Here is a 72,089-nt window from a genome sequence, read left to right on the forward strand (position 1 = left end):
AAAGACACTTCAAGGAAAGAAAATTTTAGGCCAATATCTCTGATGAATATAGATGCAAAAATCTTTAACAAAATTCTGGCAAATGGCATACAAAAAAATATTAAGAACATAGTGCACAATGATCAAGTAGGGTTCATCCCAGTGATGCAAGGTTGGTTCAACATCTAGAAATCAATAAATGTGATTTATCACATCAATAGCTATCAGGCTAAGAATCATATGATTATTTCAATTGATGCAGAGAAAGCGTTCAACAAAATACAGCATCCCTTTATGCTCAAAACACTAGAAAAAGTAGGGATAGTAGGAATATACCTCAACGTTATAAAAGCTATTTATGCTAAGCCCACTGCCAACATCATTCTTAATGGAGAAAAACTGAAAGCATTCCCTTTAAAAAATGGAACAAGGCAGGGAAGTCCTCTTTTACCACTTCTATTCAACATCATTCTTGAAATACTAGCCAGAGCAATTAGACAGACCAAAGAAATTAAAGGGATATGAATAGAAAAAGAAGAACTCAGTCTGTCACTGTTTGCTGATGACATGATTCTATATTTAGAGGACCCAAAAAACTCCACCAGAAAACTTCTAGATCTAATAAATGGATTCAGTAAAATAGCAAGATATAAAATCAACACACATAAATCTAAAGCATTTTTATTCATAAGTGATGTCTGAAAGGGAAATGAGGAAAACAACTTCATTCACAATAGCCTCAGGAAGAATAAAATAAAATACTTGGGAATCAATCTAACAAAAGAGGTGAAAGATCTCTACAATGAAAACTACAGAACATTAAAGAAAGAAATTGAAGAAGACCTTAGAAGATGGAAAAATCTCCCATGTTCTTGAATAGGCAAAATTAATATTATCAAAATGGCCATATTTCCAAAGGCACTATACAGATTTAACACAATTCCAAATAAAATCCCAATAACGTTCCTTATAGAAATAGAGAAAGCAATCATGAAATTCATCTGGAAGAACAGAAGACCCAGAATAGCCAAAGCAATCTTGGACAGGAAGAGTGATGAAGGAGGTATCACAATACCAGTCCTTAAACTCTACTATAGTGCAATAGTAACAAAAACGGCATGGTAGTGGCACCAAAATACACAGGTAGACCAATGGTACAGGATAGAAGACACAGAGGTATACCCACATAAGTACAGTTACCTCATACTAGACAAAGGTGCCAAAAACTTACAATGGAGAAAAGATAGCCTCTTCAACAAATGGTGCTGGCAAAACTGGAAATCCATAAGCAGTAAAGTGAAATTGAACCCTTATCTCTCACCCTGCACAAAACTCAACTCAAGATGGATCAAGGATCTAGGAATTAGACCTGAGACCCTTCACCAAATAGAAGAAAAAGTAGGTCCAAATCTGCATCACATTGGCTTAGGACCAGACTTCCTTAACAAGACCCCATAGTGCAAGAAATAAAAGCAAGAATCAATAAATGGGATAGATTCAAACTAAAAAGCTTTTTCTCAGCAAAGGAAATAATCAATAATGTGAAAACAGAGTCTACGAAAAGGGAGAAAATCTTTTCTGCACACACTTCAAACAGAGCACTAATCTCCAAAATTTATAAAGAACTTCAAAAACTTTACACCAAAAATACAAAGAACTCAATCAATAAATGGACTAAGGAATTGGGCAGACACTTCACAGAAGAAGATATACAGGTGATCAACAAATATATGAAAAAGTGCTCATCATCCTGAGTAATATGAGAAATGCAAATTAAAACCACCCCAAGATTTCATCTAACTCCAATTAGAATGGCTATTATCAAGAACACAAGCAATAAAAAGTGTTGGACTGGATGTGGGGGAAAAGGCATACTCATACATTGCTGGTGGAGTTCCAAATTGGTGCAGCCACTCTGGAAAGCAGTATGAAGATTCCTCAGAAAACAGAATGGGCCCACCATCTGACCCAGCTATCCCACTCCTTGGTTTATACCCAAAGGACTTAAAATAAGCATCCTATAGTGTTGTAGCTACATCAACGTTCATAGCAGCTCAATTCACAATAGCTAGACTGTGGAACCAACCTAGATGCTTTTCAATAGATAAATGGATAAAGAAACTGTGGTATATATACAGAATGAAATATTACTCAGCCATATAGAAGAATAAAATTACAGCATTTGTTGGTAAATGGATGAAGTTGGAAAATATGCTAAGTGAAGTAGGCCAAGCCCAAAAAAACAAAGGCCAAATGTTTTCTCTGATAAGTGGATGATGACATAGAGAAGAATGAACTTTGGGTGGTATAGAGGTAAATGGGGTGGGAGGGTCTGAAAGATAGTAGAATGAAACAGTATTACCCTATGTATATGTATGATTACATGAATGGTATGAATCTACATTGTGTACAACCATAGAAATGAAAAGTTGTACCTCATTTGCATACAATGAATCAAAATGCAGTCTGTAAAAAATTTTTTCTAATTTTAATTAAAAAGTTTAAAAAAAAATAAAACGTAGACTCCACATTTGGGAACCTTGGAATAAAGAAAGAAAGAAAGCAGAGGGAGAATATCGCTAATAAGTGGAGGTTGACACATAATGGGGGGGAGGGAAGGGTTAGAGTTAGGGTTAGGGAGGGGGGCAAGTATGGAGGAAGGAACTACTGTATAGAGGGTAAAGAGGGGTGGGAGGGGTGGGGGGAAGGGAAAAAAATAACAGAATGAATCAAACAACAATGCTCTATGTAAATTTATGATTACACAAATGGTATGCCTTTACGCCATGTACAATCAGAGAAACAACATGTATCCCATTTGTTTACAATAAAAAAAAAAAAAAAAAAAAAGAAAGCAGAGGGAGAGGTCTCCACTTGCCAGATACAAATATATACCCCAATGTCATGACCCCAATTTCTACCTCCTCCTGCCACACCCTACCACTTCAGTTACAACTTAATTAATCCCTGTCAGGGGATTAATTCACTGGGTTAAGACTCTCACAACCCAATCATTTCTCTTCTGAACCTTCTTGCATTGTCTTACATGAGCTTATGGGGGACACCTCACATCCAATCCATAACAATTACTATATGCAATTTTATGGAACTACATGAATGAACATTCTCACCAAAATACCCCTTTGATTACTCACGTTTTTATGCCTTATATATGTATTGAAAATTTCTAAACATTCTATGTATTAACACATTAAAGTCATTTCATTCTTTCTAATTCTGGTATACTGAGTAGTTTATGCAAGCAAAGTCACTGATACTTGATTTGTGAAAAGAACAAATAAATTCTTCACTTACAGTTATATTCTTATATAGAGAAATTGCCCATGAAATGCAATAGACACCCGTGACTAAAAATGGAAGGAAATTCTTCATGACCAATAGTTCTTGACTTCTACTATTATGTAAATTGGATCTATTGTAACAAATTGAACAACCAAGGGTCCACTTACACCCACACATTCCAGAAAGAGGTTTTCTGATTATTTGAATATGTGAATTATCTGTTTCCTCAGGAATACTTCAAGTCCTCTACATTTTTTGATGGAGTTAGAGTTAGTTTTGTGGTGTGATGTTAAAAAAGGAATTATTTCTGGATCTACTGAGCATTTTTAACCCAGTTATGTCCCTGCACTTGATAGAAGTAATAGGACATTTTAAACCCTCGTTATCTACTAAGGAAAAAATCTCCAACTTGGAAAGGAAAATATTGCATTAACATTGTAAATCAAAATTCTGTTATTGAGGAAAGGGGATATCCCATAAAATAATTGATCACTGAGAACTTACAATTCAAAATTAGTAAAAGAAAAAGATCATATTTAATCACACTAGTTTAGAAACCTGAATTCCCTACCTGCCTTCTTCCTTCTTTAAGGCTTCTCTCTCTCTCTCTCTCTCTCTCTCTCTCTCTCTCTCTCTCTGTCTCTCTCGCACACACACACACACACACACACACAAACATCTTCCTTTTTGTCTATCTATCAGGGTCATGCTCTCCTCATTTGAAGGTCTGTTTCAAATTATCTATCAATATCACCAAAATAAAGCAGTACTAGATGGTCATGGAGGCACACAACTGTAATCCCAGTTACTTGGGAGCCTGAGGCAGGAAGATCACAAGTTCGAGAAGTTTGAGGTCAACTTGAGCAATTTGACAAGCCCTTGTCTCAAAATTTTTAAAAGGTGGGAGCCTGTAGACCTAGTTTGGGGATGGAGTAACACTGGATTAATTTCTCAGTACTGAAAAGAATTAAGCACTGCCACCCAGGAGATGAGACATAAAGTCTATGAGAAAAGTACTCCTTTGGAATTCCTTAACTTCCTCAAATGATAGGGGGAAAAAAGGGGAATCTTTGGACCCTGGTAATCAGACCACTAGAAAAGGGCTTGTTTTAGAAACTGCATCTCTTCATTTCCTTCCTCAAGCCTGATCTGGTAAAGGCTGGAGAAAGAGAAATAAATGTGTGGAAGGGGAGGTAATGTCTCTGGGTACTCACAAAATAAAGCTCTACCCCAGAAACAAAAGCATTGAACCTCTGAAATATACCACATCCCACCACATGAAAGTGGGAGCAGTATGGGAGTGGGCTTCTCCCAACAGGTTTCCTGAGTAGGAAAGAAGAGTGTCTTGGAAATTAAGGTAACATCACAAGAAACGGGCCCATTACATCAAGTGATTGCTAGATCCCCAAGTTCTAGGCCATAGAATTAGGACCACGAGGTTTAAAAGGATGTGACTTCTCTGTTAAGCAGACTAACAAGGTTATTTTTATTATAGTATGCATTCATAAGAATAAATACCTGTTATTTTGAAGTGTTTCACATGGGCAATGATGAATGTGCTCCAAACATCTTTTTGCCTAACCAAAAGGAAGCACATAAATGGGAGGTTGCCATCTTATCAAGGAGTTACACTCTTATCAATACAGCTCTTTGAAGTTTACAAAAAGTAATATCTTTGTAATCTAAAGAAAGAAGAAATAAGTAATTATCTCCAAATACTCTATTTTACAGATGAAGATGTTGAGTCTCCAAAGTTACACAAGGAGGATGTGGCGGTGATCTGGCTTTGTCATCTGTCTCCCCATTGATCACCAGGGTTGATTCCACTGATTTGGCTGACTAAATACATGTCCCCTTCCTCCCTCACCACTCCATGTGCATCCCTCTGAAAGCTTCTGTACATTTGGTCAAGGAGGATGACCTTCCTAGGTAGATGAGGAACATTCTTTGGTCAAGAGTATATGAATAGCTATGTTGCCCTGCTAGAATCTCCTAACAAGCTCTAAAAGTTACACAAGGAGTGATTGGTGATGGAAACATATCTTGATGAATCTCAGCTTCACATTTCCAGCCCAGTCTGTCTCATAAGCTAAAGGCTTCCTGGCCAATTGTAGTTAACACCGGTAACTGACACTGAACACATCTATAAAGAACTCATCTTCCCCCACTCTGAAAATGTACATTTCTCTAGTGTTGCCTAACACAGTGATTAGCACAGCCCTCTATCTAATTTTCCCCAGAAGGAAATCTTTAATATCATCTATTTCTTTGGGAGATTTATTGTAGTTCTTCAACCTGAAGTTTCCCTGCTATGTTCTGAAATAAGTCCACAGAAGAATTTTATTTTAAAGAGCATTTTTCTCAGTTTGTTATCATTCTTTGTTTTATTGCCACCTTCTACAATAACCATTATGTCTTGCTTTTCCATGAATTCCTAGTGCCTTCCAGAGTTTCTGCTATATAGTTTTGGAAAAAAATAACGATATGGCAGGTATGATGAGAATAATAAAATATATCATTAGATAACGTAATTTTCCAGTTTAAGCCTCAGTGTAAAGATGTAACTAAAAGGCACATAATTTTTACTGGGCAGAATATGTCAATGATATTTTTCAACTCATTAATTAATAAGGAACCTGTTGCTACAGGTTCAAAGGAGAAATTGAATAACAGGGATTCATATAGTTAGTCAGACATTCTTAATTTGTTAATAGATGCAAAACTGATTAATAACTTGAAAAAATAAATTGTCATTTGGTATTTTTTTTCTATATGAAGTTAAACAATTGTCTCTATAATAATGATCATTATGCCAAACAAAATACATTTGCATATTTTCTGAGACAAGAGTCATTGGCATTATCAGTTTTCTGTAAGTTTACCTATTGCTCTGGTTTCACAATTGGTTTGTCCAATTAAATACCGGCAAAAGAAGAACAGATTTTTACTGAACCAATATAAATAGAGACATTGCCATGAAAATTAAAAAGATTCAGTTATAAATAGTTGTTTCTGAATCCTCTTAACTCAGTGAAAGTCATATATTATTTTTAAATGGTTCATTTCATTTTACAAAAACAAAGTCAAATAAATTTAGGGTTAGGTGTCGATTGAGAAATAAGGGATTTCCTCATATATTCATCAGAAAATATAGAATATTTTAAAAATAGTATCAACATATTCCAAATAAATATATATTATTAAATTCCCCTCTTTATTTCATTCACATTGTCTTAGATTATTTGTGCTGCTATAATAGAATATCAGAAACTGGTAAATTTATAAAGAATACAAATTTATTTCTTACAGTTTTGGAAGCTGGGAAGTCCAAGATCAAGATACCACATCTGATGAGGCCCTTCTTGCTCTTTCTCATATGGCAGAATATGGAAGGATAAGAAAGAAAAAACTCTCCCCAGCAAACCCTTTTATAGAAACTTCTAATCTCATTCAGGAGAGAGGACCCCTCTTTGTTGCCTACTCACTTCTTATGGGCCCCCAATTCTTTTTCTTCTTTCTTTCTTTTTTTTTTTTTTTTTTTTTTTGGTACTGGAGATTGAACCCCGTGGTGGGTGCTTTACCACTGAATCACATCCCCAGCACAGCCCTTTTTTAAATATATTTTAATTTTTACATTTTATTTTGCTGAGGCTGGTCTCAAACTTTCCATCCTCCTCCCAAGTCTCTGGGAATATAAGTGTGCACCCCTGTGCTAGCCCCAACTCTTAATATTATCACATTGTCAACACCTGAATTTTGGAGGTGACACATTCAAGCCATAGCACTAACATGTGTAATTAATTTTGGTTCTGTTGGATCTTGGGTCATGTCTTAGACTGTTTGAACTGCTATCTTGAAATACCATTAACTGAATGACATAGGACAACAAAGATTTATTTCTCAAAGTTATGGATCTGGGAATTTCAGAATCAAGGTGGCAGCAAATTCTGCATCTGCTGGAGGCCCACTTTTTGATGCAGAAATATTGATTTATCACCATATCTTCACATGGTGGAAGAAGCAAGTCATTTTTCTGGGCTTCAGCATAAAGATACTAATCCCATTCATGAGGGTTCAGCCTGTTGACCTCTCAAAGGCCTCACTTTCTAAAACTATTATTTGGTGATTAGGTTTTAACATATGATTTGGAAGGGGCACAAACATTCAGAACATAGCTGGTCAGTAGTATCTTTCCATGTAGTCATGTCCTTCCAAACTAAAAGAAGTCCTGGGAAACATGGCAAGGTTTATGGGTATAGACCAAAAATAGTTGCTTGAATAATATTAGGTAGGAGTCTGTACCCAAGAATCTATTCTCTCAAGCATCAATATTTTATAGTACCTGATGAAATCCTTTAAATGAAATTCTAAGACTGTCTTGTTTGGATGAAAACATAATTTCTATAAATTATAACATATCTTATGTGGCTTATAACAGAATTTTCAGAAAATCATCAGAGTAAAACAGAAACTACAAGTAGGTAACAAAGACTCAATAACTGTGGCTAGCTTATTACAGTTCTCAAAAATAAAAATTAAAGAAGAGTATACTTATCTATTGGTATATAACAATTTTATGCATGTTTGGAAATATTTTTCCCCAAGGGTAAGAAAAAGTTATGAAAATTAAGGGCATTGCCAAATTTCTGGGACATTCTAAGAAATGGTATGCTTTCTGCAATATTCATATCTATGTTATTTTACATTTACAAAATAAATATAGAAAGGTTGATCATCTGTAGTACATTAATACCATTTCCTGTTCAACTATTGCCAAAGTGTTAAGCTAATTAAGAAATGTGAAATATGTAAACTAAACCTATTTATTTCTAAGTTTTCTCTTATTATAAGGGAAAAGAAAAAAATCATTGTGACTTTCCAGAGGATCTCTTGGGAATTTTCAAAGATAGTTTTAAGAGTATAAGATATCCCAGATTATTTATTCCTAAATGTAATACATGACCATGGACTGGAATAATTAAAAATAGCTTTCAAAGTATATTTAGTTATTGGATCAAAACAAGACCATGGGTGCCCAAGGAACAGTACTTGAATACTTATTTAACCAAAACGAAAATGAATTACTTAAAAGTAGTTTAAACAACATAGAAGTGAGCAAAATTACTGATGGAACCATAGCATTTTCAAATGTGAAGAACTTTTGCTCATGTTTTTAAAAGGTCAAGGGTATGGTCAATCACACACATGGCAGAAAATTATTCTTGTGTGATATCGAATCTTTGCTTTCTGCGAAAACTACTTAGGAAGGAATAGCTTTGCTTCCTTTTAAGAGAAAACTAATTACATCAGTATCAAGCACTATGTTGACAAAAGGAAAGTCAAATTCCAGTTTAGCCTTACTATATTAATTGGCAATGAAGTATTTATGAACTCCCTTTTTAAAGTAGCTTATGAAACTTACCACCAAAACTGGGTAAACTTGACCATAATTTTAGCAACTTTTATAATAGTTTCAGAGGAAGGTGAATATCAAATTCAATTACTGTGAAAACTTTCAAAGGTTGCTATATACCCTCAAATTTTGTTTTTCTCAGGGATGAAAATATAACTCAGTGGCAGAACACTTGCCCAGTGTGCCTGAGGCTCTGGGTTTAACCCCCAATACCTCAAAAAAAAGTAAGAAAATAAATTTTACTGTTTTCTGTGCTCTTTCATAACAGAACAAACTGACACTCTATTTGAGGACACACTGCTTTCTCCTTTTTTGTTAGGAAACAAAAACATGTATATATAGTGCTTTTGGTTAATCTGTATCTTCCAAAAAAGATAAGTTGAATTCCAAATCCCTGGTCCCTCAGAATGTGACCTTATTTGATAGAATTGTTATAGGCATAATTATTTAAGTTAAAGTAAGGTTATCATGGAGTAAGTTGAGTCCTTAATTCAACACAACTTCTTATAAACAGAAGAAAGATGCAGAGAAAATAGGACCATGTGAGTATAAGTGTAAGTGGCCTAAACTCATCAATCATGTAGAGAGGCTAAATGAATAAAAATAGCCAAATTAAACTATATGCTATTTGCAAGAAACTCACTTTAGTTTTAAGGACACATGTTGGTGGAAAGTGAAGGAATGTAACATGCAAATGGTCAACGAAAGGTAGCAAAGGTTGTTATGTTTAGATGAAATGGACATTTGGCTTAGAACTATTATAAGAGAAAGGATGTTATGTAATGATAAAATAATCAACACTCCAGGAAAATATGATACTTATAAATGCATCCAACATCAGAGCACTTAAACATAGAACTTAAGAAAGAAATAGTAACACAATATAGTAAGAGACTTCAATATTCCAATCTCAGTAATGAATAGAATATCTAGAGAGGACTATAAGGAAACAAAAGACTTAAAACTGTAGATAAAATGAAGCTAACAGACATACACAGAGCAAGAGAAACACATTCTTCTCAAGTAGACATGAAGCTTCTATAGGTTGTATCATGTATTAGATCACAAAAGTCTTTTTGTTTTGTTTTGTTTTTTGGAAATTGGAACTTAAACCAGGGGAAATTAGCCACTGAGCCACATGCTCCACCCTGCCCTTTTTAAAATAATTTATTTTGAAATTTTGAGACATTGTCTCACTGAATTGCTTAGGGCCTTGCTAAGTTGCTGAGTCTGGCTTCAAACTTGTGATTCTCGTGCCTCAGCCTCCCAAGATGCTGGGATTACAGACATGCACCACCATGCCCTGCTTAAGTGTAGTTTCAGTTTGCGTTTCCCTCATTGCTAAAGACTTTCAGTATTATTTAATGTATTTGGTGGCAATCTGTATTTCTTCTTTTGAGTGGCACTCTGTTGCCACCAAAGGTACAGGTGCCCAAATTGTAATTTATTAATATGTTTATTTTGAACTAGTCAATTGGTAGTCTCAAGGCCCTTTCCTCCAAATTGTTCAGTGTCTCTCCATGCATGAGTCATGGGCACTTTAATAATCTGCCATGGTCAGTCTGGGGTAATAAAACTCCTTGATGTCTTTCTCTGGTCCACTAATCATCTTCTGTTAATTGATGTCCCTACTAACTTGCCCATTCTCTTTCAGTTTCTGTGTAGGATGGGTTTGTATCTAAGCTCAAGGTTAGAGATATTAAGACTGTTTCTGAAATATTTTGAAGTGCCACTGATCTATACTTCAATTTACCAATGCATTTTCTTGAATTATAGGGGATTTGCCATTTTGATGTGCTCTGCAGTATATTATTATTACCTAGGCAAGTAACCACACTGCTTCCTGGAGAGAGGGCATTTCAAGCCTATGTTTAATTGGGGAGTTTTTCTATTGTGTGTTCCCTTCCTTTCTATATATTAGCATGAACTAAGGATGCATATTTATAGGACATGGAGAAAATGGAGTATTAAAGGAACCCATATCATAGGAGTTCCCCAATTAAAGCTTAATTCAATGAATAAAGACTACATTTAATCAAGTGGTATGTCAGTGTTGTTGAGTCCTGAAGAACTAAGAATGGCTTATGCATTCTTATGCATGCCACACAGTTGTTTCTACTTAGTGATGTGGCCATTAACTAAGATTACAGACATATTGCAGTTGGAATTCATCTGTAAGTAGCACCAGATCTCATGATAGATCTGAATTTTGTAGCATCCATAAGGTAGATTGTAAGAATCAATGTTATTAAAGTATATATCTATCATGAGCTTCTTAAAGTCCTTAAACAGGATGTAACATTGTATCTTTGATAAATGTGAAATGAAGTGAAGTGAAATGAAGCTAAGTAAATATAGGAAGGCACTAAATTGATGCAGTTGATTTATTACATAGTTGCTTACCAAATGGCAGTTGCCTACAAATTATTTGATTAAACATTTTATTTTACAACATTCTATCAAAATAAGGATTTCTTTTTTTAATGTTGAACAGATCTGTTTTTGTTTTGTTTTGCAGTGCTGGGGATTGAACTCATGGCCTTGTGCTTGCAAGGCAAGCACTCTACCAACTGAGCTATATCCCCAGCCCAAGATCCGATTTTCAATTTAATAGGATGTCACCAACAACATAAATAATCACAGCAAGAATTAATATTGTAAATTATTGTTTGCTTACTCATTTAGAAAAGTTATTACAGGGCTGGGGATATCGCTCAGTTGGTAGAGCATTTGCTTTGCATGTGCAAAGGCCACAAAAAATCAATAAATAATATGAAGGATTAAAAATTGTTAAAAATTGAAAAGTTATAACAATACTTACCCCCAATTTCTATTCCAATAAGAATTACCTAACAAATACCATGGTGATGTTTGTAGCAATAGCAATATCCTGGTTTATGGAGTGCAAAATTACCCTAGACTGCAGGATGTTTTTGTGGACATGATTTACATTCTGAGAAACATAATTTGTTTCATGGAGGTTTTGATTATTTTACCATTCTAAAACCAATTGTATTCACAGCAAATGCACCAGGTGTTAAGTATGATCTGTTCAAAACCTGAGTCTACCCTATAGAGGTATCCTTCCTCTAAGCTAAGATCTTTGTGGAACGAAGACCTGTAAGTTGAGTAGAATTTGCTCCTAAAACATTCAGTAGCAGAAAAGTAATTGAGAACCTGAACTTCATGGTCTTGTAAACCTGAGTCTACAAGCTGTGTATTCTTGGAAAAGTAACATAACAACCTCAATTTATGTGACAGGCTGACATATTTGACTCCATGGAAATGTTATAGGCCAGGCTATATGGGTAATGACTAAACAGACTCCATTTTACCTTGAGACTCCATGTTATGTAAGAAATGCTTCTCCCATGGGAAAGCCCTGCCTCTGTACCTGTCAACAGTTACTTAGCATGACATTTTTGGCAATACAAAATGACAAAATGGCAATTCTTGCATAATGAAAAATTGTTCTCTTTTTGATTCCTAGTTTCCTAAGCAATGTACCATGTTAATGATGATGTTAACAGTGATTGTTTAGATGTTAGTAGCCATTCTTTACTTTGTACCTAAGTAAGGTCATTTTGACCCACTTCCTCCTCTGCTAATGATTTCAGATGCCATGATGTTAGTTTGTAATTTTAAATCATAGCAACAGACACTTATGATTTATGTACTGACTTATAGCATAAAACCCCCTGCAACCCTATGGTCGGGGCTGTTCTCCCAGTAGCCATTTTTTGGAGGGCATTGTATGAGACAGTCAGCCAGCCAGCTTAATAAAGACTCTCAAATTTGGACTTCTCAGTGGTGGTTGGTCTGTTCTTAAGTTGAGCCCCATAACATCCACAGTTTTCTCATTTAACAAATGAGAATTAAAAGTAGCTGTGTCTTAGGTAATGATGGTTACATGATGCCATAAAATTCTTGGCATACATCCTTCATAACATTGTAGCTGTTGTTTTAACTATTATACACTAACAAGTAGAATGTTATGTGTATTAAATAAATGCTACTTTAGCTAAAATAAATGGTAGCTAGCAAAAATGCTGATTGTAACCAGAAAATGATTATCATTGATATTTAAATAAGGATCCCTGATAAAAGTTTAAATATTTATCCCCAAAACAACCATCCTCCACAATTATATGAATATATACAGTTTATATATATATTCATTTGGTAGCTTGAAAAACAACCAGTGAGAACAAATAATAATGCACTAAGCATAAAGTATTATGTTTTAGTTCTCAAATCATATAAATTGATAAATTTATGTATTTTCACACTTAAAGATGAAACTTTCTGGCAATTTATTAAAGTGTGCATGAATTCACTAAGTATTCTTAATTATCATTTAATCTTATATGATCTGTGACATTTATGATTATAAAGAAATTAAATATGTAAATATTGGAATATTAGTAAGCTGTTTAATATTTTAGAGAATATTAATTTTTTCTATCTCTAAGATAATATATTATTTTAACCATAAACTTAAAATATGAGCCAGGTGCGGTAGTGCACACCTGTAATCCCAGTGGCTCAAGAGGCTGAGGCAGGAGGATCACAAGTTCAAACCATCTCAGCAACTTATCAAGGCCCAAAGCAACTCAGGGAAATCCTGTCTTTAATAAAATATAAAAAAGGGCTGGAGATGTTGCTCAGTGGTTAAGTGTCCATGGGTTCAATTCCCAATACCAAAAAAAAAAAAGTGAGAAAATGTTTATTCAACTAAAATATCATATTAAGTAACAGAAAATATGAACACCCAGCTGGAATAAAATATAAATATTTTTTAAAAGTGAGTTGATGTCAAAAAATGATAATCAGGTTGGGTGAAGTGCTGCATGTAAAATTCCAGTAGCTCAGGAGATGGAGCAAGGAAGAACGCAAGTTTAAAACCAACCTCAGCAACTTAGCAAGGCCCCAAGCAAGTTATCAAGACCCTGTCTCAAAATTTTAAAAAATTAGAAACACACTGGAGATATGACTCAGTGTTAAAAACACCCATAGGTTAATTCCTAGTACCCTTCAAAAAATGATGATCCATGTTTTCTCCCTGCATCTTTGCAAGCATTTATTACTCTTTGTATTCTTGACAATTGCCATTCTGAGATGAAATCTCAATCTCAATATAGTTTTGATTTTCATTTCCCTGATTGCTAATGATGTTGAACATTTTTTCATATATTTGTTGACTATCTGTATTTCTTCTATTGATAAATGTCTATTTAGTTCATTTGCCCATTGCCCATTTACTGACTAGGATGTATGTTTTGGAGAGTTAAGTATTTTGAATTCTTTGTACATTCTTTTTAAAATATTTTTATTTGTTTTAATTGGCTATACGTGACATTAGAATGCATTTTCACACATTGTACACAATTGAAGAATAACTTATTCCTCTGGCTGTATATGGTGCTGAGTCACACCAGTAGTGTTCTTTGTACATTCTTGATATTAATCCTCTATCAGAAGAACAGATAGCAAAGATTTTTCTCCTATTCTACAGATTCTCTCTTCACTCTCTTGTTTCCTTTGGTGTGAAGAAGCTTTGTAATTTGATGTCATCTCACTTATTGATTCCTGGTTTTATTTATGGAGCTTTAGGAATCTTATTAAGGAAGTTATGCCTACAACTATATGTTAGAGAATTGGCCCTTATGTTTTCTTCTAGCAATTGCAAAATTTTTCTGGGTTAATGCCTAGGTCTTTGATCCGTTTTGAGTTGACTTTCATACAGGATAAAAGATAGGGATCTAGTTTCATTCTATAGATGGCTATTCAGTTTTTCCAACACCATTTGTTTGAAAGGCTGTCTTTTCTTCAATGTATGTTTTTAATACTTTTGTCAGTGATCAGGAAACTGTATGTGATTGGATTTGTCTCTGCACATTCTATTCTATTCCATTCATCTTCATGTCTGTTTTCATGCTAATATCATGCTGTTTTTGTTACTATATATCTATAGTATAGTTTGAAATCAAGTATTTTGATGACACCAGCTTCACTTTTCTTGCTCATTACAGTTTTGACTATTATGGGTCTATAGGCTGTTTTATCTGGTTCTGTGAAAAATGTCATCATTATTATTGTTTTGGTGGGTATTGCATTGCACCTGTAGATCACTTCCGGTAATATAGATATTTTAACAATACTAATTCTGCCTATCAAGAACATGGTTACTCTTTCCATCCTCTAAAGTCTTCTTCAATTTCATTCTTTAGTGCTATATAACTTTCACTGTAGAGGTCTTCAATTCTTTGAGTTGGTTTATTCCTAGATATTTAACTTTTTTTTTTTTTTTTTTTTTTTTTTTGGTACCAGGGAATGAACCCAGGGACTTAACCACCAAGCCACATCCCCAGCCCTTTTGGTATTTTATTTAGAGACAGAGTCTCCTGAGTGGCTTAGGGCCTCGCTAAGTTTCTGAGGCTAGGTATGAACTCACAATCCTCCTTCCTCAACTGCAGGAGCCGCTGAGGTTACAGGCATGCACCACTGTGCTGACTTGGAATAGCTTTTCTGATTTTTCAATGGGTTAATTATTGGTGCATAGAAAAAAACTATTGATGTTTGCGATTTGATTTGTATCTGGCTACTTTGCTGAATTGTTTCACTGCTCTACAAATCTGTTGGAGTTTTTTTGGGGGGGAGCAGGAGGAGTTGTTGTCCTTTAAATTGTTGAGGGCTGTGCCATGTTGGCGGCGCCGGGATGGCACCTGATCACATCGGCAGCGAGGAGGTTAATTGACATAAGCACATTCAGGTGATTTTCTCCTCCACGCACACAATGTATGCGCATGTATTCTCGAGCACTAATTGCCTGCTCCGAGTGTCTCCCCTAATCTTTGCATAAGAGGCGTGGCCCTGCTCTCTGCGTCCTGGAGGTGATATAAGCGTAGGCGGAGCGAGACACACACACAGCAGCCATTAGGAGCAGCCAGAGGGAAAAACACACTACAGCAGCCATTAGCAGAAGAAAAGCAGTAGCAGAAGACACGCGGCGTGGCAGTAGCCAGAGAAGACACGCGGCGTGGCAGTAGCCAGACACGCCACAGCAGCCATTAGCAAAAAAGCCAGAAGAAAGAACACACCAGCGAGTAGGGGCAGCGGCGGAAGGCAGATCGCAGAACAGAGAACTGAGACGCATCACTAGGGCACCTTAGGTAGACGTACCCTTAGTTCACAGGATGCAGGACTTTAAGGCATAGCAAGTTTCTCTCTTAAGCAAAGTCTCTCTCTCTGATAAGCAAAGTCTCTCTCTCTGATAAGCAAAGTCTCTCTCTCTCCTCTCAAAGCGAGTAAACCTCATTTCCTCTATCCTCTATAAGTAAACAAGCAAGAAAGCAGTGCACTAAAGAGAAAGATAGAAGTGCCTCAGTTTCCACTCTACCACCCATAAGACCCATGCAAGTTGTTGCTGCAGGCAGTGACAAATATCCATGGATTTTGTACCGCAAAGAGCCAGTGACGTTAAATATAAGATAATGTCACCAGAACACAGAGATAATTTCTTCTTTTACTATTTGTTTCCCTTTAATTTCCTTCTCTTGCCGAAATGTTCTGACTAAAGTCTCTAGTTCTATGTTGAGCAGGAGTAGTGAGTATGGACATGACAATAAATGCTGTAGAGGATGTGGGGGAAAAGTAACACTTATATGATGGGACTTCAAGTTATTAAAACCACTATGGAAATCATAATTGGAATTACTCAAAAGACTAGGCATGGAAGCTCCATATGACCCAGCTATCCCTTTCCTTGGTATTTACACAAAATAACTAATATCATCATACTATAACAATTCTTGCATTCCAATGTTTATAGCCTCACAATTCACATTAGTCAAATAATGGAATCAGCCTAGGTATCAATAAACAGATGACTTGATAAAGAAAATGTAGTGCAGACACATAATGCAGTTTTACTCAACCAAAAAGAAGAATCAAATTTTGTCATTTGTTGGTAAATGGATGGAACTGGAGAACACTATGCTAAGTGAAATAAGTCAGACTCAGAAAGTTAAGGATTAATATTTTCTCTCATATGTGGAAGCTAGAGAGTAAGAAAAAATTAAAAAGGGACCTCATGAAAATAGACAAAGGGACAGTAGAGTAGAGGAATTGAATTGAGGGGGAGAAAGAAGGAAAGAGAAAATGGAAGTACTGGGGAATGAAATTGACCAAATTATGCTATGCACATATATGAATATATCTCAAGGAATTCCACTATTAGGTATAATTATAATGCACCAGTGGAAAATAAACAGAAGTTAAACCTGTAGAGTAGAGGGACAAGATCAGGGGAAGAGAGGAGAGGAAGGAATCGCCGGTGAAACACTGTGGAGTAAAATTGATCAAATTGTGTTTTGTGCACGTATGAATACATTACAATGAATCCCACTGTTATGTGTAATTATGGTACAACAATAAAAACATTTAAAAAGAAAATGAGAATTTGTTTCCCATGAGACAATAATGCAAAAATATTAAAATCAAGTACCCATAGTCTAATCTGGTATGAATCCTAAAATTATGATAAAATGTGCATAGTATGTTTTTTAAGATTGTTCTCAAATATAGACTCCTGGCATACTTGGATTATAAAAAATATATAGGCTGAAAGGCTTAGGGAAAACTTACTGCTTTGAGTCCAATGTACCTGTTTGGTCCCTAAGTATCATTCATAAGAACTCTTGAACTCTGATCACTTTGCCCTGCTATAAGCCAAGTATATCTGGTTCCCAGTCACTCTATCATACCTCTATTATTGGTTGCACATTCATGGAAATCATGCTAAAGGAAACCTGGGGCTTAACATCCTCTGCCTTTGGATCTTGCTCCCAGCTGCATCCCCCTTGCTGGTGGTCTATTCAATCCATAAAGAATTCCTGGATTCTAGATTATTGTTTTCTGGATCTTAAACTCCAGATCTTATTGTGGATTTTTACCATATGGCCCTCCTGTTCTCAACAATTTTGTCTTACTTTTGGGCTGATATAACAAATTACTTTAAACAAAGTAGCTTAAACAACATGTCTTTCTCATAGTTCCAGAGGTTGGGAAGCCCAAGATCAAGATATCATCATGATTAGATTCTAGTGACAACCCTTTTCCTGTTGCAAACTGCCAATGTTTCATTATATTCTTATATGGCATAAAGAGTGAGGTAGTTCTTCGGTCTCTTCTTATAAAGGTACTAATCCCATTCATGAGACTACATTCTCCCAATCACCTCGAAAGGCCCCCATCTCCAAATACCCTACCATTGTGGGTTATAAACATATAAACATATGGACCAAACATTTGGTCCATAATAATTTTGGGTGTTTCTACCCTCTGCTTTTGATTAATTCCACAACTATTCATTGGAACATCTATTTTTTCTTTCTTTTTTGCACTACTAGGAATTGAACCCAGGGCTTCACACGTGCTAGTAAATCACTCTGCCACTAAGCTTTATCTTTGGTCCTTGGAGTATCTACTCTTAAAAGTTCTGGCCTTATCCTAGATACCATGGACAATGAAAAAATGAGAAATCTACAATTTCAGTTGTCCAGCACCATGGATTCTAACAAAGAAGATAAGGAAGGCTGACAAAACATTTTAAGAAGAGTCTTGAGAATGCCTATAAAGCAAACAGTATTCTGAGATTCTTCTCCTAATTTCCTGGGGATATTTTCTCATCAATTGCAGTGTAATGTAAATGTGTGTATATCTCTGATATGGTTTTTATCTGAAATATTCCCCTAAAAGTTTATGTGTTAGGCATTAGCAATGTTCAGAGGTAAAATTATTAGATTATAAGAGTTCTGACCTTATCTGTGGATTAATCTATTTGATGGACTTTTAGATGGTAACTATAGGCAGGTGGGGCATAGCTGGAAGAAGTAGGTCACAGTGGGGGAGTGACCTTGGGGACTTTGTCTCTGGCTCCTTCCTCACTCTGCTCCCTGGCTGCCATAAGCTAAATAGCTTTCTTCCACCATACCCTTATGCCACGATATTCTTCCTCACCTCAGGCTCAAGAAATGGAGCTAGCTGACCATAAACTGAGACCTCTGAAATTATGAACTAAAATAAATCTTTTCTCTTAAGTTGTTCTTGTCAGATACCTGGTCACAGCAATGCAAAATTGACTAACACAAAAACACTGTTATGTAAAATATGTCATTAATGTAACAATTTTCTGAATCTTCTGAATGTGTTATAAACTCCACTACCCATAAAACTTGTTTTGTCCTTAAAAATTTGTTTTGCTACTCTCATTAGCTAAAGTTTTGGTGGAAGTATGAAATATGGGGTCCTACCCTCTTCCTCTCAAGATAGTTGCCATGTTTTCAATGGAAAGTACGAGGTAATGCAAAGTGTGACAATCAAAGATATTGTCAGTCTTACAGGGCTGAGGAGATAAAAACTGGTGACCAGGGCTTTAAAGTGAGAAAGGATTTATGGACTAAGATCCTGGAATTGAGAAGGGAGAACTTCTGAACTGACTTTTAAGTCTTTGAAGAATAGCATCTGGTCAAAGATTAGGATGACTTGAGTGTGAGGACACAAGAAGAGCAGAACATTGAAAATCTTTAGTGCGATCTAAGAAAACATATCAAGATCTGGGAGAAATGGGAATACCAAATAATGGTGGGATCTGGGACTCCTGATACGGTGGTGAAAAAAGGAAGCTTTTGCATATGCAAGCCTAGGACAGGGGACTGAAAAAGAAGAGGGGGGATAGGGAAGCAGATAGCAGAGTAAGACTTTATGGGGCAAAGACACAGAACATGGTGGCAAGTTATATGTTTGCATGTCTTATCTCTCTTTTAAATAATAGCAACTGGGTAGCACAAAAAGTCCTGTTTCAAAGTTCTAGATGTTTATACCTTTCAGTACCCAAACTAATAATAAAGTAATATTGACAGAGTACTGGTCCTTCCTTTCAAAAGACTAAGAGTCATCTTATATGTCTGCACCTTAGACAGGGGAGTGTCAGGGGAAAGAAGAGATGATGTATATCACTGAACAACTGTCTGAAAGAAATGGAACATAAAATATTTAGATGAATTAACCCAATCCCCCTATTTATGGAGAAAAAGCTCAAGGCCCCAGATCAAGCCGGGTTATGTGTATATAACCTATTATTATTGTTTGCAGGAATAAAATGAGGAAACTAAGATTATTAAGGTTATTAAGCCTAAATAATCTGTCCAACTTAACAAGGTGACAGCAGAAAGGCTAGGAACCAAAGGAGAATGACGTAGGATATTTAGATTTTAAGCCTTAGCCTGAACTTCTTACTGATAAAGGAGATAGACCATAAAGGAAGGCTTTTTCCTAAGGATGTTCAGATCAATATGTGGTAGAACTGACAATTATCATCATTACATTATTTGTTTCTTAGAAATCCCAGTTTAAAAAGGACCATTGATACACTCCATCTATACAGTAAAAATAAATAAAATAACATTCACCATGGAGATCAATTTATTTAGGAGCATAGCTACTTTGATGCAAATGTACAAAAATCAAAATGTTGATACACACAGCAAAATAATATAATCAATCACTGCACTACACAGAATGTAATATAATTAACTCACTAAACTGAATTTTGAACAACAAATATAATATTTCTAAGAATTATTAATGTCTTCAAGAGGAAAAAGTATATACTCTTCTAAATATGTTTCCTTTTTTCTTTCATGTTTCATAGCCTATAGAACACAGAATTTTCCGTTTTCATGAAGAGAAATAAAAACAAGAAATTTAATTCTGCCCCTGGCTTAGTAGATGTCAATTTAGTTTTAACCAATGCAATTACTGCAAATTAAATGTATTTGTGTATAACCTTATTTCAAAAATATATATTTTAATGTAGTTTTTAAAAAGATGCAGAATTCAGTTTTTAATAAACTAACTTAATGCATTATACAATGGATAATGCAATTGGCACTTTGGAAATGCTGGGGTGAACATTATTAATTGATAAATTAAAATGCAGTAAGTTTGATAATAATTTTTTAAAAACTTTATGCCTTTGACTTGTTCAAGGGCTTGTAGGCATTATTTCCTGTGGTGTGTGGTGTGAACAAGAAGAGAAAACTCTTTTCTTATTTTTCTACTTAATGAATTCCTATATTTCTGAGGGGGACTATTGTATTAGGGTGAATATAAAATCTTTTTATTTTACCCCAAAAGGTCAAACTGTGGCTTTTTAGAAATATAATTAATCACCATAACTATTACAGTATTTTTGAGTTCTAGCTGTCCAACTTCACACCATTTCTTTCTATGTTGAATTTCATTACTTATTGTTTTTCCTTTTCTCAGTTATTCAGTAAAAAACACAAAGAAATACAATAAGAAATTGTTTCTTCTCCTACCATTCTAAAGTCAAGCTTAAATGAAAACCATAATAAGAAAGGATTTGAGTTACTTTTTATTCTTATTATACTTGGAAATTTGTTATTTATCTCAAGGTCACTTTTTGGCCAATCTATCCCAGTTGTTACAGTTATAATGAAGCCTTGAAGAACAAGAAGTGAACTGTCCATCTCTCTGAATTGTGGATGCTAACCCAAAACAAGGGAGGTTGGAGAGGAGAATAACAGAAATCCATTGAATTAGACAAAGGGAAATGAAGGGAAGGGAGATGGAAGGGCAATAGGAAGGACAGTAGAATTAATTGATCATAACGTTCTTAGCCTTGTATTTGTATACACAACCAGGGTCACTCCACATCATGTATGACCATTAGAGTGGGATCTTAAATAGAATAAGTTATACTCTGTGTATGTATAATCTGCCAAAATGCATTCTACTGTCATGTATAACTAAAAAGAACAATAAAAATAAATAAATATGCTGTAGATAAAAAAAAGCAAACTATCCAAGTAACTCAATGGACTGGTGAGAAAAGTATATAATTTCTTATAGTAATAGAGAACATTAATGACATCTTCAAGTAGGAAGGATGGGGGTTTTGCTGCTATTGTTTTGTTTTGTTTTAGCTAGCTACAACTTTTCTGCTTAAAAATGACAATTATTTTTCACATTATCCCTGTAAGTAATTTTAGTAATAAAGTGGATGCCAAGGAGATAAGTGCCTATCTTCAAGGCTTGGAAAGTAAGTGAGAGATGAAACTGTGCCACTTAATAGTTTTTAGGAACTCAGACTCTGGCAGTCTTTCATGTTGACCAATGACTCACCACAGTTCCTGCATTTTCCAGACACTACACATGAAGGCACCTGGTATTTCTTACTCACATTAGGAGTACAACCTGTCTGAAGGAAAATGCTCATTCCTCTACTACACAATACTCTACAGCAAGGAATTATACAATTCTTTGGACACCTGTTGGATGCCTTACAAGTTAATTTCATTTTAACACTTATCTACCTGGAATTAGTGTCACATCCCACAAGTCAAGAGCTCATTCACAGGATATTGTACAAGATGCGTAGAAAAGAAGTGCAGGTGCCTACAAGAGACTCACCTCATAGAAAAACATACCCATAGACTAAAGGTGAAAGGATGCGGAAAAACATACCATGCACATGGACTCAGCAAAAAAGCTGGAGTATCCATCCTCATTTCAGACAATGTGGACTTCAAGCCAAAGTTAGTCAGAAGTGATAAAGAAGGTCATTTCATACTGCTTAAGGGAAGCATAAATCAGCAAGATATAACAATCATAAACATCTATGCCCCAAACAGTGGCTCATCCATGTATGTCAAACAAATCCTTCTCAATTTCAGAAACCAAATAGACCATAACACAATCATACTAGGTGATTTTAACATGCCTCTCTCACCACTGGACAGATCTTCCAGACAAAAATTGAACAAAGAAACCATAGATCTCAATAACACAATCAATAATTTAGACTTAACGGACATTTATAGAATATACCATCCAACCAAGAGCGAATACACTTTCTTCTCAGCAGCACATGGATCCTTCTCTAAAATAGACCATATATTATGCCATAAAGGTAATGCTAGCAAATACAAGAAGATAGAGACACTACCATGTATTCTATCAGATCATAATGGATTGAAGTTAGAAATAAATGAAAGAGTAAAACACACAAACTATTCCAACATCTGGAAATTAAACAATATGCTATTATATGATGAATGGATAACAGAAGATATTAGGAAGGAAATTAAAAAATTCTTAGAGGTAAATGAGAACAAAGAAACATCATATCAAAATCTCTGGGACACTATGAAAGCAGGACTTAGAGGGAAATTTAATAAAAGAAGTAAAACTCAACAAATAAACGACCTAACACTACAGCTCAAAGCCCTAGAAAAAGAAGAACAGAACAGCACCAAAAGTAGTAGAAGACAGGAAATAGTTAAACTCAGAGCTGAAATCAATGAAATTGAAACAAAAGAAACAATACAAAAAATTGACAAAATAAATAGTTGGTTCTTCAAAAAAATAAACAAAATTGATAAACCTTTAGCCACACTAACAAAGAGAAGACGAGAGAAAACCCAAATCACTAAAATTCGGAATGAACAAGGAAATATCACAACGGACAGGATTGAAATACAAAACATAATTAGAAGCTATTTTGAAAATCTATACTCCAACAAAATAGAAAATTTCGAAGACATCAACAGGTTTCTAGAGACATATGAATTGCCTAAACTGAACGAGGAGGACATACACAATTTAAATAGACCAATTTCAAGTACTGAAATTGAAGAAGTCATCAAAAGCCTACCAACAAAGAAAAGTCCGGGACCAGATGGGTTCTCAGCTGAGTTCTACAAAACCTTTAAAGAAGAGCTCATTCCAATACTTCTCAAAGTATTCCATAAAATAGAAGAGGAGGGAACCCTCCCAAACTCATTCTATGAAGCCAATATCACACTGATACCTAAACCAGACAGAGACACTTCGAGGAAAGAAAATTTCAGACCAATATCCTTAATGAACATCGACGCAAAAATTCTCAACAAAATTTTAGCAAATCGCATACAAAAACATATTAAAAAGATAGTGCACCATGATCAAGTGGGTTTCATCCCAGGGATGCAAGGTTGGTTCAACATCAGGAAATCAATAAATGTAATTCACCATATCAATACACTTAAAGTCAAGAATCACATGATTATTTCAATAGATGCAGAAAAAGCATTTGATAAAATAGAGCATCCCTTCATGCTCAAAACACTAGAAAAAATAGGGATAGTGGGAACATTCCTTAACATTGTAAAGGCCATTTATGCTAAGCCCATGGCCAATATCATTCTAAATGGTAAAAAACTGAAAGCATTCCCCCTAAAAACTGGAACAAGGCAGGGATGCCCTCTTTCACCACTTCTATTCAACATCGTTCTTGAGACTCTAGCCAGAGCAATTAGACAAACCAAAGAAATTAAAGGGATACGAATTGGAAAAGAAGAACTCAAACTATCCCTGTTCACTGATGACATGATTATATATTTAGAGGAACCTGGAAATTCCACCAGAAAACTCTTAGAACTCATAAGTGAATTCAGTAAAGTAGCAGGTTACAAGATCAATGCTCATAAATCCAATGCATTTTTATACATAAGTGATGAATCTTCAGAAAGAGAAATTAAGAAAACTATCCCATTCACAATAGCCTCGAAAAAAATAAAATACTTGGGAATCAATCTCACAAAAGAGGTGAAAGACCTCTACAATGAGAACTATACAACACTAAAGAAAGAAATTAAAGAACACCTTAGAAGATGGAAAGATCTTCCATGTTCTTGGATAGGAAGAATTAATATTGTCAAAATGGCCATACTACCTAAAGTGCTATACAAATTCAATGCAATTCCAATTAAAATCCCAATGATGTACCTTACAGAAATAGAGCAAGCAATTATAAAATTCATCTGGAAGAATAAGAAACCCAGAAGCAATCCTTAGCAGGAAGAGTGAAACAGGGGGTATTGCAATACCAGATCTTCAACTCTACTACAAAGCAATAGTAACAAAAACGGCATGGTATTGGTACCAAAATAGAAAGGTAGATCAATGGTACAGAATAGAGGACACGGACAAAAACCCAAATAATTACAATTTTCTCATACTAGACAAAGGTGCCAAAAATATGCAATGGAAAAAAGATAGCCTCTTCAACAAATGGTGCTGGGAGAATTGGAAATCCATATGCAACAGAATGAAACTAAACCCATATCTCTCACCATGCACAAAACTAAACTCAAAATGGATTAAGGACCTCGGAATCAGACCAGAGACCCTGCAGATTATAGAAGAAAAAGTAGGTCCAAATCTTCACCTTGTTGGTCTAGGATCAGACTTCCTTAACAGTACTCCCATAGCACAAGAAATAAAAGCTAGAATCAACCACTGGGATAGATTCAAACTAAAAAGCTTTCTCTCAGCAAAGGAAACTATCAGCAATGCAAAGAAAGAGCCTACAGAGTGGGAGAATATCTTTGCCAATCATACTTCAGATAGAGCACTAATCTCCAGAATCTATAAAGAACTCAAAAAACTCTACTCCAAGAATTCAAATAATCCAGTTGACAAATGGGCCAAGGAAATGAATAGACACTTCACAGAAGAAGATCTACAAGCAATCAACAAACATATGGAAAAATGTTCAACATCTCTAGTAATAAGAGAAATGCAAATCAAAACCACCCTAAGATTCCATCTCACCCCAATTAGAATGGTGATTATCAAGAATACGAGCAACAACAGGTGTTGGCGAGGATGTGGGGAGAAAGGTACACTCATACATTGCTGGTGGGGCTGCAAATTAGTACAGCCACTCTGGAAAGCAGTGTGGAGATTCCTTAGAAAACTTGGAATGGACCCTCCATTTGACCCAGCTATCCCACTCCTTGGCCTATACCCAAAGGACATAAAATCAGCATACTACAGAGATACAGCCACATCAATGTTCATAGCTGCTCAATTCACCATAGCCAGACTGTGGAACCAACCTAGATGCCCTTCAATTGATGAGTGGATAAAGAAGCTGTGGTATATATATACAATGGAATATTACTCAGCCATAAAGAATGATAAAATTATGGCATTTGCAGGCAAATGGATGAAATTGGAGAATATCATGCTAAGTGAGAGAAGCCAATCTCAAAAAGCCAAAGGACGAATTATATCGCTAATAAGTGGATGATGACACATAATGCGGGGGAGGGAAGTGTTAGTGTTAGGGTTAGAGTTAGTGTTAGGGAGGGGGGCAAGTATGGAGGAAGGAAGCACTGTATAGAGGGAAAAGAGGGGTGGGAGAGGTGGGGGGAAGGGAAAAAATAACAGAATGAATCAAACAACATTACTCTATGTAAATTTATGATTACACAAATGGTATGCCTTTATGCCATGTACAAATAGAGAAACAACATGTATCCCATTTGTTTACAATAAAATAAAAAAAACAAAAAAAAACAAAATGCAGTCAGTATAAATAAAAAACAAATAAAAAATAGAATAAAATAAAATTAATGCCAAAAAGTAAAAAAAAAAAAAAAAGAAAAAAAAAAAGAAAAGAAGTGCAATGCTTTTTATTTACCATTACATTAATGATGGAAACAAAATGCAAATTTTTAAAAAATCTTTAACAAATAAAAATGGAGATACAAAATACCAAACCTGATTGCATATGTCAAAAGCTATAGTAGGAGGGACAATTATAGTAATAAGTTTCTGTATCAAAAATAGAAATATTCAAATAATAAACCTAAATATACAGCTCAAAGAAATAGAAAAGTGAAACAAACCAATCCCAAAATTAAAGGAAAGAAATAATTAAAGTCAGAGCAGAAATAAACAAAATAGAGACTATGAAGAAACAATACATGAAATACTCTTCTTTCCTTGAAAAGGTAAAGAGAATTAACAAGTCTTCAGCCAGGCTAACCAAGAAGAAAAGTGATAAGAATCAAATAAATAAAATCAGAGATAAAAAGTAGACATTACTATGAAACTACAAGACTAAAAAGAATGATTGGAGACTATTATGACCAACTATATACCAACAAATTTGAAAAAGTAGAAGAAATGGATAAATTTGTGGACACATATAACCTATCAAAATTGAACAATGAAGATAGAGAAAATTTTAACAGACCAATAAGGAGCTACAAGATTGAATCAGTAATCAAAGTCTCCCAACAAAGTAAAACCCAAGACATAATGCCTTCACTGCTGAGTTCTATAAAACATTAAAAAGAACTAATTATGATACATTTCATACTATTCCAAATTTTTGAAAAGGAGTTGACTGCCAAACTCACTCTATGATGAAAGCATTCCCCATATTCTAAAACCAGACAAAAGCACTCAAAAAAAGAGACAGACCAGATAGACATTAATGCAAAATTTACTATGAAAATACTAGTCAACTAAATCCAACCATTCATAAAAAATATGTATCATGCTTAGATGAGATTTATCCTACTGATGCATGGATGGTTCAACAAACTCAAATCAATAAATGTAATACAGAACATCAACATAATGAAGGGCAAAAACCATATTATCATTTCAATAGACAGGAAAAAGCATGTGATAAAATTTAAAATGCCTTCATGATAAAACAAATTAGTTATATAATACATTGAAGCACACACATGACAAACCCACAACCAACATATTATTAAATAAGGGAAAGTTGAAAGCATTCCCTCTACAATCTGGAATAAAACAAGGGTGTCCTTTTGTGGGTTTTTTTTTTTTTTTTTTGCCACTCCTATTTGACATAGTCCTAGAAGTCTTAGCCAGAGCACTTAGGCAAGGGAAAGAACAGCATTCAAATTGGACAGAAGAATATTCAATTATCTCTATTAACAAATGACATCATCTTATATATAGAAAACCCTGAGACCACCAAAAAAACTATTGGAACTGACAAATAAATTCAGTAAAGTTGCAGAATACAAAATTGACACACAAAAATGAGTTGCATTTTTATATATCAATAACAAACTGACTGAAAAGGAAATTTTAAACACCCCATTCACAACATCTACAAACATCAAGAGTCCAGGAAGTGAAAGATCTCTACAATAAAAATTACAAATCCATGATGAAAGAAATTATAGAGGACACAAAAATGTACAGACATCCCATCCATATGGATTAGAAGAACCAATAATAATAAAACATTATACTATTCAAATCAATCTACAGATTCAATCCAATCACCACCAAAATACCAATGACATGTTTCACAGAACTAGAAAAAATAATCATGAAATTCATATACAACCACAAAAGACCCAAAATAACTGAAGGAAGCTTAAGCAAAAATAACAAAGCGGGAGGCATCATGATACCTGACTTCAAAACATACAACAAAGCTATAGTAATCAAACAACATGATATTGGAATAAAAACAGATACATGCATCAATGAAAGAGACTAGAAAATCGAAAAATTAAGCCATTAAATCATAGTCAACTGATTTTTGAGAGAATCACCAAAAATATACATTGGAGAAAGGACAGTCACTTCACACTAGATGTACACATACAAAGGAATGTTACTATTCGCCTACCTCTCCCAATGTACAAAAATCAAATCAAAATGGACAAAGGACATAAATAGAAGACCCCAAACTACAAAACTACTAGAAGAAAACTTAAGAAAAACACTTCAAGACATTGGTGTAGACAAAGATTTTTTTATAAGACCCAAAAAGCACAGACAGCAAAAGTAAAACTAGGCAAATAGGATTATATTGGTCTAAAAGCTTCTTACAGTAAAGGAAAAAAAATCGATTTGGGAAAAACGTGTAAACTATTAATCTGCCACGGAGTTAATATCTAAATTATATAAGGAATTCAAACAACTTTTAAAGTAAGGAGACAAATTAATCTAATTTAAAAATGGGCAAATGACCTGAATAGAAATTTCTCAAAAGACATACAAATGGCCAAGAAGTTTATGAAAATATGTTCATCACTAATGATGAGGAAAATGCAAATCCAAAGCACAATGGGGTATCACCTCATTCCAATAAGAATGTCTGTCATTATAAAAACTAAAGATAGCAAGTGCCATTAAATACGTGGAGAAAAGGGAATGCTTCACACTGCTGGTGGTATTATAAATTTGTTTTTGTTTTGTAATTTGTTTTATAAGCATTATTTTTTTAACCTTTATTTTTTTGTTTTATTTTTATGCAGTGCTGAGGATTGAGCCCAATACCTCACCTGTGCGAGGCAAGTGCTCTACTACTGAGCCACAACCCCAGACCTAGTATAGCCACTTTGAAAAACAGTATGGAGTTTCCTCAAAAATGTAAAATTAGCCAGGTGTGATAGTACACACCTATAATCCCAGCATCTCAGAGGTTGAGGCAGGAGAATTTTAAGTTCAAAGCCAGCCTCAGCAACTTAGCAAGGACCTGAGCAATTAAAAAGACCATAGCTCAAATTTTTAATAAAAAAAAAATAGAATTTTAAATGTAAAAACAGATCTACCATATGCTCCAGCTATTTAACAAGTAAGTATATATACAAAAGAAATGAAATCATCAAATCAAAGAAATACCTGCAGGCCCATGTCTATTACAGCTCTATTCACAAAACCTAAAACATGGACTCATCCATCAATGTATGAATGGATTAAATGTATTATATATACACAATATAATACTACTCAGCAATTAAATATATGAAACATTTTCATTAGAAGAAACATGGATAGAACTTGGATACAACATGTTAAGTGAAATAAAATAAGCACAGAAAGACAAACACTGCATGTTCTCATACATTTATGAAATCTAAACATGTTGACAGTATGTAAGTGGAGACTAGAACAGAGATCACTAGAGGCTAGGAAGGGAAGGCAGGAGGGATATAGAGAGAGAATGGATAATGGGTAACAAAATACTGTTGGGTGAGGGGAATTATCTTTCATATTCTATTTCCAGTAGGTTAACAAGAGTCTACAACAATTAGTCATATGTTTCAAAATAACCAGAGGAGAAGACCAAAAGTTCCCAACACATAGAAGTAATAATATTTGAGGGGATAGCAATGCTGATTACTTTGATTTCATCATTACACATTATATTCAAGTCACAATACTGTATTCTTTAAATAAGTACAAATATTATATATCAATTAAAAATTTTAAAACATTCAAATCACACCTAAACTTGATTTGGAAAGAAATGAAAGAAATAAAAACATATTATCTTTTAAATCTCACTTTGAGGAGTTAATGAGTCAAGACTTCATATTCTGGGTTCTGCTTTGTTTTTAAATTAAAAATTATCCAACATAGAATTCAGATAAAATGTCTACCTCCAACCAGTTTAAGAAAAGTGGGATTATAAGTTATTTTATGTATAACAAAACTAGGGAAATACAAAGAAGTCAAGTAGAAAAGTTAAAAGTAGAATCACAAAGAAAGCTATATTCACCTGTTGTAATATGTTTAGATTAATTAAACGACTTTTTCAATATCAAAAATAGTTATAAAGTGGTTTAAATATTTTACTTACCACAAATTTTAAAAAGAAGTAAAGCAGTTACCAGATTTTATATAAAAAGTATTCTCTGCACAATAACTACAAATATAGAAGTATAACTGAAGCTTTCCTTGTCTTCTGACTTTAGTAGGTAGTATGTCATTGGATCAAATATGCCTTTGCCATGGTTCCACAGACCAGTCAAGAGAATATTCCGATTTATAGTACTTCCTACCTGTTCTACAAAAGTCCTCATTGCACAGATGGTAAGAGCTCTGGCTTTCAGGAAAATTGGATTTGAAGTAATATCACAGCTCTAAGCCTTACAAAACATGTGACCTTAGGGAAATTACTATTGTTTTCAGTAACCTAGTTTCATGATACCTATTTAAGAGGTATGAAGTGTGAGGGGTCATAGACAAATTTTGAGCTCTGGTCATGGACTTTATCATGGCACCTAGTATGCCATATATTTTGAGATGATAGGGTCATGGAACCCAACTCTAACTCCTCTTATTCTCCCCAGTATGGGAAATGTGAGGATGCAAACTGCTTACTTATGATCCAGGAAAAGCTGTTAACTCTTGCCTGTGTGAATTACATATTAGTGAGGAGAGGAATATGCCAGGACTCCTGAAAATTGCCTTTAGTTTGCTCGCACTCAGGGGTGTCCTAGATCCAAATCATGCCAGTTTATGCGTAGATCCATTAAAAACTACCAATTTTATAAGACAGTTGTTAAATTGTTATCAATTCAAGCAATTTGAAAATTTAGAGCTTTGATTTCCTGGCTAGCCCTAAAGATCCACAGAGAGCTTCAAACTTAGACTACCTCCATGGATTCACCATAAAGAGTTTAATATTTATTCCTTCCTGACTCCAAGTATAGAAATATTTTAGAGGTTACATCAAACTCCCAAACATAATTTTCCAAAATGCAAAAGATGAACCATAATGACTTCAACCCTAGTCTAGGAACAAATTATTATTTCACTCCCCTACCAGAAAGGCTGCTTCAACAGCAGTACAAAGATAAGAAGATCCAACAAGACAGGCAATGGGAAAGGTTAGCATTCTCTTGGAATAAGGCACATTCGTGGGAAACTTGGAGCAGAAAACCCTCAATTGCATGGCAACTTATTGCATTGAAGGAGAAAGAAGAATCTCCTCCTTACAAGATAAAGAATGGATGGGAATGTCATTACTTCTATAAATCTATAGGATAAGAGTATATTTCTATCTGGGAGCAGTGGCACATGCCTGTAATCCCAGTGGCTCAGGAGGCTGAGGCAGAAGGATGGTGAGTTCAAAGCCAGTCTCAGCAAAAGCAAGGTGCTAAGCAACTCAATAAGAACCTATCTCTAAATAAAATACAAAATAGGACTGGGGATGTGGCTCAGTGGCTGACTGCCCCTGAGTTCAATACCTGGTACCCCACCCCCCAAAAAAAAGTGTATTTCTGCAAACTCTAAAGGGTAAAATCCACTATCTTGGAAAATGCTAATACTTATCCAGGACATTAGCAAACTAACCCTTAGCCCTTCAGAATCGCATAGTACTACCCTATACCAGAAAGACAGGGAAGTGAAGTCCTCAGTGGAGAATTAGACAAATCCACAATTATAATTAGAGGATTCAGCAAACCCCTCTGATCAACTGATAAAACTACTAAATAGAACATCAGGAAAAGATATTGAAACTCTGAAAATCACAATCAACAAACAAGATCTAATTGCCATGTATAGAATATCCCAGTCTAATAAACATATATAGAACATCCCAGTCAATAATAGAAAACAACTTTTTTTTGTTGTTCACTCATGGAAGATTCACTAACATGGACTCATACATATACTGGGCTAAAAAACAAACCTTTGAAAATAATTGGTATTATACTGGGTATGGTGGTACACACATGTAATCTCAGCTACTCAAGAGGCTGAGACAGGAAGATCAAATGTTTGAGGCCAATTCAGGCAACTTACAAATACTGTTTCAAAAGAAATAAATAACATGGACTAGGAATGTAACTCGGTGCCAGAGTGCTTGACTAGCATGCACAAGGTTCTGGGTTCAATTCCCAGTACAAAAACAACAAAAATTTTGATATCATGTTCTTTGACCATAAGAGAACCAAGTGAGAAATTTGTAAATAACCCATGGCTCAAGGAGGATATGTCAAAGGAAATAAAACATTGAAGAAACAGAATGAAAATAAAAATATAACACATCAAAATGTGTTGGATATAGCCAAAGCAATGATGAAAGGGAAATTTATGAAATTAAATGCTTACATTAGAAAAAAGAAAGCTCTCAAATAATCTGTTTCTACCTCAAGAAACTAGAAAAAGAAGAAAAAGAAATCACAAGAAAGGTAATAATATATACCAGAATTTCAAATTGATCCCTTGAACTCACCTAAGTATCCACATATTCCTTTTATGCTAACTTTACACTATGGTATGCACAAGTAGCCCAGAATTCTAAAGTTGTCATCCCTCCACCCAAATCTGTAGATGGCAAAAAAATAGGGATGCTTGCTCCTAGTCCTGTTGCTATTTCTGCAATAAGGGAGTTCACAGTTTCAACCCCCGTGGAATCTAGGGCCAACAGCTTCTCCTGGAGAAAAACACCTTGAATCATTGGCTTCCCCTTTACCTATTCCATCAACCTTCATTTCACACAGTAGTACTCCTGCTTTGCACCTAACATTTCAGAGGCTAAAATTGCCACCACTGCAGGGATCTTCTGAGAGTCACCCAGTTAATAGTCCACAAAAACCACTGGAAATCTGAGCATCAGATCACCAAACACTGCCTTTATTCCTGTTCATAATCCAGATAGTTTTCCAGGATCTCCTGTGGCTACTACAGACCCCATCACAAAATTTGCATCCCAAGTGGTAGGACGAAATCAAATGGTGCCTTAAATTGGGGGAAACACAGGGACAATCCCTCAGCCTACCGATGTGAAGGTCTCTCCGCTGCACAGCCATAAGCTTCCTATACCTTACCAGGCTCTCCCCTTGCTGATAGTGTGTTACCTACCCCAAAATCCAATGTGCTCAACACAGCAGTCACTTCTGCCCAGTCAGCAAGAGCAGGCATCAGCCAGACCCAGTTCACTGTTCCTCCTGAGGTTCTAACTCACAGCCCAGGCCCTTCCACAAACTCCAGCCCTACTTTGAAATATATTACTGTGCAGAGTGAGAGTACATCCTACATCCATGCTAAGGTGAACACTAACATTAATGGTACAATAGTGCCATCATAGCAGATGGGCTTGGGTCCTTGTGATTCTTGAGGACAAAGGTGCAGCTGTGGGACCAATGGAAACCTTTGGCTAAATAGTTACTATTATCCCAATCCAGTGAACCAAGTCCTGTCTTTCTTCATTCCCCCATCCATTTTTAATGGTGGCTATCTCAACCAAGAACTTCCTAGCAATGGAAACCAACTTCCTTTTTTTCTGCCTCAGACTCCATATACAAATGGACTGGTGTATGACACAGTCATGAGGAACCACACCCACCACAGCATGCAACAAATGGCAGGATTTAGGAGATTCTAGCCCATATTTCCAACACCTAACATATTTGCCAATACCAGTGGTTCAGACCCAAGAAGAATGGGAATATCTCATGTTACAATTGTGGTGTAAGTGGACACTATGCACATGACTGTAAGCAGTTGTCCATGGAGGCCAATCAGCTTGCACATACAGACAGATATGCACCTTCCCTCCCCCATTATAATGATACAATGGATTCTGCAGACTGAAACAAGTAAAACTTCCCTATTTAATACACTCAAGTATGGGGAGTCATGGGGTATGGAGGGGAGAAAAGAAACGTATTTTGTTTGTTTCTTTGTCCATACATTTCCTAGATTTCTATGCAGTTGGGAGTTTTTATTTCTCTTGTACCAATGTCCAAAACAAGAAAGAATGCAATGCTTCTGAATCTCTGGTCTCCTGATTCAATAACAGGTTTGTATGTATGATACTTGTCACTTAAACTTCAAACTATCAAAAGGAAAGTATTGATGTGTGCTTTTTTCTTAACTCTGATTACTTGCTGTGTACAAGGTTTACTGAATCTTTAAAACTGTGTATTTGACCCTTTTTTTTACAATGCTGGTGACAGTCATATGGTTTTGAAAAAAAAAGAAACTTTGCTTCTTCCCCAGCTTTTCTCACTGTCACCCTAAACTACACTTTTCTGGCACCCTCACCCTTTCCCTGGCCTGCAGCAGAAATAGCTGGAAGTGTACTTGCCCACATTTCTGTAAACCATTCTGCATATAAAGGGAAAGTAAAATATTTCACCTTAATCTTACAGGAGAAATTAAATTCCAAACATAGTATCTATATGTGTAATATATAGCATAACACAAATACATATATACAGTGCTAATTGTCCAAATAAACATGAACATAAGTGGAAGCAAAAGGAAGAAGTCAAACAGTATGAAGCTGAAAAAATACGGCCTATGGACAGAAAACTTTTTCTTAAAAAAAAAAGAAAAAGAAAACAACTCTTTCATTCCATCGTACTCTTCTAGTCTGTTGCTTCAGAGAGACACAAAGTGAACACACTGGTGTGAATGTCATTCTCTGTGTGCTTGTGTTTGTGATGAAAGTTGACAGGCAGTTTTCATCATCTACCACCATGTCCTGCTCAAAGACACTACTTGAGTGAAGATTTCTTCTTTCAACTGTTAGTGTTATGTTGTGTTTAAAACGTGTGTGGTTTATTGCAATCTGAACAGAAGCTATGGGTTTCTAAAAAAGGTAGGTATTTGTTACCTAACCTGTCTTTTGTAGCAAAGTCACTTTCATAACTATTTAACTCTATGCTTGTTTATAATGTGAAGGATTTAATTCTGAGTGTGTTAAGATGGTATTAATCATGTCAGTGTCATGTCACTAAGTTTAATGCTGCTGTTTAAAAAAAATTAAGCAAATCTATATACTAGATTGCTTCCAGGTAATTTTTTTATTTCCTAAAGTGCACTGAGGTTATCTGGAAGATTGGGTGTATTTTTGGTGATCACTGTATTCAACAACAATAAACAACTACCCCTGTATAGTCATAGGTTTAAAAGTTGGGGGTTTTGTTTTCCCATTCCTCAGTATAAAGCAGAAATGATAGATTTTTTTTAGTGTATGCAATAAAGTTGCTATGCAGCGGAGGAACTTAAATATTTGGTCTTGGTTCAGAAGCCTAACATATTGCTAGGCAAAAGAAAGAACTTGAAGAAAAAGGAAGTTTAATTTAATGCTTCATAAGTAGCATTTATATTTGTAGCACCAATGTACATTTTGAAACTTTTAGAGGTGGGAGTTATGGGGAAAGAGGTAGCAAGGGGTAGGCAAAAGCTTTAATTTAGGAAGAAAAAAGTTCAAGTGAAGGAAATTATTTTGATTGAATATATTTTATTTGATCTGGGTAATTTTGGACTACAGTACTTTTAAGCTGAAATTGGGTTGTTCAGGTGAGAGTATTGATATACCATGTGAGTGCACTGGGAATCACTTGCCAGTTGTACTTTATGGAGCTTATTTTATGATTTAAAATACTGTATTGTACACAGGAGTTGCAGTACCTTCTCTTTACTTGTATGTTTATCACATACTTTGATATTTGAAATGTTATGTGCTAGAAAGGCCACTTACATTTCTAGAACAGATAGGATTTTATGCAATCTTTTTTCCTTGCAGCAAAAATTAAAAAGTTTAAAATACAAAAATTAAAAAGCATAATAATGAAATATTAAGAACAATTGCATGTTCACAAATTTAACATCTTAGAAGAAAAGTGTCCATTTATAGAAAAGAAAAACTACCTAAAATCAACCACCATTTGACCTAATTATACTACTACTTGGCATATACCTAAAAGACTTAAAATCAGCATACTATAGTGACTCAGTCACATCAATGTTTATAGCAGCTCAATTCATAATAGCTAAGCTATGGAACCAACCTAGGTGCCCTTCAACAGATGAATGGATAAAGAAAATGTGGTACATATCCACAATGGAATAAAACTCAGCCATAAAGAAGAATTAAATTACGGAATTCGCTGGTAAATGGATGGAACTGGAGACTATCATGCTAAGTGAAATAAGCCAATTCCAAAAAACCAAAGGCCAAATGTTCTTCCTGATATGCGGATGCTAACTCACAACAGGTGGGGTGGGGTGGGGTCACCAGATTGGACAAGGTGGAGGCAGAAGAAGGGAGGGGAGATGTGAATGGGAAAGACAGTAGAATGATGTGGACATAACTTTCCTATGTTCACATATGAATACTCGACCAGTGTAACTCCACATCATGTACAACCATAAAAATGGGAAGTTATTGTTGGGGGCTGTGCCATGTTGGCAGCGCCGGGATGGCGCCTGATCACATTGGCAGAGAGGAGGTTAACTGACATAAGCACACTCAGGTGATTTTCTCGTCCAGGCACACAATGTATGCGCATGTGTTCTCGAGCACTAATTGCCTGCTCGGAGCATCTCGCCTAATCTTTGCGTAAGAGGCGTGGCCCTGCTCTCCGCCTCCTGGAGGTGATATAAGTGTAGGCAGAGCGAGACAGAGACACAGCAGCCTTTAGAAGCAGCCAGAGGGAAAAACACGGACAGCAGCCATTAGAAGAAAAGCAGTAGCCAGAGGAGAAGACACGCCATAGCAGCCATTAGCAAAAAAGCAGCTAGACGCGTGGCAGCAGCCAGAGGGGAAAACACACGGCAGTAACTAGTAGGGACATACGCAACAGCAGCCATTAGCAGAAAAGCCAGAAGAAAGAACACAGCAGCGAATAGGGGCAGCAGCGGAAGGTAGATCGCAGAACGGAGAAAAGCCTGTCTTTCTTTCAAAGTTTCTCTCTTAAGCAAAGTCTCTCTCTCTGATAAGCGGGGTCTCTCTCTCTCTCCTCTCAAAGCAAGTAAACCTCATTTCCTCTATCCTCTATAAACAAGCAAGAAAGCAGTGCACCAAAGAGAAAAATAGAAGTGCCTCAGTTTCCAGTCCACCACCCATAAGACCCGTGCAAGTTGTTGCTGCAGGCGGTGACAAATATCCACGGATTTTGGAACCGCAAAGAGCCAGCGACAAGTTATACTCCATGTATATATAATATGTCAAGATACATTCTACTGTCATGTATAACTAAAAATAAATTTAAAAATTTTTAAAACTACCTAAACACAAACAAGATTAAATAGATATCAAGATAGCACTAAAAGTATTAAAGAAATTCAATTTTTTAATTTGAAATATTCCAGAAAGATACTTCCAGATCCATATGGTCAAATTGAAAAACTTGATGAACCAATTAAAGAACAATCAACACTAATCTACACAATCTTATTCAAAGATTTAAAAGACGAAGAAAAATTTCCCAACTCATTTGATAAGGCTAATATTAACTTGATACAAGTTGTTTATGTGTTAATAGTTTGTTCATTTTTATTGCTGACTAGTATTCTGTGGTATGGTTATATCAAAAATTGTTGAATAGTTCTATTCAAGTATAGCTATTTTTTTCTAGATTTTGGCTACTACAAGTAATGCTGCTATGAACAATTGTATATAGGTTTTTGTGTAAAGATAATTTTTTCATTTCTTCAGTGTAAATGATCAAGAATGAAATTTCTAAGAACTATGTCAATCACATATTAAGTTCAGTTTATAAAAAACTGCCAAACTGCATTGCCGAGTGGCTGTATCACTTTATATTCCTGTGAAAAATTGAAGAGTGATCCAGACTTTCTTCATCTTCACCAATACTTGGTATTGCTACTATTTTTTAAAAAAATTTTGGTCAATCTAATAACTGTGTAGGGTTATCTCATTGCAGATATAATTTCTTTTTCTGATGGCTAATGATGAGACTTGATGAGTCCAGGTGAGTCCTTTTACATTCAAAACAAGAGTGCTTACTTTTTCTCCTGCATCTATGACAACTTTTGTGTGTGTGTTTATCACAGGGTCCCCTTTCTGTAATGTCTTTCCTTTGCACTTCCACTGCTTTTTTGTTTCTGTGTCCATCTCCCCTCTTGATTGTGAGATACCAGATGCCAAGGACTATGAGTCATTCCTATTTCATTTGCCATTTCCAGAACACTCCTTGAAACATGGTGGGTATCACTCTATGCTTACTGACTTAATTTATTCACCTTTTGTAGTGATCCTGATAGAAATAAATAGTAATCTAGATTTCTATCTACATAAGTGTCAAATGTGAGACTTTTTTGATATCAGATACTAGACAAACTTTCATTGAGTTGTGAGTATGTTGCATGGCCAGAACTTTGACTGATATATTTGCTTTGCCACCACACACAGAGGCAATCACAGTTTTCAGTACCCAAAAATACTTAGGTGAGCATATGCCAGCCTTTAACCATATAAAAACCATCTTCATTAATAAGTGACTAAAAATCTTCTCTATTCAATCTACGTAGTTTCAAGCAAAATACAAAATATATGGTGTCATTATAGACTAATTACCAGCTTGCCTATAGGTCCCTTGAAGACAGTGACCATGATGCATCATTCTTGTGTACCCCTGACATTCAGTAAAATGACAAGCACATTGTAGGTACTCAAGTAGCATTTGTTGACTCATTTAGTATGGCTTTCTCTATATCTTTAAAAATAGACCTTGTGAGATTCTTCTTCCAGTAATAGTAGTATGAAGAGTTTGGACAATACATTTCTACAGTACAAAAGTGGAAAATTGGACAAACTCATTGAAAATAATCATTTCATGGCACTGACAGACAATAACTTGAGAAGTGTTTCTTAGGAAAATCTGCTACTGTGTTGCGTAAAAATGTGGGTTTGTGGCCTTTTAAAAGAGAATTGTTTTCATGCCCATTCTCCAGCTCAGATGGTAGAAATCCACAGCTTTACTATGTGGAGGCAGTGAACTAGGTATGGGAATGTTGGCAGGCTGGTTAGAAGTTTTACAGGGGGAGTATGGAAGTGGAGTGATCAAAGGGCAGTCAGTAACAATTGTTCAACTCTCTGCACCTTACATTCTGATTGCTAAACTACTTATGTATGGGGGACATGAATATTCCAGTGAGCCAGGAATAAATGAAAGTCTGGAAAGACTTATGAAATTGTCACCTTTGAATGTATTCCTCACTCTTCATACAGCTTGGATGGTGAGCCAGTAAGGCCACCAGACTTAGCAAAGAAGACATACGATGTTCAATTAAATTTAAATTTAAGACCCACTAAAAAAATCATCTGAAATTTAAATTTGATTGACCTTCCTGTATTTTATCAGCCCTGACATATCTAAACACGTACTCTACTCAAATCATTGGCTGATGAAAGAAAATAGAAAGATAAAGGTAAAATTCCAGGATTCCAGAATAAAAAAAGAGTTGAAAAGAAACTTGAAATAGAACCACCATTTGACCCAGCTATCCCACTTCTTAAGTCCATAGGACTTAAGATGCAGCCACATCAATGTTTATAGCAGCTCAATTCACAATAGCTAAACTATGGAACCAACCTAGATGCCCTTCAACAGATGAATGGATAAAAAAGATATATATATATATATATATATATATATATATACATATATATATATATATATATATATTCTTGAAGAATGAAATGATGGCATTTGCCAGTAAATGAATGGAGCTGGAGAATATCATGCTGAGCAAAATAAGCCAATCCCAAAAAACCAAAAGTCAAACGTTTTTTCTGATATGGGGATGCTAATTCACAATGCTGGGGTGGGACAAGTAGGGAAGAATAGAATTACTTTAGATTAGGTAGAAGTGAGTGAAGGGAGGGGAGGGGTTTTGGGGATAGGAAGGATAGTAGAATGAATGAGACATTATTACCCTATGTGCGTATATAACTGTATGACCAGTGGGATTCTACATGATGTATAACCAGGAAAATGAGAAATTATGCTCCATTATATATGATGTATCAAAGTACATTCTACTGTCATGTATAACTAATTAAAACAAATTTAAAAAATTTTTAAAAAGTTACGCATGTATCAAAACATAAGGTATACAACCACAAATATACACTGTTTCTACTAATCAATTAAAAGTAATTAATTTTTTAAAAAGGTTAAACAGAAATAATGTTGTCTATATTGTAAAAGGGTCTGTTTTCTTAATTTGAGTAGTCAGTACCACAATAATTGCAATCTAAAATGAAACTGAAAAACCCAACATCAAGAAAAAACACTAAAATGGAATTGCTATAACAAGGTATCTATAAGGTTCATCTTTCAAAGTAGTTACTAGAATTTGACTCTGTGTGAGAGTAGATGTTTAAAAGATAGAGAAATTAATGTAACTATTATAAATACACCCAACAAATTTAAGAAATAAATATTTAGTGAATTAAAGGAAAATATGTTGGAAATGGGTTAAAAATGGGGAGCCTCCACAAATAAAACGGGTGCTACCTGGCTGATTAAGCCTCAAGCCCATCTCTGCTGGTATCTGCAAAGCCCTCTGAATCTGGGTCTCATACTCCATCCCTATCTAGAGTTATCTGTTCCACGCCTCAGGCTATAGGGTCATGTAGCCCCTATTCCTTCTTTATGGTAGCTCCCCCCCCACCCACCCTGCTCCAATGTAATCCCTTGGGGGTCTTACAACACAGCAGGAACCAAGATGGACTCCAAAAAGATAAATTCCTAAACACCAAACTGCTGATTTTACAGATGATGGGATAATCCAATACAGATAGAGAATATGATAGCAAAGGAGAAAATTATAACTTCAAAAGTCCATCCCTTAAGAAGGTGGAAATGCACAGGATTCAGGTGAAGGGCTTGACCTCAAATAAGATCAGGTCACTTCCTCCAGAGATTACAAATGCAGATCCAGTGTTGTTGGGAAGCAGTAAGAGTTCTATCTGGATTTGTTTTATCAAGGAAGTAGCAGAGAATATCATGAGATGAGTTGGTGCTAGTAAAGTAGAAAAGACAGAAGATACAGGTATGGCTAGCGCAGTCTGGCAGCAGGATCAAAACATCACCAGTCCCTCCTTTAACAGTCAGCACTAGGAAGGAAAAGTGAAGGCCAACACCAAGCAGGAGACTGGCAAGGACCTCACTGCGTTCCTACGCGCAGGCCCAGAACCCGCCAATCCTAGACCAGCTTCTCCCTCCCGTCCCCGCCCCCCAACCGCCTTTGAGCTGCGTCTTTTTCTTTGATGCTGTTGCTATGGTTCCAAGAGTGGAACTAGAGATGGCTTCCACTCTGGGGTCAGGTTGCCTGACCCACTTCTGGCGGTACTGGACCATACTTTGGTCTCGCTTGGCTTCTCCAGCCAACGACTCCGAGTTCTCCGAAGATAAAGAGCGGAATAGGTGGGTTTTTTCTTCAGAGTTGGTGGTAATGTGTCTCACCGGCCTGGAGATGGCAGTGCTGCGTCGCGCACTAGCCTTGAGCTCCTCTCCCCCCCTCCCTTCGCACTTGAAAAAACGCCACAGAGACTCTGGTGAACAGACTGGTTTTTCCGCTGTCTGAGCCAGACAGAACCTGAAGCAGTGGTTGCAGCTTCTGCTGTGGTTCTTCAGGAAAACTGACCATCTGGAAACAAAATTCTTTTGATTGTCAAATTAGCAGTTCTCCTGAGGGACTGTCTTGATTGTATTTCTCTTTCTCTGAATGGTCTTCTCTCTCCAAGTCGTCCTGGGGTTTTATGGACCTTTATCAATATATTTTTCATCCTTTATTGGAGTCAATCTTACTGTAGAAAATTTGTTAGATGGATAAAGTGTTAAAGAAAGCTAACCTTGTTCCATGGCTTATCATGATCATTAATAATATCTTCTGATAAATTTGTTTAGAGGTTTTTCATTCACAAAGGTGTATTTAAGACAAATAACATTAATATTGCATCGTGATTTCAACATTCCACTTTATAAACACAGTTTTACATTTTTAAAAATCATTTTCATATTATTAGTCACTTTTTGTTTTTTTTAAAAATGCAACCTATTGTAAAATGTTGAGAGTTTCAGTAAAAATGAGTCCAAAACATTCAAATACTCAAAATATTATTATCCAAAAACAACCATCATCAGACAGCCCTGTGAGGGCAGGAGCTGTTTTGTATGTTTGGTTCACTCTTTTGTCCCAGGCATCTGGGAGAGTACCTAGTTAAGTGGGTGTTCAACAAACCTTGTGAAAGAAAATAATATATATGTCCTATCATGTATATACACATATATGCAGTTAAATACATTTATATGCATATACATATATGTATATGTTAAGAAGCTAGTCAGCCACGAATGGGTAAGAAGGGAAAGGACATAGAAGTGTAACTGAAAACCAGATTACCTTATCTGACAGGCAAGTACTTGGAAGGTGGGAGCCTGATATGTCAAAACCTCCCCCGACCATAATTATATCCCATTCAGAAAAACTATTGCTCTAAGATTATGTCACACTCTACCAGATGGCCTAGACCCTCTCATCATCAAAACTATCATAATCCCCAATCACTCTGGCAACCAAAATATCAAGACCCTCACAAAGTAACCTTACTGCGGGTTATTCAAAGGGTAAAAACCCAATTAAGAGTGCAGTAAATTGAGGCAGGAACTCAATTCCTTTAAAACTCCAAATCTGTGAGCACCACATCATTCTATCTTGGAGGTGGTCCATGAAGTTCCTGTGTGTCAGTCAAAAGTCAGAAGATGGATGTGGGTATGACTCTCTGGAAATGTCCCAATAAAACTAGAGGGCCAGAGGGTACACTATCCTTCTCTATGAGAAGACCCATTCTCTCCCTTGAGAGTGTCCCCCACCTTTCCTATCTCTTCTAATAAACTCATGACTACTACTCTGAGAGACACATCTGAAATCTTTCTGGCCTGAACTTGAAGAACTAGTGAAGAGGGGGCCCCAGCAACTGCCTCAGCTTTGAAGCATGGCTAGTGCCCTGTAACACATGTATACACATCTATACAGACATATGGTTTAATAACACTGGAAAATAATATATCAATGAATTTGTACATGATTTTTTCTCATTTAGCATTTTGTAGTCAGCATCTGCATATGTCATTAAAAATCTACTGATTTTAGCTGGTTCATTTGACTTAGTGAAGGCCATTTAGGTAGCTGGTAGAAGACTCAGGACAAAGTTTGAGTCTTTCCAGGTTCACAGGTCTTCCTTCATTCCATAATAATCTCACTGAGGATTAAATAAAAAAGATGTAGCATTTAATTCCCTTTGTAGATATGGTAGATTTTTTATTGTTGCTCTATATTTTGATCAGCTGTCAATATTGCAGGTCTTTCCACAAGAATCCTGCCATGGATCAAGTTAATTCATAAAACTGAGATTCTGGAAGGCATCCTAACATTATTTAGTACAGTAGTAAAAAGCTAGTAAACCTGGCCTGCTGCATTAACTTGTGTCATGTAATGAGGAGCTTTGGATATGAAGAATACAGTAAATATGAACTTAGGAGCTAAATTATGGATACGCTATTGGAATTAAGAACATGGTCATTTGATAGCACACAGTATTTGTGAAGCAAATATGCTCTGACTGCAAAGGACGTTCACTTCCCAAGTGTAGTTAAAATGCCCAAACAGCCTTTGGCGTACCTTAACTATCTGGTGAGGGAAAAAAGTCCCATGTGTACTATTTAAAAAAAAATCCTTGGAAATAACACTGTAGACAAATAATCTGAATCCATTTACACTGGAAACTTTTTACCATAAAGGGATGGTTTGATTTGGTCATGCAGTCTCTTACCATTTTTCACATCCTGAAGGCTCACACGGAGGTCCTTGGGTCAGGGCTAAAGAGAACTTTCCTTCCAGTCTCAGTTCTACCACTTTCTTATTTCTGCTATCTGAGTCACTTTGCTACTCTGGTCTTGGTCTTTCCTAATCAAGACAAGAAGTCAGGCTTAGTGAGTGGATGGCACAGGGAGGCAGATCCAAGCACAGGAACTCCTATATTTCCTATTATACACTATTTTTTAAAAAGAAAAGACATAAGAAATGAGTTTAATTTCTAAAAAAACTTGAAACCAAGGGTTTACCTGGTCAGTATATAGTCTCCCACAGATGAGAGATAGATTGAAAAGTACAGAAGGTATAAAAATGAGTGGTCTCAGCCAGACTCAGGAGAAAGAAACAGTAAAAAGAAATGTCTAAATACATGGGAGGACAGAATGTATGGTCAGGTACAGGGTGTTCACCAGAAATATGATTTAAACACTACAAACTGATTGCTTACTGAGAGCAGACTTTAGTCTAAAGATGTAATTTTCTCAATCATTAAAAACATTTTGAAAGATGAATGTTTTAAAGATGTCATTAGCCACAATCTCATGGTAACTACTCAATTGAAGTACGCACTATGTCATAATAGTCGCTGGTATAGCAACAGGAGTATTCTAACAGGACACAAGGAATGTCCCTTCAGTGTCTCTATACCACTTGATAAGGGTTTTAACAGCAAATAGTCACTGGAAGCTACACGTCTTAAGAGTTATCATATGGAGGGGGTTAAAATCACATAACCTGGAATTGTAATTTCAGGGACTGAAGACAATGAATGTGTTTAGGTAAATTTTGAAAACATGGTCATAAAACTTGTTGTGTATCCATTCATAAGCATCAATGACTTCTGAAGCTCGTCTAGGGAAACTAAACTTACAGCTAAACGTAGAGGTCCTGTTTTGTGTTTTTCCTCTGTGTGCCTGGGGATGAACCTACAACTGTAAATCTATTTGAGCAGCAGATGCTGACATAATTTCTCAAACAAGATCTCCAAAATATGTATTGGCACAGGCTTACAATTCAGGTGTTCAAAAGAGCAGCAAATTTCCCTCACACTTTGCAATCTCCTTGCAGGAAAAGGAAAAGAGATGGCAACCAAGAAGACAACCACCACTGCTCCCATTCCAAAAGGACTAAGAGAAACCTCTTTCAGGATTCTCGAGACAAAGAGGTAGGAATTACGGTCAGATAGCCTCTATTTAATTCAGTGCCTACACTGGATGATTCAGTTTGAAATCTGCAATGAAAAGAATATTATTCCAAGAGGGCATTTAAAAATATTCTACCTCAATCGCAGAGGCTTCAGAGCCCCAGATCTTCAGCACGGTTATCAGTATCCTACAGAAGGATGCACCGGAAAGCCAGATTTTGCCAAACACAATCAGTAGGAATGAAGCCCGAGACATTTTTCCCACTCATACAAGCGAGAAATAATAATTTTACTGCCCTTAATTTTAGATGGAAAAAGTATTTCCAAGCACATAATCATATCTTATGAAGTAGAAGGCAACTCTTGATTTCTCCATGGAAACATGGAAAATGCAGTTGAGGGGTGCTTTTAGTGATTTTGCAAAACTTGAATAGTGCTGGAATTGAAGAGTTTGAATTTTAATTTCGAGAGACTTAATATTAATGACTTGTGTTCATTAGCAAGGTTTTCTTTCAGTTGAGGTGTAGCTTACCAGTACAGTATGAAAAGAGAATTTTAAAGGCTATCTGAATGAATCCTGTTAGTTTATGACCAAGTATTGCTTGCTTTTAGCTTTCATGAGCAAGAGATGAAAGGATTATAAATCCATGTCCTCCTGGGCCTTGGACACAGATAGGGATATTTGCAGATCCTGGGCAGACACTTGGATGGGTAAAATGATATGTCATGTGATTTGTTCTCTTGGCTGATGTACTTATTACATATAGTTGCATGTGTATGAGCATTCCACTTTATTTTTAATGTTCACACCTTCAAACTTACAGCACCATTTTTCCTATAAATATGTCCCCAGGGAGATCAGTATTTCAAGTAGTGCAAGAAGATTTCAAGTAGTGCAAACCAGTATAAGATTTCAAGTAGTACAAACATGAAGACCCAAATGTTTCTGTATATTTGTGTCATACTTTCCGGGAACATTGACTTCATATTGTTTTTCTGACTAGTGAGTGGTAGAAAACATTGAGGTGAGAAAGTATGTAGATATGAAAACCAGTGACATGCTGAAAACAGCTCCACCAAAAATGTTTTTCTCCTGCTGACACAGAAAAGGATTTGGGGCCCTGATGTGGGAATTCCAAAGAAGCAGCACAAATGAGAGAAAAATGAAAACAGGGCCCTACACACACATAAAATGAGAGATCTAGGAATCCTTGGTTTTTCACAACTGGGAGGATCTCTCTCCTTGTCAGGTCATTATTTGAGGTAGTATAAATAGAGAGGACAATGGGAATATTTGGGGATTCCTTAGAAAACTTGGAATGGAACCACCATTCGACCCGGCTATCCCACTCCTTGGCCTATACCCAAAGGACTTCAAATCAGCATACTACAGTGATGCAGCCACATCAATATTTGATGGATTTTTGAAAATCCTTTTCCTCTTGGATTCTTAGTAGTTTGGGTTCATTCTCATCACATTTGGCTGCATGCATTCCAAGAGAAAGAAGTGCTCTTGGAGCCTTTTGGTGGATGGAACTTTAGTTCAGTCGACAAATGCACGTTATTGGTCTGGAAAGCTACTTGGAATTCAATATCTGGTCCAAATTTGTATGAGAGAAAGTAAACTAATGAAAGCATAGGTAACTTAGTCCTTCAGTGCAGAGAGGTTAAGGCATGGATATCATTGCCTTGCTGATTTGGAGAGTGATGTAATTCAACAGCCTAACTAATTTGGAACCTCAGGCTTCCTAGGATTCCACAGTTTCAGCGGTATTAGGGAGCAGGGGCCTGTCAGTTTAACTGTGTTGGAACGTTGGTAGCACATACTTTGAGTGTTCTAATGGATTTGGTTGGGATTATTGGTGTCAGCTAATCTACTTTCTGCACATGCCTTTGAATTAAACTCATATTACACTTTCAGGGATGCAGTATACACTGAGTGGATTTTGTGTTTCTGTTGGGGTTCACACAAATGAATAGCTCTGAGGTATGGGGAAATGGAGTTGAGAGGAGAGCCAGGGCCTGCAAGAAAGTAAAATCCTGGATTCACCTGCTTTTACAATTAGGAAGCATTATGTATCATAATGTATCATAAATGTGCACATGAACACCTGTTCTGTTTTATGAAGATATTCTGTAATCAATATTCTTGCTTATTGCTTCAGTTGATCACACTGTTTGTCCCACTAGCCTGCCAAGGTGCTCACTCCACTTTCAAGCTAACCTTGTGTCTTTCTTAATTTTCTGTTGATTACTGTGTCTTTCCTCTCACCTTTGTTCCGAGCTGCAATCTGCATTCACTTCCTCTTACTTCACTCTCTTTTCAATGTAGACCTAAGCTTGTCGCTGAACCTCAAGTAGCTGTCCCAGCAGACTTCTTAGCATGGCATCCGAGGACCCTGATGAACTAGCCCTATCTTCTCTTGCATATGTTTTCTCACAGTCTCTCTTTTCTGGGAGGCACTGGACACAACATGTTACCAACGCTGTCTCCTCAAAGAATCTTCACTCTGCTTGTGGTCTTCTTGTTCTCCCCATTTGTCACACTCTGCCTATGAATAGCCTCTCCACCCTGCAAGGCCTAGTTCAGGTGCCTTTCATATTAAGAAATCTTCCCTTTCCCCAGTCAGCATTCTTTCCTGCATTCCCCTCATTGGAAATAGACACAGTGCTGTCATTTTCTAAGCATTCTCCTTTATTGACTCAGGAGCTATCTGTTGAATCCCTATGCAGCCCTAGCAGAGTGTGTCCTTGCACACAGTTAGACATGCAAGTGCCTGTTCAGACACTGGCTGGGAATCAGAACACATTGTACCTACTCAAGAGTCTCTCAGAAGAGGCTCTCACAAGTGGGGCCCTGGCACGTAACTGTGAGTCAAACTGACAAAAAGCCCCACAGGTGATTCTGTTCCCATCCCCAAATGGAGTATGGCAAATCTCTGCTGGCCTCAAAGCAACTTTGCTTATGGGGTAAACATGGAGATTTCATTATGGACCCAAACCACCTTAAGTTCCGACTTTGGACACACAACTTGGCCCCAGGATTTCTGTCATGTGCCTTTGTGAATTTGCTTGGTGAGCTGTCCCTGTTGAGAACCTTCACGGATGTGATAGTATTTTGCCGCATACATGAATTTGTGAGAACTTCTGTACTGTATTTGCCTTGCACAGAGATTAGCACTAACTGTGTATTTAAAAATAAAAAAGAAAAGCAGTGAGCTTTTTAGCTGTCCCGTAGGGTAGGCATTCTAATGAGAAGTTTCTGTGAGCATTCAGGAAAAGGATGAAAAGGATTCCTATTTTATGAGTCTTTCTCCATCATGAAGCCTTTAACATCTCATTCATCCCCTGGTTAAAAAATGCTTTCTTTTTTAAAATCAAGCTTAGTAAGGTTGATTTAAAGCTTCTGTACAAGAGCAGATGTTGAGACAGTTAAAACCATATACCATTAATGTGCAAACATTTCCTCCCAATGGATTTGAGAGTGAAAGAAGTCATACAGCTGGTTATCTCTCAGGAAGGACATTCGCAAAGGTAAAGTGCAACAAAGCCCAGATTATATAATATGGGCTACATGTATTACATAAACTGCATTGTTGGACTAGACAATGTTATTATATATGAACCTTTAGATGTTCCTTTGTAGTTTAAAGAATAAACCTTCTACCCCAAAATCTCATTTATAGCATCATGGTCCATTTGAACTCTTGGCATGGACATCAGAAGTGACTGAATTCTAAAGCACGTTTTCCTTGGTGTTATAGTAGCATACTGTGGTTTACTTACAAATAAAATCTTATTCTTTACAAAAGTAATAGATTTGTTGCACATGCATTGGAATGTGAAGAGACCCAAAAATAAAACTAAAAACTATTTGAATTCTTTGCCTGTGTTGCTGTTTTTCATATTTGTACATTCAGCAGATTTTTGTTGTTGTTGTTGTTCTGTGGCATGAACTCGGGCCACTGAGCCACATCCCCAGTACCTTTTTATTTTCATTTTTTAAAAATTTGAGACAGCATCTCACTATGTTGCTAAGGCTGGCTTTGAACTTGTGATCCTTCTGCCTCAGCTTCCTGAGCTTTTGGAATTACAGGTGTGAGCCACCATGACCAACCAGCACACAGGTTGTACAGGCACAAGAAAAAGTACATGCACTGATTTCCATCTTCCCAAATGATGTTAGAGACATCTTTTTATATCAGGAAAATGCAACTGCATCATCATTTTGAAAGGCTCTGACGATTTATTGTATGATACTTGCAGTACTGTTTAACTACTGTGCTTTTTATAAACCTTGAGTTGATTCTGATTTTCAGTTATTAAAATGCTGATGTGGGTTGGGAATGTAGCTCAGTGGTGGAACATTTGCCTAGCGTGTGCAAAGCCCTGGGTTCCAACCCCAGAAGCAATAAACTGCTGCTGTTACAATATGTGTCAATGAACAGTTGTAGTTCATTGACTACACAAAACTGTTGAAATCACACAGATATTGGATAACTCCAGTTTTTCTTCCCAATCATTTTAAAGAATTCCATTCTCCCTACGAATTTTAGTGTATTATTCTCCTTTCTCATCATAGTGTAACCCTCATGACATAATGACACTGTGCAGTGGATGTGTTTGTAATGTGAGATAAAAACTGACGCCAGGCACAGTAGCACACGCCTGTAATTCCAGTGGCTCAGAAGGCTGAGGCAAGAGGACCGCGAGTTCAGAGTCAGCCTCAGCAACTTAGAGAGGCTCTTAGCAACTCTGCGAGACCCTATCTTTAAACTAAATGTAAAAATGGGTTAGGAATGTGGCTCAGTGGTTAAGCACCACTGAGTTCAATCCTCAGTAACAAAAAGAAAACCTGAATTCATTGGAAATGATTTCTAGTTCTTATTTTTCAGACAGTACTTGAAAGGAAAAGCAAGGCCAAAATCCAACTGAGTGGAACCCAAATGTATGTGGTGGGTCATTTAATACATTAGCTTACTTAATTTTTGAAAATTTATAATTAAGCCACGTTGTGCCAATGGGGTTCCAGATTTTTACTTTCAGGACTAGGAAAATAATCAGTTAATGTGCTTTTGGAATTGTTTTGACATCTAGTCCATATGTCTATTTGATAGCTCTCACTGACAGCTTTCACCTGTGGCCTCATTTATGCTTCTTATCCCTTTCATGGGAAGGGATAGCATAGGAATCTAATTGCATAAAGAGCAACATAGGTTGCCCATCAAATCTTCGGAGTTATTTAGTGTATAACTTGAGTAGCTCTAAATGACCTATGGCTCATGGAGATTCTTGGTATAAAACTTATTACTGTTAAGATGGCCTTGTGAGAAATACACCTACATTGTTGAATATCATAATGCAGTTGGGCCTTACCATGAACTCCTCCTTTGGGAATCCTAACATTGGCTTGGCAAGAAATTATTGAATATGATTGTGTTCAGGATCCCCGAGTAGCTTCTGTGAGGTGACAAAAGACTCTGAGTGATATTATTTCAATGTACAACAATATTTCTTTATTTTTCTTTTTGTAGTTGAACCCAGGACACTTAACCAGTGCGCCATATCCACAGTCCTTTCCATTTTTTAATTTTGAGACAGTGTCTCATTCAGTTGCTAGGAGCCTCACTCGCTTAGTTGCTGAGGCTAGCTCTAAACGTCTGAGCCCCCTGCATCAGCCTCCCATGGAGCTGGTATTACAGGCATGTGCAGCGACACTCAGCTATGAAAGACAATCTTAAGAGCAAAGAGACAGGCAAACAGGACCAAGTCCACAGTTAGAAGATCAATGAATGCTGAGCATCACAAAGGCCAACTGTAAACCTAAATTTCATTTAAAAAACTATGTCCACTGCCTGTCAGCACACATGTGGAATCTTTTCTTGAAAAAGGAGAAGCTCATATATTCGCCATCAGGAGATATGTACACATCATTACATATTTGCATACATAAGTGGAGGCATGAATGTGAATGAATATATGTATCCAACAATTTATGTCCTGAATCTTAACATATACCCACAGTCTGCCTTACTTTTTATGGCCATGATTTTGCTTTTCTTGGGGGGAGTGTACCGGGGATTGAACTGAGGGGCACTCAGCCACTGAGCCACGTCCCCAGCCCTATTTTGCATTTTATTTAGAGACAGGGTCTCACTGAGTTGCTTAGTGCCTCGCTTTCGCTGAGGCCAGCTTTGAACTCGCCGTGCTCCAGCCTCAACCTCTACAGCTGCTGGAATTACAAGTGTAACTCCAGTCAATTGGTGCTTGTCCTAGGAGGAGGAGAATGTACTTCTCTGATGTTTGGGATGAATGGTACAGCTGGAACTGAGGATATACAGAAGGATTTGGAATGAGAAGGCCTGCGTGTGAATCCTCACCCTGATGCTCACTAGCTATGGGACTTTGGGCAAATCAGGGATCTGTTTCCTCACCTGTAAAATGGGGGTTGTTAATCCCAGCTTCATGTCTAGGGTTGATGTGAGGGTGGAAACTACTACCTTAAGGGACTGTACTTTCTAATCCATGAAGCTTTGTATAGACATTGATGCTGCAATTCTCCAAGCTGAATATGAAAACTGTGACTGTGCTATAATATTGAACCTATTTCTGCCTTTCTCCTTGCAGTCTTCAAGCAGTGTTACGGAAAGGTATATCAGCAGCATTCATAGCCCAGATAGAGCAGGTGGACCAGAAAGCAGCTTAAACGACATCACTGCTGAACACAACTTGAACACACCTCAGCTCTTCCATGAGGAAAATGTGCTGTCCCAAGGTCCTTACTGCCACATCAATCAGATCTTGAAGGAGGCTCACTTCTACAGCCTACAACAGCGAGGACAGCCTCCAACCTAATGAACTCGGAGCCCCTTATTCCAACTTAAAATGTGTTTATAAAAGCAATCGCATACACATGAAAAAGGTCTTTTGACGTTTCTGTCTACATTTTAAATAGCAGACTTATGGGCCAATGTTTGTTTGGAATTTCGCTGCATTAGTGCAATTTCAAAAGAGCTTTAACAAAAGGTTCGTGGTATTCTTTTCAAGTTGGGTGTCAAATTCACATAAAGGTAACAATATGAGGAACCCTCACCTGTGCATTAAATCCATCTTATGTCCAAGTGAGACTGGTGTGCAAATCTGGTAGTGAGACTCTCCATGGCAAATGTCTTTGAAAGTATGGTCTTTTATTTATACAAAATGCAGTAGTCCAGTAAAGCATATGTAGTTTTCATTTAAAAACCAATGAAAAAAGACCCCCCAAAGTAATTAGGTTTTGCAAAATTAAGAAAACTTGATTCATGCTTGTACTGCAATGAAAGGCCATGCTGCCCTTTGGAAGTTAGATGTTGCACTGAAATTTCTCTTTTTCGGTATTGGCAAGAAATAGAGGGAGTAGAGACCATTGAAAGTGAAAATTCTCTCTCCACTCTTCCTGATTCCAGAGAGAGTGTTGCTGAGGCTCTCCTAGACTCGGATACTCCCTGTATCCTTAATCCTGCTGAGTGTTCACATCAGGATTGCTAGAAAATGCTGCTCAAGGCTGCCACAGAAGAACCACTTAACAACATTTGGCTTAAACAAATGAGATTGACAGCTCATGTGATCTCTTTACAATTCCCCAGATTATGGCTACAGTTCATATTGATAAATTGTAAACTACGTGAACTGATGTCTAATGGAACCAGTGTTATGAAACTGGGTAGGGCAGCTGTTTATTTATGCTACAAGAGCCCTTTCACAGTGACTAAGGGTCAGTTGACATCACTAAAATAAAGACAAATAATGTGGCTTAACCACAGGGCCCCAGGAAGTTGAAGGTCCATTAGAAATAACAGGTGGTGTTCTTTATTTAGAGATGGATATGTCCCCATGATTGGTCATTTGAAAGAAGAAACAAAATTTGAGCAGCGACCTCACAGCAGTGTCTGCTTCAGTGGTGAGGTGCAGGTATAAGGATGTGACAGGTTATCTGGCTGAGATGCCAGGGTAAAACCTGTCACCAGATTGAAAGGTCAGTGATTTAGGGTCGAACACGTCTCTCCTCTCTCTGGAGGCCAATAAAAAGAAACCAGCAGATACGAGAACTGTAGAGAGCCCTAGAGAGGAATCTTTGTCATCTGGCCAGATTTGGAGAAGAAAGAAGGAGAGAAGAATGAGATGTTTTAAATGACAGACCAAAGGTTTGAAAATGAAACTAAACCAGGGAAAGAATGTACAATGTGGCATGTGCACACGCACTCACACATTTTCCCAATGCCCAGGGTTGTTTCATTTAGTGTGGAGAAGACATTAAGGTCAAACACTTGTAGTGGAATTTTACTGTTACGGGGAATCATTGGCAGCACTCCTGGCCTCAAATGCAGGAGTAGGCATTGGTCCAACCCTTCTTTCTCAATGGGATGTTTTGTGTAAGAACATTGTTTTCTATTGCTCATGTTTCCATAGATGGAAAACCAGAAGATTGATAGGAAGAAATTTGAATCCTAACAGGCTTCGTGGCAGAAAATGGAGAAATGATAGGTGGCTACTTTTTCCTTTGTAACACTAATGTGAGCCACCATATATGAAAGGAGATGGGATATTTGGACACTGAAATCAAATACACACAACATGGTTCAGGAAGTGTTGCAGGCTTTAAAAATGGTATCCTACTTAGAATGCATAGGCAAAACAGGTTGCCATTGAAATCCTGTTGGTGCAAATTTTCTTTCATTTCCCACCAGTTTTAGGATTTGAAACATGAAACTAGGAACAATGAGGAAGCATATTTTTTTCCAGTGTCAGTTCAGTCTTGGTCCAGGGAGGTCAGTGGTCATCTCATATCCTACAAATACAATATTTCATCTCTACCTTGTCTTTTCAAAATGTTTAGGCCTGTTTTTGTATGAACCAGATTAGATCCTCTGGCCTTAGAATTCTATACTTAGCAGTAGAGAAGGAACCAGCCCTTCACACATATCTATCTGTGTTTTGGAGCACAAGTGTTTTCTGGGTCTAACACAAGAAAAAAATGGGTATTGCTAGATATTTCCAAGATTAGGAATTTGAAGAAGGGGAGGCACCATTCTGCACCTCGCCTCAAAATGAATGTGAGTATATAGCAATGGCAGAATGCTTCTGGCTGCACTCTTTACCACCTGCCTCCTAGCTATTAGAAAGCCTCCAGCTTCACCTTCGGGGCCAGGCACCAGAGTGGGGTGCAGCTTCTAGCTCTGACTCAACCCCCATGGACCCACTTCAGAAATGGAATCCACCCTTGGTTTCAGGATCTTCCCACGTGACCCCTGCAGAGTCCTCCAAGGAAGGTGTGGCAGCTCCTCAGCCTTCTTCCTCAGAACAGGTAATGAAGGGCCTCGGTGGCCCAAATCCCAGTTTTTCTCCAGCCTCTGTGCCCTCTGCCAGATGGAAGGTTCCAGCAGCAGTACAGGGAGGAGAAGACCGTATGGGAGTGGGGCTGGCAAGTGCTGGGTCTCCCTGAGAGGAAGAAAGTGTTCCTGGGGCACCGGAGATGCAGGTAGTGCCATCACATGGCACCTTACCCAGTGGAAAGAGAGAGTGAGTCTGCCCCACCAGCAACAGAGTTCAGACTTGGCTCCCATGTGAATGCTGCTAGTGCCAGGGCCACAGGCCAAGTATTTCTGGGATCCCTGGTGAGGGGAATGGGGGCCTTCAACTCCTTGTCCTGGGAAATGCTAGTGCAGGGCCTCAGCAGCTTGGTCTTCAATCCAGGCAGCACCCACTCCAGCCTCGGCCTGAAAGGGTACACCAGCAGCAGCAGGAGCAAGAGGAGAAGTGCCACATGGAGAAGCAGCAGGAAAGCAAGAGAATGATGCAGAGGCTGCTCAAGCAGTGGTGGAAAGAAAACTGAGAGCCCTACCCTCATGGGGGGGAGGCACGGAGAAATTCAGACAGTGCAGTGCTGCCAGGTCCAGGAGGTGGGCTCCTTTTGGGCAAAAAATGTGAGCTGTCCTTGAGAAGCCCCAAGACCTGTGCTATGATTGGAATCCCACTAGCATGAGATTTGTCCCACTCCCTGGGCGGTCCTCATCTTCCTGCCTGGGCTTTTAGCATGCCTGTGGAGTGCGGTGGGGCTGCTAGTCTACACAAAGATGACTCGCTAAGAAGGATTCTTGGTCCACTCAATGTGAGTGGTCACTGTCCTTCCGGAAACTCGTTTTCCCCATCCTGTTGTCAAAAATGTGCAAAGAATGCAGAGTGCAAGTGCCTTCCTGATATCCATGTGCTTTTGATCGTTGTACTGACTGTCAGCCAGGAGAAGCACCAGGTGTGATGGGACATGTGTGTCATAGAGCTGGATTATTGAGAGGAAGTCAGTGAGAAGAGGAGCTGCAATTGGCGGCCCTTGAAACAAGGGGATGCCTGGGAAAGGCACCAAAATGTTGTACGTTTGGAGTTGAGCATCCAATGATGGTGACCCACATACATGTAAGTAAAGGAGGTTTCCCCTTAACGAAGGAGGTTATCCTATGGTCCCTTGAAGAAATTGATGATGTGCTGACTCCATGGTGAATTCTGAATGGATATTTGCCTCAAAGGAACCTGATATTTACCTATATAGTTAGTTTGGTCCTGCCACTGGTGGCCGAGTGGTGTGAATGTCAGTGCTGGGCCGACTGATCCCAATATCTCAGCGGAACTTCAGGTGAAGATGCTGAGGAGGAGGGTGGGAAGGTCGGGTTGCCCTGGTGGTGCCTTAGTTGCAATGACATTAGAAGCAGCCTGGGAGGACCAGCGTCCCTCTTGCTGGTGGGCAATGGGAGGCAGAATCTCCTGCCTAGGAGAGCCCTGTACAGGCACCCCAGAGTTGCCGTTCCTCTCACTGAGTGTAGGGTTTGGTCCTCACTCCTCATTCCCCTGTACCCCACATGAGGTCACTGTGCTGGGGACACACATCCCTGTGTGACTGGAGAAACGTGTCAGGGATCATGTGCATATGCTGATTTTTTTTTTTGCAGCATTTCATTGATTACCTTTCCCCAATTTTCCCTCTGGAGTCCTGTGATGTTACCAGAGGGGGGTGTGAAACAGCCCCTTCCAAAAGCAAAAATGGTTTCTCTCTTCCGGGAGCACCCGATTTCTGATCTAGTCACTATGAACTGCAATCTTATCCCATGATCTCTTCAGAGAGTTGGAGAGGCAGAGGCAAAGAAATCCCGCAACAACCTCCCCACAAAGCCAAGGACAAACTGTTTGACACTTGAGGTTGCTACGCTTTTACGGAAGCCATGATGCCAGCCGTGGAGAGAATTATCCGTGCTTTTACAGTTATGCGTAACCACGTTCTCTTACAGTAATTCTACCTGTGCACAGACTGCAGTGCTTCCTCTTTTCCTCCTTCCCTGTCTTTTCACATCATCCTCAACTTCTGTGAGAACTGTTTCCCTTCTATACTTACTTCCTTATTCTCCCTGTTGTCCCTCCTCATTTCTTTGCCTGGTTGGCAGTCTTCCTGCTTTTCTCTTGGTATACATCGTTGCTGGGTGTCACTCTTCTGTGGGCACAATGGGAAAGTTTTAACGGTGGACAACAGACTGACTCGGAGGAGGTGCTTGGAGCCATCTGCCCGGGGCTCCGTTTTCCCTGGATAATCAGATAAGCCACATCAATCAACAGCATGAACCCCTTCCGTGCCTGCTTTCCTGATGGCTGGATGGCAGGGATTCAGCTCCCAGCTCTGTCGACCCATCACCAGTTCATCTGGTGGAAAGCTTCCTCCTTTAGGTAACCAGACCAATCCTTCAGCCGAGTCCACTGTGATGGGGTGTGGAACATGAAATGTCCTGAATGTTTGCATTCAACTCTCGCTTCCTTAGTACGGAGTAGATATGGAATTTCCCCCCACAAGCTCATGAGGCAATGCATGAATGTACAGATGTTAAGTGATTACTCGATCGTGAGACCTAAACCTCAGGAGAGGATTAATCCATTGGATGGATTACTAATTTGACTGCATTACTGGATGGTAACTTTAGGCAGGCAGAGCATGGATTCAGGAAGTAGGTCACTGAGAAAACGATCTTGGGAATTAGAGTGTTGTAGGCACAGTATAATGGTTGATTCAGGTGGGCGTTCGGAAGCCCAGAATGCAGACAGGACTGCATAAAGGCATGGCTGTGCTCCTGAGGTTTCAGCAGGGCATGCGGATTGTACTGGATCTGGAGGATAGGCCATTCAAGTTACATGCTGGCAAAGAACGTGTCTACATTTTGTCCTGTCCTGAGGTTTTTTATGAGGCTCAATGAGAACTTGATAGACTAATTAATTTATCAGAGGGAATTTCAAGGAAGCATAGCCTTCTGGTGGTGTCCAGGGTAATTTGGGAACTTTAAGCCCTGTCCATTCTGATGAGGAGCTGAGAAGCATGTGGAAGTATTTAAAATCTTGCATTATGGCCAGGGAAGTGTGTGTAGAATTGGGCCCAAGGATCATGAGTTTGCTGAAGCATTTGCAGCCACTACAGAGAAGCTCAGTACTTTGCAGACAGACATTGGAAAGATGTCTTGAAGGCATGTCAGGAATCAGCAAGACCATGGCAGGCTCAAGTGTCCTAAAAGCGAAAACTCACTTAAGAGAAACTTGAGTACCTGCCTGCAAAGAGGGACCTAGGAATTCTAGTGCGGGGTCAATTCTCCATGCTCAGCTGCCTAGGCACTCAGGGGGTCACTCAGGCATGGTCCCAGGGTGCCTGGCTATTGCTGGGGCTGGTGGCAGACACTGGGTATTGTCCATGTGGCACTGATTCTGCAGGAAGGCAGTGAGCTGGTGTTCAGGGGTCACGGAGGCTTCCATCAAGATTTCAGAGGAAGGCTGTAGAGGCAAGGCAAAGTGTACAGGGTCGGTTTCTCTCAGGCTGCCACCCAGAGGGCGTTACGCAAAGCTGTGAGAATAAAGTCAAGTAGGAATGGTGACCCCAGGGTGAAGACATGCCAGTAACTTGGGACATCTACCAAAGCCAGCTGCTGGCTGTGGACAGAGCCAGTCTACGGAAGAGGCCATGTGGGCCGCAACCAGCAAGGCTGTAGGGGTAGGGCGGCCCAAGCCCTTTGGAGATCACGTCTTGTCACCATAGGCTCCAAATGCTATGCAGAGAGCTACACGATTTGTTTGCCCAGCAGGATTTGGGTCTTGTTGTGGTCCCATCCCTTCTATCTGTGCTCCAATTTCTCCCCTTTGCAATTGAACTATGGGCTCTTGCTCGATAATATTGGATGTATGCAACTTGATTTGATTTTCACAGGGTCACAAACAAGAGTTTGCCTTGATTCTCAGAGGAGACTTTGGGCTTAGACTATAAAGACTAAAGACATTTTGCCCTTTGAGATGGGGCATGACCTTTTGGGGACAGGGGTAGAATGTGATGGTTTCGATAGGAGGGTCCCCCACTCCCAACAAGCTCATGTCAGGCGAGGCAGGAATGTGTAGAGGTAAATTATTAGAGTATGAGAACTGTACCTACATCATTGGATTAATGGATTTGATGGGGTACAAATTTCAGTGGACTACTAGGCAGTCATTTCAGTCAGGTGGAACATGGCTGGAGAAGTAGGTCACTGCGGTATGCTCTTGGGTATTAATTTCATCTCTGCATCCTATGTTGCTCTCTCTCTCTGCCCTTACCTGCCATGAGCTGAGCAGCAATTCCTTCACCATGCCCTCACGCCAGGATGTTCTCCTCACTTCGAGCCTGGAGCAATGAAGCCAGTCGAACGTAGAGTGAAACCTCCGAATCCCTGAGCCAAAATGAACTTTTCCACCCCCAAGTTATTCTTGCCAGGCATTTTTGGTCACAGTGATGAAAAGCTGACAAGCTCAATTCCCTTACCTGGTCTCCTCACTATGGGAGAGGCAGCCCCTTGTATTATTCCCCAGCTTCTTTCATCAAGCATTCTTTACCCATTCTCATGGTCACTGCTCTTGACTCATCGAGGTGACCTCTTTCAACTTCATTTCATAGTCCTTGCCCTTGGCTTTGATGACCCAACTTTAACTAATTGAATAATGCCTCCTCTCTTACCGTGTAGTGAAAGATATTCACGCGGCACACTCCCAATTCCTCACTCATGGTCTTCGTCCTGCCACCTGTTTCCTACATCACAGGATGTTTCTGCAACTCATTCCACAGTAGAGTCTTCATGAACAATTTCCTGCTCTTATGTGTGTGGTACTGTTACTAGCTCTTAAGGCTGAAACAACAGGTGGAGGCTATGGGTGCATGAGGTTCCCCAATTCTGTTGGTTGTTTTTATAGAGTTAAGCTATTCTTGCAATTCCTTAGAAAGGAGATGGGACACCATTCCCTCTGTGATTAAATCATGCGACCCTCCCACTTCCCTTTCAGGTAGGCACTACACATGTTCCTGTGTTATCCATATAGCTATCCACTTGAAGGACAATGGAGGCATGGCTCCTTGAAATGACATGTGTGAACTTGAGGGCATGTGGGGATGCTGAGCAAAGGGAGCCAGTGGCAGGTGTAGGGCTGCTAATCTCCTTCCGGCCCCTCTGGACCCGATGAGAATGAATGCTTTGGAAGGAAAGGGAATTTTCCAGACTGAAGGGAATGCAGTGCTTATCAGAGTTTCATGTAGATCTGATAAGGGCACAAGGATGGAATCCAGGCCTGGGTTAGGGCTGTTGGAGAGGATCAGGCAAAGTCTCAGATCCATGACAATGTTAGGAGTTGTCTAAAGGTGCCGGCATGTTTACGAGGAGAAAGAGCAGAGCGGAGGATGGGAGGTGGAGTCTCTACACACTAGCTGAGAAGCTGGTGGCATTAGCTATCAGAAAGTGCAGACAGACCGAACCCTCTCCTCATTGTGGAAGCAAGGGGGAGGGCCTGTGTGTAGGTCCTGGTGCCCGTGGCCTCAGTGTTCCCAGTGCTGCTCTTAGTTGACTGGCACCCCAATAGTCATTCCCAGGATGAACCCTTCCCTGTTTGCTGGATGGGAACCAGAGCGTTGCAGCATTGTTTCAATATCTGTCCTGAGCACATATGTTGCGACTCCTGTCATGAGGCAAAAAGTATTCATCTTCAGACGACAGCCTCTGTTGGTTATCGCCAAGAGATTATAGCATTCTTTGGATGGGAGATTCAGTTCAGCTCTAGGCCTCCTGTGCATAGTGACATCTGCAGAGGTTGTTATAGCAACAAGCAGGCAAAGTGTTGTGAGCCCTGGAGAGAACGCAGAATACCAGAGCGGAGGTGAATTGAAACATGTCATTGTGATTTCTTCAGAGAACAGAAGATGTGAAACAACTTGGCAGGATTTGCCTACCCACACCTGCTGCCCAATTCGCAAAGAGAGACTGAAGGATTTCTTTATGAACTCTAAGGTTTGGGTTCAATCATAAGCACAGATATGTGTCTGCACAGTCCACATTTGTGTGGGTCTGCCTGGAGAGATGAGGTAGAGATGTCCCAAATGAGTCCAGTCTCTGTGTGTGGCAGCAACACATTGTCCCATTCAACCAGCATATTTGCTCTCTGCTATCTCACCTTCTTAATCCAATAGAACATTATGAATGTAGTATCATCCTAAGAGTGCATGTTGAAAGCCAGTTCTCAGAGAGGATTAAGCGTGTGAAGTTCACACCATAATTCAGCGAAGCTAACTCAAGACCAGAGCTGCTGTTTTCACTGCAGGTGGAGTCTCCCAAGCCTTTGTGTGGAGGCAGTCTCCACCCATCTCTCCACTGCTTTACCTGTCACAGAGTTCTTATTGCCCCCCGCCCGCTGTGCCCTCCCACACTCTAGGTTGCTGGCTCTTGTGGTGGGTATGTGTAGGAATTTCAAGGGCACTCTGCATCCTCGTGGAATGAAGAGTGAGTCGAGGGAGAAGTCTGATATCTGTGGTGGGTTACAAGGTACTTAAGAGTCCCTTGTGTGGAAAAGATTTCCAGGGGCTCTGAGGAGGTAGAAGGTTCAGGCTGGAGAAGGATGTGGCAGAATTATATGTGGTCAGCTGGAGGGCCCATGGAAAAAGAGTAGCCAGTGTAGAAGAGGGCATCGCCCTTCATGCCCTGCCTTCAATCCTCCTCCCTTGGTTAGCATACCTGCGTGTTCCTCTAAGGGGCATTGGCAGGAGACGACTAAATTTCCTGGTCGCTTTGGTGGAGGCCTTCGCCACATTCAACAACGCACAGCCTTGGCCTTTCCAGGTGACCTGAGCCTACAGCTGAGTCTCTACACCGTCCTTCTGTCTAGCTTCAATGCTGTGTCAGTCAGCTTTCTTTCACTGTGAAAGAATGCCAGAGAAAGACAACTTAAATGAGGAAAGCTTTATTTGGGTTCCCCGTTTCTGAAGTTTTAGAAACTTTAGAAACCATCGGTGCTTGGCCCTATCACTATGAGCTTTTAGTGAGCCACAACATCATGTTGGGGAGGGTGGGGCTCACCTCCTGGTGGCCAAAACCCAGAAAGAGAGTCAGAGACAGAAAGAGACACAGGGAAGGACAGAGAGAGAGAGAGAGAGAGAGAGAGAGAGAGAGAAAGAGAAAGACTGGGATGGGATAGAAACACTTAGCCATCCAGGACATGCTCCTAGTGACCCTGTTCTTGCCGTTAGTTCCTACCTTCTAAAGTTTCTGTCACCTCCCAAGAGTCCGTTCTGTTACAAATCCATCTATGAAATACTGTACCAATGAGATCAGTGACTTTTTGGTTCAAATATACCCCACAGTACCTGCCCTGAACATTGTGCACTGGGGATCAATCCTTTAACACATGAGTTTTCAAGGGATATCCCAGATGCAAACCATAAGAAATACACATTTCTGTAGACGGAGCAGGTCTGGACACATGAGCGCCAAATCCTCTACTGGTTTTCGCAGATACACACACTCGATCATCTAAGGAAACATGAAGTTTGGGAGAGGGACCCATTCAGTAAGGCCGCAGTTCCTTGGTGATGGCCTACACAATGTGCCAGGCCCTGTGTTACTTCTGACTTCACAACAGTGCCCACAAAAGTCTGACAACTCAGAAATCAAGGAGATGACATCTATCACGAACAGCTTCGGGGACCTGGTAGGCAGTGTGCGAGTACAGAAGTAAGTTAATAAATGCTGGCTCTTCTGATGCAAAGGCAGATCCTGCCTCTGTCCGTCAGGAATGTTGGAGGGAGTCTCAGGAGCTACAGATTTCCCGTCATGTACAATCTTTCCACTATTCCTTCCCTCACGCGCCCACACCAGAGTGGTTCGGATGGGTGGGGCTCTACGTGATTGAATTGCCATTACATATGCGACAGAGGACACGTCCATTGCAACCGGGAACAGAAGAGCTCTGCACACATCCTGGAATGGGGTGTTATGGGGTGCAACTTAAGAACAGACCAATCACCACTGAGAAGTCCAAATTTGATAGTCTTTATTAAGCCAGCCGAATGACTGTCTCACACAATGCCCCCCAAAAATGGCTATTGAAAGAACACCCCCAACCACAGGGTTGTAGGGGTTCTTATACCAAAAATCACACCAATCATAAGTGTCTGTTGCTATGATTTGAAATTACAAACTTACATCATGAGATCATCGACAGAGGGGAAGTGGGTCACCTAGGTACAAACGAAAGAATGGTTACTAACATCCACACAATCACCGTTCACATGGTACATTGCTTAGGAGCAATAGGGATCAAAAGAGAGCAATGTTTTATTCCATAAGAATTGTCATTTTGTATCGTTAAACATGTCACACTAAGTAACTGAGGATGGGTACAGAGGCAGGGTATTCCCATGGGAGAATCTTGTCTCCTACATAACATGGAGTCTCAGAGCAAAAGGGAGTCTCTTTAGTCATTTCCCTTAGAGTCTGGCCTATAACATTCTCATGGAGCCAGATCTGTCAGCCCATCACAGGGGAAGGGTGAGGGGAATTGACCTGAGGGAGCCTTGGGGAGGCTTCCCCCAGGGGCAACAAAACCCTACTCCCATCCCTAAGCTGGTCTCCCTCTGCCCCTTTATTCCCATCTCTTTTTGAAAACCTCACTAGAATTTTCTTCTTTTTAAGTGTTTCTCAGCTGTAGTTGGAGAGCAGGAGACTGGCAATAATAATGTCATCATTTTAAAAAGGCCACGTAGCGGAAATTTTAGAGAAGCAGGAACTCTCTCACAGATCGAAGCACACACTTCCTGACAATTAGGGAATGCCTTACCAAGGAGACATCTGAAGAGAAAAGCTACAGGTAGGAGAGTCCACCACTGAAAAGAGCCTTGAGAGGTCATCTGCCGGCCATGTGAGCTCCAGGATTGGCAAACACTGCTCTAGGCCCTGGATAGAGTAGCACAAGTGTGAGCAGCTTGGAGAGGCGTAGCAGCTTGGAGAGGCACGCACTTATGCAAGGAAGTGTGTAAGCTGATGTGCCCTTCCTTACACTCCAGGGCAATGAAGGTGAGCCTGGAGAGGGCTTGGCGGGGAAAAGGAGCCTCACGGGGCGGGGAGTCAGCCAACACTTGCCTGAGGAAGTGCTCTGCAGGCAGAAATGACCAGGAGATGCCCAGAGAAAGGCAGAGTGTGCCTGGGGGGCAATACTAAAATGAGCCAGAAGGACATGAGAGTAGTTCTGTTAGCAGAAGAGAACACAGAGGGCCTGGTGGCCTCAGTGGACCCCACCCCAACATTACAGGGATGATGCTTTCATTCCTGGGTAGGATCTGAAGACCTCCAAGCCTGCCCAGAATTCGTGATACATTCCCATATGTGGATGTGGCTCAAGGTAGTACTCACTTTCCTTCTGATGGTCATTTAGGCCATTTTCCATCTTCTGCCCTTGCCAGGAGAGCTGAGGTGATAACATTGTCCACAGGTCTCTGTATACCTGTCAAAGGGAGGCTGCTGCGTCTGAGCACTGCCTGTTTACACTGTTGGTGCTTAGTCCTAGCCTGACCAGTCCTATCGACTCAGGTGCTATTGCTGGTTCGCCACAGCCCCACGGAGTTAGGAATCCTCTAATCCCGGCCCTTTTGGATACCTTCCCTCCCACTATAAAAGTGTTCATCTTCATACCATGGGAAGGGAACAAATTCCTCCCCCTGTAAACGGGTTTTGCTGGTGCAACAGAATGTGGCAGAAGTGATGTATGTTTCCTCCAGGTGGAAGATAATGAAGAAGGCTTCCTCATTCCATGGATGTTTCCTGAAACTCTCACCCTAGTGTGCTGAAGCTGGCAGCATGAACACGACCATGCTGCAATGACCCCAAGAGACAGGGAGAGGCCACTGGAGCTCAAAAGGTCATATGCCTCAAAGATCCGGCACTCCGGAAGGAAAACCAGGCAGGTGAGTGAGTCTACCTGGCAGCCCAGGCCGGGAGAGCCTCAGATCGTTGCTGCTCCCGCTCACATCTGACCATCACCACAACTCAGACCACAAGTGAGAGCCACCAGCTGATACCACTTGCTTCTAGAATGTGACAGACGTGACAACACCAAGTGTGGTGTCATTTTTTTTTTTTTTTTGGATGTGGCAACAAATGCTGGGATCGCTCGCTAGCTCTATTTGCCTTTCATTCAACATTTTGTTTGTCCCCATGGAGCAGGTACAAGAAGAAGAAGATCAGCATTCCATCCTTATGTCTGTAGGATATCTCTCATGGCCTAGTTATTAAAAGAAATGAACTCAGGAAGGACTCCTGATAATGTCTCAGTTGACAGGCCTAATAAAATAGGAAACGCTGTCTTCATCCAGATCCCTAAGACCCCACAGGGACCAGAATCTTCTACCATAGTTTACCTTTCCAGGGGTGAGACCACTGGTTTTGGTAGCAGGTAGGTCTAAGTTAGGATGTGAGAGTTAGCAATTAGAAGTTGTGTGAACGCAGGCAAGTTACTGTACCTATGTGTACCTTCATTTCCTGATGGGTAGGCTGGGGATGATGGCAGCAGCTGTTTAACACGTTAAAAGATGGGAGGTCATCCCTACTCTGAACTGCGCCGGGCACGTGAGGGCCAGTCAGGGAAAACTATTGCCATCGTTATGAAACTAATATTCATGGTGGTAGTAGTAGAGCAGCAGCTGAGGCATCAAAAGGAGACGTCCCACGATTTAGGAAGAGCCCAATGTACTCTAGATATTGTGATCATGACGTTACGGATTTCGAGTGGAAAGCAAAAGGAGTGTCCTTTAGCATGCCTGGGTCATGGCATGTGTGTGGCGATCCACATCCCCTCCTCCACGCTTCCTAGACCAGGGAATTCAGAGGTTGTCTCTGAAGAATACATTTGGGACTCCAGTCCTGGCAATGGCCACGCATTACTGTAGCCAGTGATCACTCAGCCGTGTCCGGGTGAGCCCCTGAGGACTGATTCCATTCTTCCTACTCTCCCTGTGGAGGGAAACATGGAGATGCACACAGCCCAGCCATTGTCTGAGGCAAGCCAGGCATTAGTGTGGAGGAGAAGGTGGCCAGGGTCCCTTGGGGATCCAGACCATCCCTGCCCTGGGGAGAGGGATATGTATGGCTGTAGGTGCAGGGTTTATGCCATGTCTGTGATTTTACTTTCTCTCTACGACCTGTCATTTTTAGGTGTGCTGTGCAGGGATGCATTCAATTAAATGACAGAGTGCAAGAGAGGCCCTCACAGACAGGCTTCATGTGTCCTACTGCAGGAACTGGCACCACCCCCTCCGAGGCTTTGTGTTACTTTCTGTGGGGACCCTGGAGATGGGTCAGGTCTCCTAACAGTCTCTGAGCAGGACTCAAGCAGCTGGCAGGTGTCTGATTCCTGCCGTCTTGGTAAGTCAGAGTGAACAGGAAGCCCCCCACCCCACTGCCCCCGCCATCCCTGGCTCAGTGAGAATGTTCAGATGCGCCATTTAGATTTGCCAAAAACAACCATCTTGAGCAGCCGGTTATGATCTTGATGGTCAATCGTTATCTCTTGTAACAAAACGTCCACGGGCAGATTGTCGTGCAGACCATTCAAATCAAAGTGGCGTTGACATCATAAAGCACCCAGAGTTTCTACCCTCTGCTGCTCTGTCTTCCTCATTGCACAGTCCCCAGGGACATTGTCAAGAATGGTAATGTGACGTGGAAAATGAAAAACAGTCCCCAACCACGTCTTTCCTACTGTGACCAAAGAAACCTTTCCTAGAAACAAGCAGACTGAGCTTATTCCGAGAACGAACCAGGCCTCAGTCCAGGGGGAAATGCACAAGAGTTTCCATCACTTTCCCTTAAGCAACAGTTTTGCATCGTTCCCCTTTGGCTTTCATCTGGGAGTGACCTTCACAGAAGGTTAGCAACTTGGTGGCTCTTTTCATCCCTGCCCATGGTCCCATCTCAGCACCTGATTTTCGAATGTGATAGAGTTTATTCAGAATGGGGTACCAGAAACTGTGATTCTCGTGGAGTGTGGGGCTCCTGTGCTCGCGGAGCTCACAGGCTGCTGGGGGGTGAGAGGAGAATGGAGGGTCTTTCGATTATGTGGAGGGAAATGAGGCGGGGGGGGTATGAAAAATGGTAGAATGAGATGGCTATCATTACCCTTTGTACATGTATGATTACACGAGTGGTGTGAATCTGCATTGTGCACAACCATAGAAATGAAAAGATGTACCCCGCTTGTGTACAATGAGTCAAAATGCAGTCTGTAACAATAAAAAAGCAACTAAAAAAGAAAAAACCTTCTGTAACAGTGGCAACGGCAACACCCGAGAAGCATTCTATCACAGGGCAGCGTTGTGGTGAAAATGCAGAATGTGTGGATTTGTGCCTAGGTCCCAGTGCTTCTTACAGTGTTACCTGGTGTAGCATACTGAAGCCCTCTGTGGCTTACCTTCATAATCTAAACTATGAGGATGATGAAAACAGTCTGGGTAAATCAGGCTACACTGCCGTGATCCTTTTGTGAAAAAATCATGTTCCACCTTGTGAATCACCAGTGCCTCGTCACATGTGTGTTAGGTCCTTGGCAAAAAGGGAAGCCCTCTGTCTATATCACTTGATTGTGCATACAAGATGCTTCAAGTAGTCTGATAGGTCTCTGCGTTCCTGTGAGAAAGAGATGTGAACAAATGAAGGCAAGTGTTATACTTTGACGTGCACTCTGAAGGAAATAAGTTCCACAGCCAGGCTGCCACACGGACATGACCAGCACCTTTATTTTTTAATTTTTTGAATTCACTTTTTAAAAAAATTTTTACAGACTGCATTTTGATTCATCATTTTGTTTCTATGGTTGTGCACGATGTAGATTCATACCATCTGTGTAATCATACAAGTATGTGGGGTAATGATGTCTGTCTCATTCCGCCATTTTTCATATCCCCCCTCCCTCTCATGTCCCTCTATGTAATCTAAAGTTCCTCCATTCTTCTCTCACCCCCACTCCCCCACCCCATTATATATCATCATCCACTTATCAGGGAAAACTTTCGGCCTTTGGTTTTTTTTGGGATTGGCTCATCTCGCTTAGCATGATATTCTCCAATTCCCTCCATTTATCTCCTTTCGATGCCTCTAAACTGTGACCTGTTCCTGCCTGGGCACACACCCCTGATCCCCACTAATCCCCTCCCCACCAGGAGGCTGGAATTTATGACCCGTTTCCCCATCACTCCACTGTTACATCACCTGCAGTACCCTGGAAACAATTCTTGGGTCACCAGGAGTCCCAGCTAACCATCACCACCGGGGGAGGTCCCCTCCAGTGCTGCCACACCGTCCAGAGGGGGTGGGGGGTGGGGGTGTGCTGGTTTCAGGGGTCCGGATCAGGGAGTAGTGCTTGATTTCACATGAAAAGAAAGAAAGAAATCAAGCTGGCTTGTCACACTGAGAACCTGATCACCACTAGGGCCCTGGACTTCTTCCCGCCATCACTCCAGGCCTAGAGGGTGGGAGTGGAGGACACTGTGTATCATCTAATTGTCCCACCCCCCTGCAGGGGAAGATCCTCTCTCCCAAAGAATTCTACCTTCTCTCAGGTATCCCTTGCCACATCCAACCACCACTTTCTGAGTGATGGTGGCAGGAGGATACAGCTCCCCTAGGAGATCAGCAGGACTTGGGCTCAGGAAGGCCTAAGGCCTGTACCCTCCCACAGTGCACTTCATATCATAGTGAGAAGAACTGAAGCATCATTAGGGGTGAGGACGGCCCGGACGTGATCCAGAGAGACACAGGAAGACCATCTCCTAAAAACTGGACAGGTGAGTGTGAGTCTCTCCACAAGACCATGCACACCCTTGATCTTTCAAGCTAACTTGTGGGGATTCCCGTGGGAGGGACCATATTCCCCATATAGCCCAGTTGTCAGTCTCACAGCTGCCATTTCACACCCCGGTTTGGTCTTTACCTGGTTGGGAATACAGACAGGATCTTTGGTCTGTGTGTGGCACTCAGTCGCTAATTGGTCTTGAAAGAGTGTCAGAAAACATTGTCTCCTTGGTGTCTGCCACATGACTCACAACATCCCTTGGAAAGTATAAAATAATTGAAGGGTTTCCGTGTGGGGTAGACAGAAGGGTATGCCCCCAAGACTCCCATACCCTGGATATTCTGCCAGACACATATCCCAGTAGTGCTGGCAGGGATGCCAACAAAAGTGCGAATCAGTTTGTGACCTTAGGACGGGGAAATTATGCTGAATTATCAGAACGGGAGGTGGGAGGAGGCCACAGGGAGAGCAGAAGAAGGAACTGGGGAGCCTCTAGGAGGAAACATTGCCGTCATGGGATAGGCATCCAGGGAACAGGAACCTTACTTCTAGGGCTGCAAGGGACTAAACTCCATCCTCAGCCTGGGTGAGCCTGGGAGCACGTTCTACCTCAGAGCCTCCACTGGGGAATACAGGCCTGGGGGCATCTCAAGGTGGGTGTTGTGAGACCCCAAACCAGGATTACCACCAACCCCACCTGGCCTTTGGACAGGTAGACGCCAGGAGATGGTAAATTTCTGTCATCTGACGCCAGGGCTTTTGTGGTCGATCTATATGACAGCGGGGGAAAGTAATTCAGTGTGGAAAGGCACATTTCCCCTCTGGAAGACATCCGAGAATCTCCTTGTGGAAACGCAAGGTGTTATTAGGCAGGTTTAACAGCGATGTTCTTGGCTCCTGCATTCAATCATACTTATTTAAACAAGTTTGTCAAGAATCTCTAGTGAGGGCATCACTACAAGAAGAACAAGTCTCCTGGCATGGTTTGGATAGCAGGCATTAGAATTGCCCCGTGATCAAAAACTGGACATAGAAGAGATAGGTCAGAAAGATCAAGCATTCATGGCCTGGCTTGGCTTCATCACTCAGTTATTAGTGATGGAGACAGAGAAACTACGAAAGGCCACTGTGGTCACAGGCTGTATTTCTAACAAGGCCTAGTAACTGCCATGCATGAATATGGAAAATCTTAGAGGTATCATCTCCTGCACGGGAACTCCTGGCATTTGATGACGTCTTTCTTGTAGGATGTTCTGACTAGCTTTAGAGAGGAGTGGCAGCTTTCCAGTTGGCAACTGCATGTGGATAGAGCCTTGGGGGTGTGTTTGATACTCATTTTGGCCATATTGTGGTGCAGGGCAAGGTAACGATCCACTCTAGAAAGGCCCCAATGGACTCAAAAGTGGTCTCAGATAGAGAGCAGTTCCAAAGAATGAAAGGGCTGAAGCAGAAGAAGGGAAGATATGGATGGGTGGCGAATGTGAATAAAGACAGATGGCAGAATCAAGCTGGGGAGACTGGAACATTCACAGAGGGAAGATTTGCATTTCAACAGACGTAGTTTGAAAATGGGTTCCACCATTCCCTTCCTGTCAATTGCTTCACCTCTCTGACCTTCGGTTTTCTCATCTGAAAGTGGGGGAAAGAGAAGGTCAGGGGTCAGATGCTTTTTCTCACGTGCACAAGCTAGAGAGGAAAAAGTAATAAAACGGGGTCCTCAGGGAAACAGAAGGCAGAAGAGTAGAGGAAGAGGATGGAGGGGGAGACAGGAGGTGAGGGAAATGGGCGGTCCTAGGGAGTGAAATCAACCAAAATGTGCTATGTACATGTAGGAACCTATCACGGTGAATCTCATGCTCATGTATAGTTATGATACACCAACTGAGACAAAAGAGAAGGGAGAACAACGGAGTAAAGCAAAGGGTTCCGGCGGAAGAAGGAGGTGATGCAAGGTGTAAGTCCTGGGGAAAGAAATTGATCAAATCATGTTTTGTGATTGATCGAAGATGTCACAATGGACCCCACTGTCGTGTATGATTATACCGCACCAACAAAAACATTTTAAAATTATCTATCAGACCAGGCCCTGGGAGAATCTTCCCTGACCACCGGGGCCCAGGGTCCCTCTCCCGTGTTCCCAGCCACCCTTGTCGAGGGCCTGCCATGGCTCTCACGGCTGCTTTCAGTTGCATACTGGGTACGGCTCGTGGCTGTACTGAGCAGTTCCAGTAAGCCTTCCCATCTGCAAGGGATTGAGGTAGCAGAGTGGGCCCTCAGGGAATACTTATTGGAAGAACACAGCCTTAACAAGCAGGTTGGTTTATGGGATACGTGGGGGGCATAGATGCTATTTGGCTCTATCTCTTCAAGGAGGTGAGCCTGGGACATCCAGATTTACCTCTCTCAATTCCACAACAAGGTCTCTCTCCTTGTTCCGCTCCCGTTCCTTAAGTGACTCTTTGTTTCACCAGCTTCTCTTCCTGTCCTTAGGTTCCCGTGACATGGGATGTGGCAGTAATCCCTAGAGGTCTTCCTGCCCAGTGTGGCAATGAAGTAGTGCCATCATCAGGGATAGCAAAAATTCCCAAGGCCGACTTGCTCACTGAAGCCAAGATTTTCAGAAAGCCCCTGTCCCCATCTTACCTGGATATTGTACCCAAATGGTGGCCATTTCGCTCCAGCCAACATTCTCAGAATCATATCGCAGAATAGCAAAGTGTCTTTGGCTCATACCTATACTGGAAAATAAGAAAGAAGGGCCCCGTGCCTGAGAACACATGGGGAATCCACAGAAGAATCAAATTGTTGTGACATCGATCAAATGATGTTATGTGCATGTACAAATATGGAGAGATGAATCCCCAGTATTTTACATAATCATAACATGCCAATGAAACATTGTAAAAAATGAAATGAAATAAAGGGGTAAGGGGAGCAGATTGTTTGAGAAAATCCCAAGCAATCGCTGAAGGGGCATAGCAGAGGAGAGCTGGGGAAAAGTACCCGAAAGCACAAGGGGGGGGCTCTAAGCGTGAACAGGGCTCGCGGCCAGTTCAGAAGTGGGGGGAATGAAGTAGGAACAGAATGGGGGCAGCCAGGCCGTAGGACCCCACTCCCCACCTTGGTAAGCAGTTGGACGCAGAGGCTCCTGCCTGCAGGTATGAGCATCTTCCATCTTCGGGTGGGTGCTGTTGTCTCTTGTGTAGGGGTCTCTTGCTCGATCTGTTCTCCTCCAGTGCCTTCTCTGCAAGGACCATGAATGGCACTGCCATGCCTCCAGCAGGGGACCCAGAGCATCGCTCTGTGATTTCCAAATGGTATCGAGGTTAAGATGTGGGTCCTTTTGTCCTTTTTGTTTTTTTCATGACCTGAAAAACATTAAATCTGCTTTCCCCACACAGCCCTCTGAAAACGACTCAACAGTCCCCACAATAGTCACCCAGTGAGAAATACCACTCTGAGAACAACTGCTTGCTGTGACAAAACCAGAGCTCCATTGCAGCAAAAGACACTGACTTCTGCCTAGAGGGAAGGGACTTCTGGCCAGGTAAGTCCATGTGAACTCGCTTCCTCCCCCTTGGATCTCAGCGGAGCTCTTGGGAATTAAAATGATCCATCCTGGATTGGCCCTCCCCTCATCTCCTGGAGGGAGGCGGGGGATGCTGCAATTTTACTCCTGACTCGTGGCCCTAAGTTTGCATGCAGGACTCAGGCTGTGTGTATGTTGTTGTGGGGAGATGTTATTGAACACGGTGATTGAGCTGAGGTGCAGTGGCTTTG

General features: G+C 39.6%; 1 protein-coding gene and 1 pseudogene across 2 annotated transcripts; both read left to right on the plus strand.

Moving 5' to 3' along the window:
- Window positions 1-41,411: 41,411 nt before the first annotated feature.
- VCF2 (VCP nuclear cofactor family member 2) lies at window positions 41,412-51,983 on the plus strand (the record flags this gene model as incomplete). Its single annotated transcript, XM_079123578.1, has 3 exons — window positions 41,412-41,535; window positions 45,053-45,149; window positions 51,756-51,983. Exons 1-3 carry the CDS (start codon window positions 41,414-41,416, stop codon window positions 51,981-51,983), a joined length of 447 nt encoding a protein of 148 aa, XP_078979704.1. The 5' UTR covers window positions 41,412-41,413.
- Window positions 51,984-54,357: 2,374 nt separating this feature from the next.
- On the plus strand, window positions 54,358-54,999 carry LOC306651201 (protein FAM156A/FAM156B-like; annotated as a pseudogene). Its single transcript has one exon. The product of its transcript is annotated as a protein FAM156A/FAM156B-like (transcript).
- The last annotated feature ends 17,090 nt before the right edge of the window (window positions 55,000-72,089 follow it).

Source organism: Sciurus vulgaris (assembly GCF_902686455.1).
Source record: "Sciurus vulgaris genome assembly, chromosome: X".
In the NCBI taxonomy this organism is placed as follows: domain Eukaryota; kingdom Metazoa; phylum Chordata; class Mammalia; order Rodentia; family Sciuridae; genus Sciurus; species Sciurus vulgaris.